The sequence below is a fragment of the Mixophyes fleayi genome, chromosome 11, assembly GCF_038048845.1.
Source record: "Mixophyes fleayi isolate aMixFle1 chromosome 11, aMixFle1.hap1, whole genome shotgun sequence".
NCBI lineage: Eukaryota > Metazoa > Chordata > Amphibia > Anura > Limnodynastidae > Mixophyes > Mixophyes fleayi.
Genome location: NC_134412.1, coordinates 3,019,129 through 3,091,217, shown reverse-complemented (window position 1 = coordinate 3,091,217; position 72,089 = coordinate 3,019,129). Strand labels below are relative to the sequence as shown.

Genomic DNA, 72,089 nt, shown 5'->3' with positions numbered 1-72,089 from the left:
TATGAAATCAATGGAATCTGTATATGATCTATAATATAAATGTCTAGTGGGGTGTGTTAGTCTGTCTGTGTGTGTGTGGAAAAAATAAAACCAAGCTGCAGCGCCACCTGCTGGGCGGAGTTATACACTGACCTACTAAATTCTTAGTGTGTGTGGGAAAAAAAATCAGAAAGGGCTGAAATTTGGTATACTAAGATGTTTTTAATTTGTTAATTTAATTTGTTAATTGTTAAAAGTGTTTATAAAGATTTTAAAAAAATATATATATATTTCTTGAAGGAGAAGTGACAGTTGGGAGTGGTTGGTGGTTGCCGGGGGTGACAGTGGGGAGTGGTTGGTGGTTGAGGCCTGGGCTATGGCCCAAATGCATGACAAGAACCTTTTTAACACCTTAAGTAGCTTGATTTGACTAGAATGCATGAGTATCATGCACGGGTTAACGTGTATAATAATATGAGTACAGGAGAGTTATACAGTAATATAATGTGATATCACTGGGATCTGTATATGGTATAATAATATATATACAGGAGATTTATACAGTAATATAATATGATATCACTGGGATCGGTATATGGTATAATAATATGAATACAAGAGAGTTATACAGTAATATAATGTGATGTCTGTGAAGGGGGGGAGCCGCACGCACACACGTACATAGTGCAACTGCGTATGCGTGATTCGCGCAAGCGCAGTCACTTCGGTGATTTTTACTTGAAGTTTCGGACTTCCGACAACAGGGGGACTGTGATACATAGTACAACTGCGCATACGCGACGCACGCATACGCAGTACATAAAGTGCATGCGCATTCATGGCCACACTGCGCATGCACCGACAGCACATGAGCAGTTACATAGCAGAACCCTACTGTGTGTGCCGACACACAGTGGAGAGATCCGCCAGGGGTGATGACATCATCACCCCTGGACACAGGGGGTACCATCCAATGCGTTTCGCCCATGGTAGATTCCGATGGGCTTCCTCAGGGATTATTGTAGCCATACTAGTCATCCTTGCCAGTATATAAAGGGTCCAGCCCATGTTTCCAGATGTTGGTGAATAAATAATTAGCCGAATGTTTGACTGATGTGTAGTAATAAGTACCAGGAGGATCTGAGTACAATTTAGAATTTCAAATAAAGTTTCTTAGGTATATTTCTAGAAAGATTCAAAAATTTACCAAAAATGGTCAATTTCACGATGAGGAAGAGAGACTTTCTGTCCACATGAAATTGGCAATTGGGAGTTACCCCAGAGATCCTATCTAACTTTAAACCAACCATTCACGATGAGCCATTGTCTCTATGTGGTAGGTTTGAAGCAATGCATATAAAAGTAACCAAAGATCAAGGTACAGACGTTCCACAAGGCATGATTGTGGAAAAGTTTCCTTACATTGACACAGCAATTCGCTTAAATGCGGCTAAAGAACCAACGCTTGCAGATGCAGCAATGGTTATAGAAGAGTACAGACAAGATTTGATGAAAAATAGGAAGTCACTGAAGATCAGGGAATATGTTGTGGTAAATGGCAGATCACAAGATAACCGTTACACAACATATGGCAATGTGCGCAGACAGACACATATTACCCCTACAACTCCTCCACAGGAGAAATGGGTGAATGTGCAATGTTATGCATGCCTAAAGTTTGGGCATGTAAGACGTAACTGTCCACAAGGTGTTCGCAAAGAGTATATAAGGGACTCTGAACACCTGGGCAATAACAATGGCCTTAAAAACAAGCCTCACGTTAGAGAGTTTGATGAGCAAACACATACCCAGTCAAAACTGTAGCACTTGAATCAGATGCAAGAATGTGTGTCTCTTGTTAGTACACATACTGGCCAAACAGGACAGTCTCATGTACAGTCACATAACTCAGTGACTCAACAGACACAGAACTCTTTAGAACAGGTAAACAATTGTGACGTACAGAAAACACAAGTAGCAGTTCGCACAGCAGATGTCCCTACTGGAAATCTGGTGCAACTAGATTGAAGGTTAGGGACCCCTAAGGATCTGGCACCAATATGCAATATCATATTGGATTCCTCAGGGAGACCCCCCATAATGGCCAGAATAAAAAGAAGATTTTTGTACTTGCGTTAAATCTCTTTCTCCGATTCCATCTGGGGGACACTGCTACCATGGGGGTGTCTGAGAGCGTTGGAGTTGGCACTTAAATAGTTAACAACCAAGTTTGCTGCTGACTCCTCCCCTCTGCAATCCCACAGACCTCAGTAATACTAAAGTCCCAAGAAAAGGGCTCAACAACACAACTAATTGTAGAACAGCAAAAGGGAGGGAACGCAGTGTCCCCCAGATGGAATCGGAGAAGAGATTTAAAGCAAGTACAAAAATCTTCTTTTCTCCTTCATCCACTCTGGGGGACACTGCTACCATGGGGACCTTCTAAAGTAGCCCCTAAGGGAGGGAATTCTCTGGTCTACTAGCTCGCAAAACACTGCGGCCGAAATTGGTGTCCGCAGACGCAAAAATGTTGAACTGGTAAAACCACGTAAAGGTATGAACTGAGGACCAGGTCGCCACCCTACCCAGCTGTTCTGCAGATGCTCCATGGCGAGCAGCCCAGGAAGCCCCCACCGCACAAATAGAGTGCACCATAAGAACCTGAGGCACAGGTAGATTTCTACACATAAGCAAGCTTAATCATAGATCTGATCCGACGAGCAATGGCCTGCTTGGCGGACGGCCAACCTCTCCTATGAAATTCGCAAAGAACAAAAAGAGAGTCAGTCCTGCAACCAGCAGAAGTCCTGTCCACATAAATCCGTAAAGCCCAGACCACATCCAGACTAACAGAGGAAGAAGGCCCAGAAGGAGCAATCCTTTCTCTAAAGGCTGGAACCACTATCTCATGACTTAAATAAAAACCAGGAACCACCCTAGGCAAGACAGTAGGTACAGTCTTATGAACCGTCCTCTTCTCATAGAACACCAGATAAAGACCCCTACATGACAAGATTCCAAGCTCTGACACACGTTGGTAGATGCAATTGTCAGCAAAAACACCACCTTCCACGTCAAGAAACGCAGATCAGTCGACTCCAGGCGTTCGAATGGAGGCCGCTGAAGAACCTCAATAACGAAGTTCAAATCCCCCGGGGCCAACGGAGAAACTTTGTGAAACTGAACATGAATAATAAATGTCTGCAGGGGGATGGGGGGGGGGGGGGGGGTGAGTGAAAGTGCAGGGGGAAGGGGGGATGAGTTAAAATGTCTGCAGGGGGGTGTGAGTGAAAATGTCTGCAGGGGGAAGGGGGGGTGAGTGAAAATGTCTGCAGGGGGAAGGGGGGAAGGTGAGTGAAAATGTCTGCAGGGGAAGAGGGGGTGATTGAAAATGTCTGCAGGGGGAAGAGGAGGTGATTAAAAATGTCTGCAGGGAGAAGAGGGGGTGATTGAAAATATCTGCAGGGGGAAGAGGGGGTGATTGAAAATGTCTGCAAGGGGGGGGGGGGTGCGGCAATGGCTGTGGGAGGGGGAAAATAAAAATGGCCAATGTGTGTGGGGACAGTATATGACTATAATGTGTGTGGGGGACAGTTTATGACTATAATGTGTGTGGGGGACAGTTTATGACTATAATGTGTGCTATTAAGTGAATGTGGGGCTGTTTGAGGAAAATGAGGTCTAATTATTAAATGTGATTACGAATTATTTAATGCCTGGGATGTTTGTGGGAAATGGTTATTTTTATTAAACATAAATGCTATTTAATTTCTTGCTGAGGTTGTTTGGAGGGAGGGAAATAGATTTATTTATTAAATGGGAATACTATTATTTTAATGTTGGGGCTGGAGTGAGGCCTAATTTTATAACGTGGGTGCTATATTGAGTTAACATCGGTGCTGTTTGGAGTTTTCTAACTTTCATGTACCCATTTTTTTTTTTCAAATAGGACCCCCAACATTCCAGGATCCAGACAAGCAGCAACTGATCTAAAGACACCAGCAGCCACAAGTGGTGACAATGACAAGACAGGTAAGAGAGACCAGGACAGTCTGCCAACTGTCCTGAATTTGGTGGGTGACTGTCCCGCTTAGTCAGGATTTGGTCTGACTGCAAGGACAGTTGGGAGGTATGTCCTACTTCACATTGTACTGCTTGTGAAGGCAGAACTGTGTGCACCTAATAGTAGTGCTCACAGTATTGCCTATGTATTTGTTGAAAATGTGTCTAATAACCATATTACATCATAGGAGCCCCCTGTCTTAAGTGCCTAGGGCCCCCTGAGACTAAGTCCAGCTCTGGTTAGCAGGAGGGAGCGGATAGCTACTACCAGTCCCTGGATAGGACACAGCCTGCAGAGCAAGCCGAGGAGCTCTAAGTCTCATGAGATTTATTAATCTTGTGAGACTAAGAGTTTCTCTGCTCACTCTACAGGAAGTTCCCATCCTGATGGATGTCAGCAGCATCAGAAGCATAGATAAGTACAGTGGACTGGGGGTGTTGTAATGTGCTTCTGGGGTGGAGGGGTGGCATGATAGGGAGGGCCTGATAAATGTAATGTTTTATTATAATGTATGTAATGTATGTATCAATGCCCCATCTTGACCACGCCCCCAACATAATGTGGCCATGCCCTTAGCGGCAACCAGTTTTTTTCATGCTCATCAACAGAGATGGGCCTGTATGCTTAAAATGCCAGGGCTGATTTTTAGTCGCAGTCCGGCCCTGCCTGAACCTTCAAAGAACTCAGTCTTAGTCCCATCTCTAACCCATCCTGAAGAAAGACCAGAAAACGGCTAATCTGAAAAAGGTAGGGTTAGGACCACAGGACAAAAGATCGGCCCATCATCAGAAACTCTTGAACTAGCCACCATTTCAGAGGTTGACAATCTCCCTGGAGAGTCTGATTCGTTGGGTCACCAGATGAAAAAGGGGGACATGACCAATGTCTTAGTAGATTCCACTGGAACGTGCGAGAGTGGAAACAACCGTATGGGATGGTTTCGAAAATGAACCTTAGAATCCCCATGCCCAAGCACATGGAAGGACCAGGGTGACTCAGGATTAACCGTACAGAGAGTTGTAGGGATCTGTAGAGAAGGTTCTGGAAAAAAAACTTCTGAAAATTGGTGTCCATTATTAATCCTAGAAACCTCATCCTCTGTGAGGGCATCAACTGGGATCTGGAATAATTAATTATCCAACCGTGTTGCTCCAGAATTCGAATAGACAGGGTCAGATGCTAATAGAGAAAAGGACCTGATAAGTCTTTGAGGAGACAATAGTCCAAATGTGGAATAATGTTCTCTCACAAGGCACGTAAACGTTCTGCCATTACCCCAATAATCTTTGTGAAAACTCTCTGGGCTCTGGAAAGCCAAGAGGAAAGCCCTGAATTGATAATGGGAGCTTCCTACTGTAAAAACAAAGGACTGATCCCATCCGAAACTTCTCTACTCATAGATCTTGTTTTAGGCCCTTGAGGTTTAGAAATGATCTGTCCTGTTTTGGGCACCAAGAACAGGTTTGAATGAAACCCCCCGAGTTCCAAATATCTTAGGTGTACGCCGCCCACTGATATTTGAATAATTGTAGGTGACTCCCTACCTCCGCAGTCGCGAGGAGAGTAAGGTCCCGTCATGCGGATTAGTATTTAATTTTTTATTATTAATATTTTTTATTTTATTTATTTATTTTTTATTTTAAGATCTTGGGATTCGGACATCTTCTGCAGTAAGCATCTCCACCCGTTTGCAACTGTCCTCGAATTGCAAGGAGACTACCTCTATTGGCGGGCTGAACGTAATAGTCCGTGTTTACAAGAAAGGATTTCCAAAAAGACCCAAAACACGTAGTTTGAGATTTAGGGGCATTCACCGGAAGTAAAGTACCTTTACCGGCGGTTGCCTGGCTAATCATAGTACCCAACACAATCCTGTATCATATATATATATATATATATATATATATATATATATATATATATATATTTATATTTATATATATATATATATATATATATATATAATGTGTGTGTATATATAACAGAATAATCCTCACAATAGAAGAATCTCAACAGTAAGTTGATAATTATGTGAAGGAATTAGTAAATATTCTACAGAAATCTATTTGTACAGATATGTGTAAGGCAAAACTGATGTAAGGTACTCATCCCTCCAGAACCATGTCTAGGGCAGGGTACCCGCAGATAGAGAACAACCTGTCAGACAGACAGTCTACTGCTGATAGAGAGCAGCCTGTCAGTCACACACAGTATATACTGCTGATAGAGAGCAGTCTGTCAGTCACACACAGTATATACTGCAGATAGAGAGCAGCCTGTCAGTCACACACAGTATATACTGCTGATAGAGAGCAGCCTGTCAGTCACACACAGTATATACTGGTGATAGAGAGCAGTCTGTCAGTCATACACATTATATACTGCTGATAGAGAGCAGCCCATCAGTCACACACAGTATATACTGCTGATAGAGAGCAGCCTGTCAGTCACACACAGTATATACTGCTGACAGAGAGCTGCCTGTCAGTCACACACAGTATATACTGCTGACAGAGAGCTGCCCGTCGGTCACACACAGTATATACTGCTGATAGAGAGCAGCCTGTCAGTCACACACAGTATATACTGCTGATAGAGAGCAGCCTGTCAGTCATACACATTATATACTGCTGATAGAGAGCAGCCCGTCAGTCACACACAGTATATACTGCTGATAGAGAGCAGCCTGTCAGTCACACACAGTATATACTGCTGATACAGAGCAGCCTGTCAGTCACATACAGTATATACTGCTGATAGAGAGCAGCCTGTCAGTCACATACGGTATATACTGCTGATAGAGAGCAGCCTGTCAGTCACACACGGTATATACAGCTGATAGAGAGCAGCCTGTCAGTCACACACAGTATATACTGCTGTTAGAGAGCAGCCTGTCAGTCACACACAGTATATACTGCTGATAGAGAGCAGCCTGTCAGTCACACACAGTACATACTGCTGATAGAGAGCAGCCTGTCAGTCATACACATTATATACTGCTGATAGAGAGCAGCCCGTCAGTCACACACAGTATATACTGCTGATAGAGAGCAGCCTGTCAGTCACACACAGTATATACTGCTGATAGAGAGCAGCTTGTCAGTCACACACAGTATATACTGCTGATAGAGAGCAGCCTGTCAGTCATACACATTATATACTGCTGATAGAGAGCAGCCTATCAGTCACACACAGTATATACTGCTGATAGAGAGCAGCCCGTCAGTCACAAACAGTATATACTGCTGATAGAGAGCAGCCTGTCAGTCACACACAGTATATACTGCTGATAGAGAGCTGCCTGTCAGTCACACACAGTATATACTGCTGACAGAGAGCTGCCTGTCAGTCACACACAGTATATACTACTGTCCAGTTCTGTGAATTGGCTTCAAGGAACAGACCAATCTGTGAAGGGGGAGCAGTCCTATAGGAAAATAACATGATCCTCCTCAGATTTTATATATTATTATTTAAAAAGAAACAGACAGACCATAAACAATCACAGCACAGAGATAATAGTATAACCATGTTTGTTTTGACCCTGGCTAATGCCTCAAAACAGTGTGGAAATTAATCTCTGGATAATAAAATTGTGTCTCATGATCATTGACTAAACACTCATGTAAAATACTGTCTGCATTAACTTTAGATCCTTCAATAATAAAACTCTAAACTGTAGGTAGATATATATATATATATATATATATATATATATATATATATATATATATATATATATAGACAGTGTTCTCTCTATCACCACAAGGACCCTCAGTAATACCCCATTCATACTGCACCAAAATCCGAGCTCAAACAACCCGGGTCTTGGTGTAGTATGAATGGTACAAGTCAAAAATCCCGGATCTAAAAACCCGGGATTTATCGAGGTGTAATTCCCGGGTCGGACCCGGGTTGCCTGCACTATGAATGGTGCAACCCAGGTTTTTCAACCCGGGTTGCACAGAAAACAAGCTGATTGGCTGTCTGCCTGTCTCTGGAGGATGATGTCATCGGTGGGAGCCCGTGGAAGATTCGAGAAGGAGTTTAGGAGAAATGGTGGATGACATCACCATTTTTCAGCCAATGAAAACTGCTCTGGTGATGACTCCCACAAATTGCCAGGGCACAGACTTGTGCAGTATGAATGGGGTCAACCCGGGAAATTCCCGGGTCCGAGGTGCAGTATGAATGGTGTTTCTGAGCTGGGACGCTCCGAGCCCCGGCAAAAACCCGGCTTGAAAAACCTGGGATATTGCCGGGGCGGCAGTATGAAAGCGGTATTACTAGTTACCCCCAGTACTTACTGCTGAGGACGGGGTCACACTGAGCACACACGGCCCCCGGTCTCTGTACCCCACAGATGATCTGACAGAACATTGTGAACAGGTAGAAAACTCTGCACAATAATTCTTGTTCTTATCAGACATTATATTTATTTCTTTTTTTTTTTTAAGAAATACAGATTAGGCAACTTTCACAGATAAAAATACGGTCAAATAATGACTAGTTCTGACTCTGGCTAATGCCTCAAACCAGTAATATAAATATCTGTGGTAATAATAATGTAAGAGTGGAAGATATTGTATAAAATCACCTCAGTGCAGATAGAATCTAGTTATAACCCTATGGGGCATATTCAATTAGCTTTCCGGTTCCAGGGATCGCGCCGGAAGGGCCCGCGAAGTCAATCCACGGTACCGCAGTAACGTGGATTTTCGTTCGCAGCCCATAGGGTTGCGTACGAGAATAGGCGTTATTGCGGTACCGTATTACCGGCAATACTGCGCATGTTTCGCAGTAACGCGCGTTACCGCGAACCGGACAGCTAATTGAATATGCTCCTATATGCCTTCTGTAAACACGTATATAAACATATAAACAAACATATATATATATATATATATATATATATATATATATATATATAACTCTACTGACTTATATCACAAACAACTGGGGTACTTAGTGCTACTGACAATGAGGCAGCAGCTGACGGATTCTCCATTATATCAGTCAGGATCCTCTGAGGTAACTGTAGCTGAATTTTCCCGCCTTTGGAGTGTACCAATCAGCAGGGGGGGGGGGGTCTCCTTTACACTCCCAGCACTGGTGTTTTCTTTTTTTTTATATATATCCCCTATGGGTACTGAGCTGACACAAGGAGGAATTGTGAGAAGCAGCAGCAGTAAAACTCTCTGAGGTGCCTCTTAAGTCTGAATATCTCCGGCTCCGGAGCGTACCACTGGCAGCCGGGGAATCTCTCACTCACTCCCCGCTGTCTGATGGTTCAAACGCCCATAGAGAGAAAAGGGCGGGAAAATCTCCCTCCTGGGGATCTTCCACTGAGCAGCCGGGGGTCTTACACTACCTCCGGCTGTCGTCTTTGTCATAAATATAACCTGGGACAGTTCAGTCCTGTGAGCGTATATTGTGCCTCTCCTATCACTCACTCGGGACTCCTTCCGCATCCACATCACCTCCTGCGGCTATAGAGATCCAAGCCCCCCCCCCCTCCGCCTCAACGGGGGACTTGGTATCTCCCAACCTGTCCCCCCCTCTCTGCCTTATGGCAGTGCCGGACCCGCCGGGACAGAGTGACGACAGGCGCTTAGCGCTGTCACCGCTCAATAAATACCACACAACCTTCTTTCTTCTTAAAGGAACGGAACTTTGTTCCATTATAAATATCTATGAGGAAAAAAACGTTAATAACATTATAACCTCACCTACACTCATTTGAAAACTAATAAAAAATAATAAAATCTAACACTAAACAGCAGGTACTGCTCAGCAATACTAACCACAGCCCAACTCCTGGGGCACTAAGACACTGAGGTGGACGGGGCCGCAGAAGGAGGAGTCAGCAGCAAGTTTAGTTCTCAACTGTTTAAGTGCCAACTCCAAGCGCCCTCAGACAACCCCAACGTAGCAGTGTCCCCCAGAGTGGATGATGGAGAAATAATAATATAAGTATAGGAGAGTTATACAGTAATATAATGTGATGTCACTGGGATCTGTATATGATATAATAATATGAGTATAGGACAGTTATACAGTAATATAATGTGATGTCACTGGGATCTGTATATGATATAATAATATGAGTATAGGACAGTTATACAGTAATATAATGTGATGTCACTGGGATCTGTATATGATATAATAATATGAGTACAGGAGAGTTATACAGTAATATAATGTGATATCACTGGGATCTGTATATGATATAATAATATGAATACAGGACAGTTATACAGTAATATAATGTGATATCACTGGGATCTGTATATGATATAATAATATGAGTACAGGAGAGTTATACAGTAATATAATGTGATGTCACTGGGATCTGTATATGATATAATAATATGAGTACAGGAGAGTTATACAGTAATATAATGTGATATCACTGGGATCTGTATATGATATAATAATATGAATACAGGACAGTTATACAGTAATATAATGTGATATCACTGGGATCTGTATATGATATAATAATATGAGTACAGGAGAGTTATACAGTAATATAATGTGATGTCACTGGGATCTGTATATGATATAATAATATGAGTACAGGAGAGTTATACAGTAATATAATGTGATGTCACTGGGATCTGTATATGATATAATAATATCATCATCATCATCATCATTTATTTATATAGCGCCAACATATTCCGTAGCGCTTTACAATTGGGGAAAAACGTAATAAACTAATAAACAAACTGGGTAAAACAGACAAAGAGGTGAGAAGGCCCTGCTCGCAAGCTTACAATCTATGGGACAATGGGAGATTGACACATGAGGTTAAGTATACATTTTGCATCTTGGCCCAGCCAGACTGCAAAGGTAGGGTGACTCATAAGCTAAATGATCCTGTCACACAACAATGTTGGTCCGGGGGTAGTTGTCTTGTGTGAAATTGTGTAACAGGCTAAAGGTAGTGAGGTTAAGATGGTGGTTGAGGAATATTATAAGCTTGTCTGAATAGGTAGGTTTTCAGAGAACGCTTGAAAGTTTGTAGAACAGAGGAGAGTCTTATTGTGCGAGGGAGAGAGTTCCATAGAGTGGGTGCAGCCCGAAAAAAGTCCTGTAACCGGGAATGGGAGGATGTAATGAGGGTGGATGAGAGACGCAGATCTTTTGCAGAACGGAGTTGCCGAGTTGGGAGATATTTTGAGACAAGAGAGGAGATGTATGTTGGTGCAGCTTTGTTGATGGCCTTGTAGGTTAGTAAAAGTATTTTATATTGGATTCGGTAGAAGACAGGCAGCCAGTGTAGAGACATACAGAGTGATTCAACAGAGGAATAGCTATTTGCAAGGAAAATCAGTCTTGCCGAAGCATGCAAAATAGATTTTAGGGGTTTGAGTCTGTTTTTGGGAAGACCAGTAAGGAGGGAATTGCAATAGTCAATGCGGGAGATGATTAGTGCATGAATTAAGGTTTTAGCAGTGTCTTGTGTGAGATATGTGTGGATTCTGGAAATGTTCTTTAGATGTATGTAACATGATTTAGATATAGAGTCAATGTGGGGAACAAAGGATAGGCGTGAATCAAGGATTACACCTAGGCAGCGAGCTTGTGGGGTGGGATTTATGGTCATGTTATCAACAGAGATAGAAATGTCAGGTATGCTCTTGTTGGCGGGTGGGAATATTATTAACTCTGTTTTAGAAAGATTAAGTTTGAGTTGACGAGAGGACATCCAAGATGAAATGGCAGAAAGACAGTCAGTTACACGGGACAACACAGATGTCGAGATATCAGGAGAGGATAGATAGATTTGGGTATCATCCGCATAGAGATGATACTGAAAGCCAAAGGAACTTATTAGATTTCCAAGAGAAGCGGTATTGATAGAGAACAGCAGAGGACCTAGCACCGAGCCTTGTGGTACTCCAACTGATAGGGGAAGCGGAGCAGATGTGGCTCCAGAGAAATTAACAGTGAAAGAGCGATTAGAGAGGTAAGATGAGAACCAGGATAGAACTGTGTCTTGAAGACCTAGGGATTGCAGCGTTTGTATGAGAAGAGAGTGGTCAACGGTGTCAAATGCAGCCGAGAGATCAAGGAGAATTAGGAGAGAGTAATGGCGTTCAGTCTTAGCAGTGATCAGATCATTAACAACCTTGGTCAGCGCAGTCTCTGTGGAGTGTTGAGAACGAAAGCCAGACTGAAGAGGATCCAACAGGTTGTTTGCGGAAAGAAAGCGTGTGAGGCGAGTGTAGGCAAGTCTCTCTAGAAGCTTGGAGGGGCAAGGGAGCTGAGAGATGGGACGGTAATTTGAGAGAGAGTTTGGGTCGGAGTTTTGTTTTTTTAGAATAGGAGTAATCACTGCATGCTTGTATAGTGATGGAAAGATGCCAGTAGAGAGTGAGAGATTACAGATTTGAGTTAGAGGTGAAATGAGCACAGAAGACAGGGATCTACCAATTTGCGAGGGAATAGGATCAAGAGGACAGGAGGTAGAGTAGGAAGATAAGAAGAGCGTAGAAATTTCCTCTTCATTTGTGGGGTCAAATGAAGAAAGGGTGTCAGAGGGTAGTGGGAAGGAAATGAGCTGATGGCTTGTTGAGGAGGAGGATACCATTTCTAGTCTGATCTTGTCAATCTTGTCCTTGAAGTAGGAAGCAAGATCCTGAGCACTGATAGTAGATGGAGGGTTCGGGGTGGGAGGATTGAGAAGATGATTAAATGTATTGAAAAGGCGTTTGGGGTTAGAAGCCTGAGCATAGATAAGAGATTGAAAGTATGTTTGTTTTGCAGTGTCCAGAGCATTTCGATAGGAGTGGTAGACAGAAGTATATGTGAAGAAGTCATTAGAGCTTCGAGATTTACGCCAGTGACGTTCTGCTTTACGGGACAGTTTTTGAAGATTTCGTGTTGCTTTGGTGTGCCACGGTTGACATCGAAGTCGACGTGTAGTATGAAGTGTCGCTGGAGCCACTTGATCAAGGGCCGTTGCTAAGGTTAGGTGAAAATGAGGTACTGCCATCTCAGGGGATGAGAATGTAGAGATAGGGGAGAGAAGGTGTTGGAGAGAGGTGGAAAATTGTTGAAGATTAATAGAATTAAGATTTCTACGAGTATGAGGAGGCTTGGTAGAGTTAGACAGTAGAGAGGTTAGAGCAGTGGGGGTGAGAGTGTAGCTGATAAGGTGATGATCCGAGAGGGGGAAGGGTGTATTAATAAAATTAGAAACTGAGCATAGTCTAGAGAAAACAAGATCAAGGCAGTGGCCATCCTTATGAGTAGATGATTCAATCCACTGGGAGAGGTCAAGTGAGGATGTTAGAGAGAGTAGTTTGGAAGCAGCTTTGGAAGGTGGGTTATCAATGGGGATGTTGAAGTCACCCATGATGATGGTGGGGATGTCTGAAGATAAGAAGTGAGGGAGCCATGCAGAGAAATCCTCAATAAATTGTTGGTGTGCTCCAGGGGGACGATAGATCACCGCAACACGTAGGGAGAATGGATTAAAAATGCGAATAGCATGTACTTCAAAAGATGTGAACGTGAGTGATGGGACATTTGGTAGAACGGTGTATGTGCACTGTGGGGAGAGAAGTAGTCCAACCCCACCTCCTTGTCTGCCTTCAGGTCTGGAGGTGTGGGTGAGATGGAGGCCACCATGTGAAAGTGCTGCAGGTGAGGCAGTGTCTGATTGCATGAGCCATGTTTCTGTTATTGCCAGAAGGTTGAGGTTTTTTGAGAGGAAGAGATCATGAACGGAGGTAAGTTTGTTACAAACAGATCGTGCATTCCAAAGGGCACATTTAAAGGACTTGGGAAGAGAGGGTAGACAGGTGATGTGTTTGAGGTTTGCTATAGAACGGTAGTGTTCTGATGTATGTGTGTGTGAGGAGTGTGGGGGACCTGGATTAGGTGATATATCACCAGCTAATAGAAGCAGAGTGAGCGAAAGATAGGCAAGGGGATTGTAAGATGTGTGGCCTTTTATTTTCTGGCGACAGGTGGAGGCTGTACTTGTTAGAGATAATAAATAGGACAACAGTTCATGGGTGTTAAATAGAGGTGAGTGGAGTAATGCAGGTGCAATATGAACAAATTTGTGTGTTGGTGGAGGGGTGAAAGATGACACAGTCCTAAAGATCATGCCATGAAATGAGACTAAGAAAAGCAATTTGTGAAACATTGTGATAAAAGGGGTAAAAGCAAAAAGCAAGGGTATTTTAAGAATTACCTCTTAGCAGTATTCCATATAAATAGACAAGTAGTGCAGAAATAGGCTGTGGCAGATGTTGCTTATTGCTGGGAGTAAAAGCAAGTCAAATGTAGTCCAATGTTTGTCCAACTGTGTTGTCTAACTGTGCATTTTCGTCCACTTTGTGAGAAAATCCCACTTAGTGCAGAAATCACACACGTCTAACCCCACATACGTCTCCCCATAGAATATAAGTATAGGACAGTTATACAGTAATATAATGTGATGTCACTGGGATCTGTATATGATATAATAATATGAGTACAGGAGAGTTATACAGTAATATAATGTGATATCACTGGGATCTGTATATGATATAATAATATGAGTACAGGAGAGTTATACAGTAATATAAAGTGATGTCACTGGGATCTGTATATGATATAATAATGAGTACAGGAGAGTTATACAGTAATATAATGTGATGTCACTGGGATCTGTATATTATTTAATAATATGAATACAGGAGAGTTATATAATAATATAATGTGATGTCACTGGGATCTGTATATGATGTAATAATATGAGTACAGGAGAGTTATACAGTAATATAATGTGATGTCACTGGGATCTGTATATGATGTAATAATATGAGTACAGGAGAGTTATATAATAATATAATGTGATGTCACTGGGATCTGTATATGGTATAATAATATGAGTACAGGAGAGTTATACAGTAATATAATGTGATGTCACTGGGATATGTATATGATGTAATAATATGAGTACAGGAGAGTTATACAGTAATATAATGTGATACCACAGTATATCAGTACAGGACAGTTATACAATTATATAATATGAGATAATAATATTTATAGAGGGACTGAGGCCTGTAGGACAGAAGCAGGCGCTGCAGTGCGCTCCTCCGGCCGGCAGGGGCCCCTGTGGGGAGCTGGGCCCCCCTGGTCTCCCTCGCTCTCGCTGCTCTCCATGTGGTTGTGTTTGGTGCCGGGTGGCTGCTGCTAGTCGGGATTGTCGGACGGACAGTGGGACAGAGGCCGGGACCTGAGTCAGGTGAGTGGCCCCCTCTCCCCGGGGCCGCAGGGGGAGGGTCTTCCCCCGCTACATACAGTGAGGAGGGAGGAAGTGGGGGCGGGTCCACGTGGTGCCGGAGCAGACACACACTGATCCCATTGTTCCCATCAATCACCCGGGCAGCAGCTCCTGACAAAGGGCCGGCACTCTCACCCGTAACACCCGGACCAGCGGCCCCAGCACAGTCCCCTCCAACCAACAGAGTGCAGGTAACCGGTCTGCGGGGCGGTGGGCTCTAGCCCCAGGGGCTGCTGGACAATGGGGGGCTCTGGTTTAGGGTGTAGAGCTCGGTACAAGGGGTGCATGGCTTTAGGGACTTGAGTGGAGGAGAAGGGTCAGGTGGGTACAGGGGTAGCTGGGTTCTGTGGGTGCTTTATAGGAGTGAGGGGGGTAATAGGGGTGCAGGGAAGCCCTATGGGGCACAATGTGTTGTATCTATAATATATGGTGCTGCTGCCAGGTCTGGGGGGCTCAGCAACCCCTCCAGCGCAGTATATGATGGAGGCTGTGCGCACTCCTGGGGATCTTGGCATCAGGGGATGGTGTGAGGTTTGTTCTCTTTGTGTTTAGGATGAGGGGGGTGACCGTGTGTAAGGTGGTCTGTTACAGTGGAAGGATGGGGGGGCTGTTACTGGCATGTGGTGTGATTTGGGGTGCAGGGTGCTTCCTGTATATACATTACTTGTGGTGTGATTTGGGGTGCAGGGTGCTTCCTGTATATACATTGCTGGTGGTGTCATGTTACAGGGATGCAGTGATGAGTGTTGTTGTCTGTTAAAGGGACAGGAGGAGTCAGATGTGATATTTGCAGCGTGGGTTTAGTCTTTGTGGGGAGTGTGACTCCATATGGGCTGTGACTTTTTGGTCTTTCTGTGCAGGGGGGTGGTATTTGGGGGTGAGTTTTGGTTTATGGGGGAGTTTGAAAATATTTGGGGATCTGTGTATGGGATTATCTTTTTTGTAATCTTTGGTGTGTGAGGGGGGGCTGTGTCTGTAGGGGGTATTATATTGTGTTTGTGTTTCTGGGGGGGGTATCTGTGGGCTCCTGTCTTTAGGAGTCTGCATGCTGGCACCTGTGTTTGGGGGTCTGTGTGTGGGCCCCTGCCTCTGGTGTTACTGGGCCCCTATCTCTGAGGTTGTGATGTTTGGGGGTTTGTGTGCAGGGGATCTCTGCATGTGCCCGGTGTCTTTGGGGAAGTGTTCGACATGGCTCTGCACACAGACCCCCCTATGAGGGTTTGGGGATGTGTTAGGGGGGCTCCCAGAACTGTAACTGGGGGTGTGTCAGGGGGTTTGCCCCGTGGGGTCTATGTAGGGGGGGGGGGGGGTTGTGTGTGGGCCTCGGGTGTTAAGGGGTCCCTGTCTCGGGGGCCTCTGGGGGTGGTATGTTAGGGGCTCTTTTGGCCTTATCTCTGGGGAGGGTGTTAGGGGGAATCTATGGGGCCCCTGCCTCAGGGGGTGGGATGTTAAGGGGTCTCTGCATTGGGGGGTCCTGTGTCTTTGGGGGGTCTCCCTGTTCCCGGTTTTAGGGGGTCCGTATTCCCGGTTTTAGGGGTCTCCCTGCCCTGTCTTTGTCCGCCTCAGTGACTGGCTCTCCCGCCCTCACATGGCCTCCCCGTCTCTCTCCTCCTCAGTGACCCTCATCCAGCGACCATGCCCAGAAAGAAGGTGACGGCGGGCTCCGGCCCCGGGAATGGAGCCGCCCGGCCTGGAGGCAGGAAGAAAGCCGCGGCCTCGGGTAGGAAGAGAGACCGCGATGAGTTCAGCAGCGACGACGACGACCTGGACGGGAGCACGGGGTCCGACGGCGGCTTCCAGGCCTCAAACAATAAGCGGGGCCCCGGCAAGGGGGGCGGCAAATCCCCGGCGGCTGCCGTCATTGTGACCGAGCCCGAGCACAGCAAGGAGAAGATCGTGAGACTCTTTATTATTACTATATTATTATTATTATTATCACCTCTGAGGAGAAGATCGTGAGACTATTATTATTATTATTATTATGTATTATTCTTATCTCTGAGGAGAATATCGTGAGACACTTTATTATCATCATCAATGTTTATATATTCGTATTCTCATCTGAGGAGAAAGTCATGAGACTTTACTTTATTTATTAGTATTATTAATATCATTAGTATTTATTGCAGTAGTATTTTTTAACATTGGTATTTTTATTATCATTAGTAGTAGCATTATCTCCCATTAGATCATGAGCCATTGCCATTATTAGTATAACTAACAATATATTCAATGCATCTGATGTAATTAACATTATGGACAGTCGTTCCAACAACTCGAAGAGTAAATGGAACCTTGTTCTTGGTCCTCGGGTTGTTTGAAGTGCGTTTTGTTAACGCATCTCATAGCTTCCCCGCAACAGAGCGTTCCCATAGAGCTCCATCGTGTCTTATAGAGCAGGTCCACTGCGTGTGATGTCAGAAAGTGTCTACAGGTCTATAATAACATTTTTTGGGGGGAATTATTAGCCTAAAATTGCATTTAGTAGGCTTTTTAGAATGGCTAATAAACTCTTTTTAAAATGTTGGTATATACAAGGACCCATAACCTTAGAGAGCCCTGGTAGACGTCACAATCTGCCATACTGATTATTGTATTTCTGTTACAGAATGAGGCACAATGAGGTCTAGTGATGGATATGTCACATTTCTGCTATAAATACATATGAACATGCAAGGAAGAAAATATATAATCTGCCTTGGTTCATTGATCTTTGTTTGAGAACTTTTTAATTATAATCTGGAGTAATTACAGAAGTAAAATGTTTGAGACTGGAAGTAGTGGCGTGACTTGTCGGCCGTGCTGAAACTTGTTTCATCTTTTTAAAGGTGTTTATTACGTTTAGCCTACAAGCCAAGCCTGTCGTTAGTGCCACCTTTTATGGTAGACCTTGTGGCCAACTATGTCTAAATTGTCAGGTATTTGTTGTGTCTGAGGACTGCCCAACTGATCTCTGCAGCCGTCCTGATGGGGACAGGAACTAAGTGTGGCCATATTGCACAGATCTAAGCACTTAAGTGAGCAGCCAACAACGTGGAAGGAGACAGTAGTATTTCACTCCATCCACGTTCCATTTTGCTAAACGCCTGTACATGCGAAATGCTTTTCTTAGCTTGTTACTGTGAGCTTCCATCTTCATTCCTGAAACTCTGTTGATGGAACGGAACATTGTACAGGTCAGATCCACCTCAATGCACATTACCTTGTGTGAAAACTGTCTCTATCAATAATAGCTTATATATTTTCATTTTTTAACGTCTTCATAAAGAATAATTTGTAAACCTTCCATAAAGGAAGTAACGTGTCTGAACATCTGGTGCATTTCTTATTCAACAATGTAATTTTCTTCTGATATTTGCAGAAACTGGAAGGTTCTAAAGCAAAAGGTCAACTCTTGATTTTTGGAGCAACCAACTGGGACTTGATTGGACGTAAAGAAGTGCCTAAACAGCAAGGTGCGCCATCTAAATGTTGCGCAGTCACAGTTACTTAAGTGGTACATGGGCTGCAAGCCCAAAACTGAGCAGGGAATGATTGAGGAGTGTAGTATTTGCAGTTTATTGGAGATAGGGGACACAGGAGATGTGATGGGAATATGTGACATAAACCATATTTGGCTTGTAGATTAAATTCCAAAACTTAGGGGTATATTTACTAAGCTGCGGGTTTGAAAAAGTAGAGATGTTGCCTATAGCAACCAATCAGATTCTAGCTATCATTTATTTAGACAGCTAGAATCTGATTGGTTGCTATAGGCAACATCTCCACTTTTTCAAACCCGCAGTTTAGTAAATATACCCCCTAGTCTTTCTGGATGAGGTATAAAGCAAGAAAGTTTAATGGTATAACAGAAACAGACATAGCTAATGCTGGGATAAGACACTGTTTCTTTTTATTTGCCCACGTTATGTAATTGTCTTACACTCTGCTTGTTTCAGCTGCTTATCGTAACTTGGGTCAGAACCTCTGGGGGCCACACAGATATGGCTGTCTGACTGGTATACAAGTCCGGACTGTGGCTTCTGGTCCTTGTGCTGCTCACAGTCTGCTCATTACCACTGAAGGCAAGCTGTGGAGTTGGGGTGAGTGTCACGTTGGATGTAATGTGTACTGTGCTTTTGGTTGCAATTCAAATCCTCTGATCTGTATACTTGAAATAATGCCAATTTTTGTTTATTTTTTTTTGCTCCCTTAGAGAACAGTAGGGAATTCCTAACTACTAAGATGGGAGCAATATCCCCAAAAACTCCTCCTTGCGCCATTTGTCGCCTTCACATACCAGTGTGCTGTAGTCTTTAATCCTTCCATTGTTCCTCACGCCACTGTCGGCTCTCACCACTAGGTGGCGCTCATTGCAGGTCTCCTATATAACATTCATCTGCTCTTTAAACATAGAAGACATTGGTGATCAGCTGTTGTGTACATTTATTACAAGCTGTCTGTACTTTCCACCCACAGACTTGGCGGCGGTCTCCACGTTTCTTTCGGTACACTCCTTTCTCTTGCTGTGTTGTAAGAGACTGAGCCGAATGGAATAAGCAGTCACAATGCTGACCGCTGCTCAATGGAGATTCCAACCTTAAATAGATGTATTGGCTGTAGAGATGAGCACATTTGCTGCAATTGTAAGCATTTTTTTTGCAGAAGTACGAGGGTCTGACAGTCACGTTTCACTTTCTACAGTCTAGGATGGTTAACTCATTCTATTGTGTGGGTGCAGTAGAACTGGGGACACTGAGCCAAATTTCAAGGGTAACATTTTGTGGACAAATGCGTCACAAGATGAGTATATCGGACATGTTCTGGAAAGTCCGCTCCTTTCTTTATAGCTGCATGTGTTCTGAAAGAACCAATCCTTAAACTAATCACATGTTCTGTGTGACATGGTTCTAGTGTAGTGATTTCCTGCACTTCTTGTGTTGTGTTGTAAGGTTATCGAATGATTGTGTGACAATACAACAAGAAAAAAAAATTCCAAATAAAAGACAAATCATTTCTGTATATCTGAAATCCAAAGTGCATTCTAACTACGTGGCACCTACTTTTTAAAATACCATTCATATAATCTCCATTGAATGTTTGCACCCTCACCCCAACAGATCCCAATGGCGGAAACGGTCCTAGATGGCGGGGAATGTTTGACTAGTCACAGCCCCCTCCTTTACTATGAGGTTCTCCTGCAGATGTGTGTGCGTTGATCTACTTGGCTTAGTGATAGCGGGATATCTTGAAGTGGTGTGGGATATGCTGTGGGTGCATGATTAGGAGAATATAGCACTCTCCTGGTCAACGCTCTACCCCAACAAAGCCGAAGGCTGACTAATTTACAATTATGCTCAATTTCTGTGTAAAATAAAAATGCTTTATCTCAAGTTACTTTACAGTCAGCTTTGTTTTGATGCCATCCTATAAATTTAGTTTTGTAATGTCTCTAAACAATATGTTTTTAGAAGACTTTGATATTTGGGACATTCGGTTTTTACAAGTGTATTCTGTGGTTTGTTTTAGGGCGCAATGAAAAGGGTCAACTGGGACATGGAGACATAAAACGAGTGGACGCCCCTAAACTCATCGAGAGTCTTAAGGAGGAAGCGTTCGTGTACGCGGCCTGTGGACGCAACCACACGCTGGCATTGACAGGTACTGGTTATCTGTGATCGTGATCTCCTGGAGGCTGTATGGAGGATTCGGTGTCACCAAGCCCTGTTCTTTCCTCTCTTTTTCAGAGACCGGATCGGTGTACGGCTTTGGAGAAAACAAAATGGGTCAGCTCGGCCTAGGGAATAAAACAGACGCTGTGTCAAGTCCGGCTCAGGTAACAGCCCAGCAGCAACCACTGATCTCCTGTTGTGGTTTCTATATGATATCGTCCAATTAACAAGTGTATCTGCCTTTCTTAGATCCTGTATAACGGGCAGCCCATCACTAAAGTGGCCTGTGGGGCTGAATTCAGTATGATAATGGACTGTAAAGGGAACCTGTACTCGTTCGGTTGTCCCGAGTATGGACAGTTAGGTAATTATATTTCCGTTACTGCGCTGACCGTATTGGTGGCTGCGATGTGACAGTAACTTGTGTTGAACAATCTCTTGTCTTGATGGATCTTGTCTCTTTACCCTGGAACAGGTCACAATTCTGACGGGAAGTACATCGCGCGGGCACAGAGAATCGAGTATGACTGCGAGCTGATACCGCGCAGAATTGCCATATTCATAGAAAAGACAAAGGATGGACAAGTTCTACCTGTGCCAAACGTGGTAGTGAGAGACATAGCCTGCGGTATCAACCATTCGGTGAGACTTTTCTCCAGTGGTCCATGCTGAGCTGCCACCTAGCTGCAGTACAAGAAACTGCATCCTGCAAGACCAGTATAGATTTGTTGATGCCTTTTTAATGTGGGCTGTAATATTTACATGTCGTCCAGTGTTTGCATGACCTGTCAGAATTAATCTGACAGGTCATGCAACATCCTGCTGTAGGTGATGTTGAATGACACAATATAGTGAGTGCAAACCTGTATCCATGACAACTGATTCCTTTCATTAGATGTTTTACTTAGTTCCAGATAACGTAAATGCTCAGGAGGGGAGTGGCCACTTTTGCTGTCATGGTGTCTGCTTGCAAATATGATCTGACGATTGGATAACTTTATTTGTTTGTGTAATCACATGACCACTGGCTGGCGTGGGACGTTGAAGTGACTTGTTGGCCTGCTTTATCGCTTTGAAGTCACCTGTCTGTTACATGTGTTTATTCCTACAGTTGGTGCTGGACTCGCAGAAACGCGTCTTCTCCTGGGGCTTTGGTGGGTACGGCCGGCTGGGACACACTGAGCAGAAAGATGAGATGGTTCCACGACTGGTGAAACTGTTTGATTTCCCGGGGCGCGGAGCCGCTCAGATCTACGCTGGGTCTACTTGCTCTTTTGCCGTCAGCGAGATGGGTGAGTGTTTGAAAGAAGGAGATTAAACCATTGGACCTTCCCGTGAGGGCAGTGTAAGAGCTCTTGTGGATGTGAACTAACCAATCTCTTCCTTTTCAGGAGGACTGTTCTTCTGGGGAGCTACAAACACATCTCGTGATTCCACCATGTACCCCAAAAGTGTGCAGGATCTGTGTGGTTGGAAAGTTCGTAACTTGGCCTGTGGGTGAGTTTGGTTGGAGGAGACCTGCAAGGATTCTGCATGGTTCTGGGTATAGCAAGAGTTGGACTCTGGGGCCACATAGATTCAGTAGCATTTTAGTGACACACATTTTTGCACTATAACTGGATTATCTGATGTAAAGCCCCTATGAATGCACAGGTTACATTGTATGCTTCGCTAACACCGGTATCCATCCCTTGTGTTCCAGGAAAAGCAGTATTATTGTGGCAGCGGATGAAAGCACAATCAGTTGGGGACCCTCGCCGACCTTTGGGGAGCTGGTAAGTCACTTTGTGAACAGGTCACACCCATCACAACGTCTAACAAGTAAATGTTTCCTTTATTATGATGTAAATGGTAAATTCTTCAATTTCTTCTTGTCACATGTGACTCCTTTACACAGTATGTACAGTACCGTGTACCTTTACCACCCCTGCAATGCATGCTGGGTATCGGCACATTTGGTTGTGCGCGGAGCCATTTCATGACGCTTTGCGGCTCTGTAATCGTACGGGTGTTGGTGGCGTTTCAGAAGGCCACTAGCTATGATCTTTGCTTATCTACCTGTACGAAAAAGCAAGATTCCACTTGGTGCAGAATGGTGGATGATTATTTAGCTGGAGTGCTTGGTTACATTTCAATAGTTTCACAATTATTTCTGAATAAAGCCCTTAAAGAGTAAGTCCGCTCTAAACTGCTAATTTAATCTTCTAAACAGTCCTGTCCTTAGCAAGAGGGGTTTTTGTATTTAAACTGCTCAGGGGATGTTGAAGCCTCTCCCATCATGAGCTTCCCAATGACTTCTGCATTATGTATTTTTAACAGTCCTCAAATTTATTTTTTTACTTCAATAAATTTTTATTGAGATTTTCAAAATTAAATGGGGTACAGAAAAAAAAGGGGACAAGTACAATTGAAGGAACAAACAAAAGGGAAGAAAGGGGGGGGAAACCCCCACCTCAAATTTATTTTTAAATATTCAAACTGAGGTTATGCCAATTCTTGCAATCTGTCCTCTGCTACAAAGATGGCATCTATTAAAGTTGTTTATAGCCTATCTACGGCCAATATGTTGCAGCTCCGTTATTAGATGCTCTAGCAATCCCCACCCTCATTGACTGACTACTATAGAATTACAGTTGGGTTTTTATGTTATTGTGACTTTGCAAAACATCTACCACGTAGTGGGGCCGAAGCTGATTGCTCTATGTTTTGCTTTCAGCCGTAAGGGACCAAAAATTGAGTAAAACTTTGCAAAACATCTTTTTTTCTGTCTTGGATCTGAATTAAAAAAAGTAACGTTTCCAATGCAGGTGTGAAGTGATGGGTGGCTGCTCAGAGTAACTGTTCATCTTTCTATGTCACCCTGGGATATTCTGTGGTGTAGGCTTGTTTGTCACTGACATTCCGCAGCTCAGAGCGTAGGTTTCTGTGTGTACGAGGTAACGCTACCTGTGGCTCCTCTGATGCTCCCGGGCAGGTTACAATGGGACTTGCAGATATACAGAGATTCATGGGGTTTCATCACTGAATAATTAATACCAACTTCTCCTCAGGGCTATGGGGACAACAAGGCCAAATCCTCCACCACCGCTCAGGAAGTGAAAACTTTAGACGGGATCTACACGGAACAGGTGAGATTCGGCGGTTGACTTGTCGCCTGGTGCTGCGTCGCCGCACTCTAGTCCCACTCTGACTCTTCGATTCCTTGTCCGCCAGGTCGCCATGGGCCACGCCCACACACTGATCGTTGCGCGGGATGAAACGGAGCAGGACCAAGAGAAGCTGAAGAAGCTCCCTGAATACAATCCTCGCACTCTGTGATGTTTGTCAGCCCTCCTACTCCGGGAGCAGATGTAGTGTACCAACCACTCCTCACATACACTCCCTGTGACCCCCTGTAGTGCCCCTGCTACTGCAGGTCAGGCCAACACTGACAGGGGTAAGGCAGCTGAACCTACCCCCAGGGTACCGGAAATCATTTTACATTCCTTCCCAACTTTTCTCTCCGCTCAACTTTTTTCCCAGGAAACTTAAAATCTTTATTTCTCCGATCCGGACGTTATCTGTCACTAGATTTCTGTAAGGGACAGACCTCCACACCGGAGCCTGACTACTCCCATCTTCTGCCATCCTTTACTTCTCCAAGATACACGCATTTCCCCACCCCTTACAGCGCCTACTTTTCATGGGTGACTGCCCAACGCTGGCTAAAAGCAGAGAGAAGTTGGTGCCGGGTTGTGAGTCTTTCTGAGATTTGGTGCCTTGCGAATGAGTGTTACTGGCAGCGTGAGCGGACTTCGTTCCTGCAGTGCTGCACCTCTGGTGCCTTTCCTACACTCGTGGTCTGTGCGCACCGCGCCTCAAGTCCCGCTTGTGTCACCAGCCTTGTTACATAACCGTTATAAAGCTGTTGTTTGTTACTTTTTTGTTGGGGGGTGAAAAAAATCCCCCACCCCCTCCCCACGTTTTTAGAAAGAGCTAACAGTTACTCACCTCTAGCATCCTCATTAAAAAGACCGACCACTTTTACCAGCATGACTTTCTCATCGGCGAGGGCTAGTTTGTAGATGAAACTTGTCAGGGCCGCGAATTATTGAGATGCCCATCGCCAGCTGCGCATGGTTCTGTCTGGTGGTAACACCCCTCCCCCCCCCCCCCCCCCCCCCCTTTCCCCCTCGTCCGTACAGAGTTTACAAAGTTTTTGCATTATTGTACAGAAAGGCAATAAACAGATTACGATGCTGTCTCCAATCTGCTACGTCCCTCGTTTCAGTCTGAACACTTGTGATCATTCCATAAATAGCAGCAGTCGGGGTTAAAGAGAAGAGGTATTTTGTGTTTGTTTAATATATTTTACATCCAGCGCTGTCTACGCAATTACTGTACAGATTTGTCTCGGAGGTGACCTCGTGGTGAATGAGCAGTTTGTATGTCTCCGCCACGTCTACCTGCGGTGGTCTGAAATCCTCTTTTATGTGAGGTTACAGGGTCCAGGGGCTACTGTTTTATCTTTGTTTTGCGTTTTATATTTCTTAAGTCCATTGTTTAAATAAAATACGTCTTTGTGTATTTTCTTGTGTCTGATTGGAGTCCTCTATCGATAATCCTAATGCATTGGGTGAGATTTTGGGTAACTATACCTGTGTGTTTATCTACAGAAGGGCCTTGGGCTCCCCCGACAGTGGTGTTTTATATTCTAAAATAATTGTTGCTCAAGCAATAAGTTGGTCTGTTAAACTTTGCACAATTTAAGTTCAATCTTTGCCATTGAGGTATCTATGAATATTGTGTTTTGTAAATGTCAAGAACTGAACTAAGCAAAACTTAAATTGGTTCCCCCAAGGAAACGCTTAAAAAGGACTTTGAAGGTTCAATTACATATAAAACTGAGGTTTTAAGTCAAATCACTCTGGATATCTATGAGTAGATGCGGGGAGTTCATTCCCACCTCCCCCTTAGGGCTTTCATTCAAGCTGTTATTAGTGATTTACAGTTTAATGACCATTGTGAGCAGTTAAATTACACATAATGTGGATAGAAGCTGAAGCCAAACATTTTCACAAAAACTATTTTTCTTTTAATTTTATATAATTGTTTTTTATTTATTTTTGTTCTAGAAATGTTTTACATTACATTCAAATACATTAAAAAAAGTGTAAACTATTTTCTAGTTCTAAAAAAGTGATAACATTTATTTACATGTTCAAATTATCTTTATAGAATAATATTGCTGAAAGATCTATCCCAAAAATGACACCAATTTACACCCAATTTAAGGAAAAATAAATTTTGTATTTATTTTATAGAATATGGTGTAATTCTTATTCCAAAACTAGGGTGTGTTGGCCCATGCAAGGTACCTTTACAAACACTTGTAAAATGTATATTTTACTGGTCCTTAATCCTTGTGCTTACATTGGCTTCCGGTCTATGGATTAGTCTGCAATAAAGTCCTATGTCCTGGAAAGCGCATTGTTGGAGTCGAACGCACAGTAAACTGATACTGAAACATCCGTCATCATAGATTCCACAATGATCTACAACAATGGTTCTATAGAAGCCGGTAATGTTCCTGAGGTCAACACTCCAATACAGAACCAAACTTGGCATTAAGGTGGAGGTAGTAATTTGGGCCGGTTTCATATTTTGGGAAATTACAGAATTTGGAGTTGGGCTTTCACCCCTGTGTGTCTCATGTGGTTTTACCCCATATGACCGTACGCACTTCTTTGTGAGTGTACTCCTATCATTGTCTTGTGTCTGCTCTGGTTGGATCCATTGTTTATACTTGTCCAAACCTCTCCAGCATGATGTCTGGCGGGTATCCTTGGGCTACAGGAAAAACCTGTCTGGAAGTTGGTGCATCTCTAGTCTGTATATATGTGAAGATCAAGACTGTGCACAAACATTTGGGGTGCATTGCCCGCTATTTCAGATGTTCAGATTCTGTATCATATTGGCTTACTCTCTGGTCCTCTAGTCATCACATATGCTCTGTCCTTAATGTCAATGTCTTTACAAGTAAAGCATGGTCAGGTCTATTGCAGTTCAGGAAACTCGTGCTTTGCCATTGTCTTTATAGCAGATCACCTTTATCTTGTGTGGGCTTAGGAGATATTAAAAATTGTGCGAGAGGCAGCAAAATGTAGAGACTGTTTTGTAAAAGCAACTTCAGAACAAACAACCGACAGTGCATCCTATATAAACTTTCCCAAAAATAATTTTTCAAGATCCTTTTATGCAATCTTTCACAGTAATCTTACTATGGCTCATAATACAGTCCAAATTCTGGTAAAGTTCCCTAATTTTGATTAGAGCTGATGGCTTTTTTTTTTTGGGTCACAAATAGTCTCTCACTTCGGTGGTAGTCACTTTCCCGATAGTTACTACACCTACATTAAAATCCAAAGACTGACATCCCAACATGACAAACAGCGACTTCCCATTACACAATCTGTTCCTAACTCATGATAATGACGGCGCTTCAAAACGCGACTGCTGTTAAAGCGCCAATGCACAGACCTGGCTTGCGATAATCTCATGTAAGTAGTAGGTTGGGATTTGGGTTAACCCTACTGTCAAACGTGAGGTTCGTGTATTGTTGCTTTAAAATGTAATATTTCCCAGTCGCCTTTTCAAATTATGTCATTTTCAACTGTCTGGAACAGATCAGGTCTGAAATTTACTCTCTCTAGGGGTAAGTGTTTATTTTTGTCATGTTGGGGTGTCAGTCTTTGTATTTTTTTTTATTTATTTTTTAATCAATCAAGTGTTTATTAACGGCCCTAAAGAATTAACAATGCAGAAAGGATGCGTATTATATCAAACAAAATATATTCAGTACATAGAATAGTGAGGCAGAACTCTCCATGTGTCGGAGAGAAAATAAATCAGATTCTATGAAATAAAGACCGGTATATTTTTATATTTAAAAGAGAAGAAGGAAGAAAAACCAGAAAATGACAGGTGGAGGGGGAGAAGGGGAGGTGTGTGAGGGATCATTCTTGAATCAGAGGCAATGAGTTGGGAGGGGAAGGGGTTACAGAACGGTAGGGGGTATGATTAAGTAAAGGGGGAGTGGTATTGGAAGTAAGACATCCAGGGATCCCAGACCTTGTTAAAAGATTTGGCCGTGTTACGTATAATGCTAGTCATGTATTCCATCCTATACATATGCCAAATCCTATTAGTAACAGCGGAAAATGAAGGGGGGGGGGGGGGGCAACCTGCTTCCAATCTATGGCAATTTGACAAGTGGCCGCTGAAATAATGTGACGGGCAAGTTTATTTTGGTGTCTAGTGGCTGTAGGGAACCCGAGGGGTAGAAGGAAGAATTTAGGATCAAAGGGTAAGGGAGTTTGAATTAACATTTCTATCAAAGCTTTAATTTCGTGCCAGAGGGGAATCAATTTCCAGTCTTCAGTTTTTAAATGTAGGTGTGGTCACTATCTGTAAATTGTATCATACCCTATCACTTATATATTTCTTTTCCTATAGTCCTTCCTTTGCCTCATAGCAATAAAAAATAATTGGTAAATGCAAAAAAAGTGTCAGTATGTAGAATTGAGTAAGCTGGTTAAACACTATCGAGTTTTTCTCCCGATGTGTTATCTATAGCCATTTTACCAACGACTGGGGGAAAAGTCCCGATGAGCATGCTGATCCATGTGTACACACTATTTACCTTCAGCTCTGTGCTCTTCATCTCTCAGAACAATCGGCTGAAAAGACGGACTCTGTAAACTCTATGGAGATCTGGTTGTGCCGCGTCCACACTGCAGAATTGGATCGACATTGTTCCATTGTTGAAGGAGATGTTTAGTTTTGTTTCAAAATCAAATGAAACAATATGATGTGCTTTGGAATGATGATGGCTCTTCACTGGAGTACACACTGAATGGTCATTTAGCGTGTAATTTGCCCAATAATGGGCTTAAAACTCTGTAGTGTGTACCCAGCCTTACAGCAAGGTCCTCTTATCTCATTTTTACTCTTCTCTTAGTGAACTAATACACTACTTCTGAAACCATTACCGGACGATACCACAGTATACGTGTCTCCTTCTAAAAGCTCTTTATATGATCCTGTGTGTCCCAACTGCTTCTAATTCAATGTCACAATCCTACTTAACGCTCATCTCCCGTTCTCTCACTGACTAATCACCATCACACACTCCCTAGTCCACCATGCCTGCTGTCTTGTTGTCATCCTAGACTCTCAGCTTCCCCTCACACACATTCAGAACCTCCCGCTGTCGTCATAATCTCCTTTGAAACAGTATAAAAATAAGGATGTTATCAAAACCCTTATCCAGCTGCCTTGACTAGTGCAAGCCCAATAGGGGGCTATTGGGCTTTCCTTTCACATGTCTTATCTAATCTACAATCCATCCTAAATGCAGCTGCCAGACATCTTCCTTCCTCCCAGATCCACAGCTACTGCACCACTCTACAAATCCCTGCACTGGTACCCCATTACTGCCAGAACCCAAATCAAACTCCTCACCACCCCTCCCTCTCATACATATCTGACCGTGTGATAAGATTCACCCCCTCTCAGATCTGCTTCGCTTACTCTAATATTCATCTGTCCTGCAGGACTTCTCCTGTGCGCTCCACACTTCTGGAAACTCTTACAAACCAGACTTCCCCCAACCTCTGTCTCTCCTTCTTCTGTTTCTATAAGTAATATCTAATATTAATGTTGGGAGGGTAAGTCTGATTGTACAGTGCTTTATAGGTTTCTGTAATTGTAACATGTTTCTGATCACTGGATTGATTGTATTTATACCGTGTGTTGTAGAGAGCGTGTGGGTGGTCTGTACATTTCTCTGATTCATCCTTCATATATTTACACACTGGACAACAATGCAATGTAACACATACTGACAATGTGTTACCTTGGATCTGCGATGAATAATGGAAGGGGTACATTACAGGGTGGTACAGATTGGTTGCATGGTGTCTGAATGTTGCTAATTCCTGACAGATAACAGTAAGAGTAACACGGGCACCAGCCTGGCTGGTAAGTCTTTAATATTACTTATAATGCAATTACACTTGTAGATAATACTTCAATCAACCAACAGTGTCTCATTGTGCCACACAATTCACTATATGAAATGCAGGTGTAACGGGCCTGCACCCCCCGCCGCAGAAGTATGACTCCTTCCCACACTGTGCACAAACACTGAACTCTCTGCGACAGACAATTTATAACTTAGATTTGGTAGCTGAGCAGTGGTCCTCTGGTTAGAGGATGCAGTCCCACCACTTGAATGAAAATGGCTTCCGCACAACGTTGGTGCCACAGTGCACTTCTCCATAGTTCAGGTGGTAAGTGGCGAAATCGTCGATGAAGGTACAAATCAGTCCCATTGGCTCCAGTAATGAGCGCACCTTCTCCTCTAAGCAACACGTGCCGTTCAGCTTCGGGCCAAATGGTTTCGGAATCCCCAGCTGCTTGCCCAGGACCAGCATGTTCACCTTGGAAGGGGGAAAGACTGATCAGACAAAGCGATATTTCAAAGATCAATGCTAAGGTTTGGACCTAGAGCTCCTGCTTTCACTTTACCTTAAAGCAGCAATTTAACATAGAAGGTTTTGTATTGTTAAAGAGCAAGTATCTGATTTTTCATAGCTATCCTACAAATCATTATCTCCTTTTCAAATTCTCTCTGGAGGGTGCAAAGTATGGGTGGCAGTTACACACAGGCTTTTACAGCTCTCAGAATGTCATGTGAAGGCGGATAAGTGGAGGATTCTACAGTGGAGCTCAGAGGGGTGTGCCAAAGCATCTCTGCTCTCTACAACATGTGACTGTGGTTGCTATGGTAGCCACATGATGCTACAGAATTATAAATCATTAACAGCAGCCTGAAGAAACAAATCAATGCTAAATGGTAACTACCAACATTTTTATAGCCTGCCACAGTGATTTCTCTGGAGCTCACCATGTTGGGAAAGAAGGCTTCTGCGTCGTTCATGGAGGAATTACATTTGTACAGTGTAGGGATATCGATGATATCGGCCTCGGACAGTCCCAGCTCCTTCTTCATAATCGTCCTGTTCATGTCAATGTGTTCCTGGGAGGTGAAATACAAGATATTAGGCCCTCAAACTGCTCATCAACCTCCATTATTAAGAACCTCCTGGAGGACAGTCAGGTCACCTTATGTAAATACATTCAGAGGCCGGCGCTGGACCCAATAATTACCTGACAGATATTTGAAGACTTCTCCAACACCTTGTCTGCCAGGATTTCATCAATGGTCATTGTCTTTATTTGTAATTCTGCAATAAATAAATACAAATAACACTATATCTATTGTGAGATGCTGTCCTTTCCCTATTTACTGACACTCGGTCTTGCAGGAGAACTTAGAGTCCCAGATTGCACCTTGGATAAGTCACTTTGTCTTAACAGTCCCTGAAGCACCGATCTGTCCCTTCCTATGGCCCAATGTAATAACCAACACCCCATATGATTGTACGCTCAGTATTCAGTGGCTCTGGCCCATTCATAACAGAATTAAACAAATTGTGGGCAGGTGACTGAGTGGACCAATAGCAAAGCTTGCATTTCCTATTGGTCCATACAGTCACCCCCCCCCCCACCCCCCTCAAGCCTGTCAGTTCACTTCCACCAACTGGGGAAAGGGGTTGCCCGAGAATCCGCTATAAATACCAGGATGGGTGTCTCGCAAGAATTCAGGGGTAACAGGCGAATACTGTAAAGTATAAAGCCCACTAGTGGGTGGAAATGGACCGGTGATGGGACTTATTATTGTATCGGCTGTATACAAAAGGGAGTTTTGTTCCATTTGCACAAGGAAGCCTATTTAACAAGTCTCAGGATGGGCATCACAGGCGTTCATACAATGCTTTATTCTTAAAATAAAGCGGTTTTTAAGGGCAATCATGTTTCAAATATGTTTTTTAATAATAAAACCTGGTTTTCTACTTTTCATTTTTATATTGTGAGTCTTTACTTCCACTGCATATGTGCAATAAAATTGATATATATATATATATATATGTAAAGGACACAATCATGGAAATTCACTTTGGTTCTCAAATATAACAATATTTCTTCCTTTATTATAATCGGTTATGATAAAATGTTTTGTGTATAATCTATGATAGCTGCTGCGTCCACTGACCTCCAGAAATACGCCACCTGCCCAGATTATTTCAGAAAGAGAAAACGCCCTGTATTTGCGCTACCGATGAGGTCTCATTGTCTATATGTAACAATGATCCAGGCGGGCTGTACCCACCTTCGAACATGAGCGTGCTCCCGTGCCCCTCTCTCTGCTTCTCTCTGAACAGCTCCAGACAGGCTCTGGGACTCGCTAAAAGCAGCCGGAAACCCTGAAGAACATGAGAAATGTACACGTGTGATATGTAGGGTGGACGGAAACCAGCGGTAAACACGGCTGGCACTACCATTAGGTGAACCTGGGCAGTTGTCCAAAGCGCCAATGCTTTGGGGCCGTTTAAAACAGTAAATGTACAACAATCACATAGTCATTCAGCATAATGTCGCCTTGGTACTCACACAGTGACCGTTGGCTGCAGACATGAAGGAGATTTGGAAATATAAGTGGCTATTGTTAGTGACAGTCACAGTTAGAAGTAACTGACACGCTGGGCTTTAGAATTTGCCCCTTTTGGATATCGTGCCATTCAGCGTCTTGCAGCTTTGCTGTGACTATATCTGTTTGGTGATGGAGTGTGGAGGAACTAATGTAGCATTTTAGTTTAACAAACCCTGAGGTGGAAGGTGGCAGGTGAAGGCTGAAGTCTCAGTAAATGGGTTTAGGAAGAACTGATGGAACCGCACGCCATCGTTCAGACCTAAGAGCGTACATTCACCTCTACTGTGGCAATAGGCACCGTCCTATTCATGATTATTACTTCATAACCACAAGACGGGGTCTATAGGAAAATCCTGCAGGTCCACAGGGAACCGCTACTAGTCAAGTATTTGTCAGCTTGTATAATAATTATTGAAATAAGAGATGAAGCTGTATAATTTCATATCTCCCGTCACCTATACCCCGCGTGTGGGACTCACCTTCCTGTCGGGCGCCAGTACAAAGCTCAAGAATTCATCGATGTGAGAGACGTACAGCCAGGTAGAGTATAGATAGACCGGTACCTGCACCCGCTGAGCTTGCAGGAAGTCTGTGACGATTTTATTCATGTGCAGGTTTGAGCTGTAAATACGAGAATATGAATTTAATAAAGAGGTTTCTAAAGTTTTTTTTTACCATTTGTAATCCTTTCCTGAGTCCCGACCCCTTATAAACTGGTGATGTACTATCTAAATCCGTCCTTCTAACTAATTACAGGTCATTATCTAGACATATATTATAAAGACAATTTAGGCCGGTTACACCCAGTGATTACCACTGTGGTATTATTAAAATAATGGTTTAAATTTTACAGGCAATACTCTGTCGAACCGAGGTAGGAAATCCGACAACATGTAATCCACTTGTAATAATACTTTTTGTTTTATGTTAGTGGGAATATAATGACATGGCCAAGCTGTGCTTTGGAGAGAGAATATTATATAATATTATATAATTTATATTTTGATGGATGTGACAATGGAGCCAAAGATATTAAGAGCTATAGGAAGCAGCCGGCAGTCTTAGGAATGAGAAGTCTAATGGGTAATTGCTTACTCGGGTACATTGACATATTTGAAAGGAAAATAAACGGTAAAATGCAAGATTTAGTCATTTAACTGATCATTATTTAAAATATATGCGTCCAGATTTTAAGTTATTTAAAGCAGCAATCCTTTGAAAGAAATGTAGGGATGTTTTCAGGCTGTAAGAAGAAGACTGGCATTTACTATTTTCCTTGTTTATTTTCTTCAGGCTGCTATTTAGGATTATAGGCTACCATGGCAACCACAGCCACATGGTACATGATGCTGTGAGCAGAGAGGCTTTGGAACACCTCTCTGAGCTCTGCCACATCCGCCTTCTCCCCCCTCTGCTATCACATGAAAAGTGGAGAGCTGTGAGCCTGCGTCTGGCAGCCATTTGTGTTTGACAAACAGATATTTTGAAAGAGACATAACGATCTATGGGAGGATAACTAATTAGCAAGTTAAGTTTTCAGCATGCACTGGCCATTTTTCTTAAAGAAAAAATCTTCTTTGTGGAATTGCTGCTTTAAATTGTATTTTCCAAAATCACACGGAACATTATTTTCAGTTTCAATGAGAAGCAGGAGGTGGCACTTTTTTTCCTGACCTCTATACAGGTCAGAAAAAACAGTACAAGAAAAGATTTTGGCAACACAAAAGAAGGAAATCCGCATTAATGGGAAAGCTTTTCTATGTAATATTGGAATGGAAATATAATTGTGTTTTCTCACTTTATTTAATCATACAATACAGTGTTGATTCTGTGTACATATACAATGCAGGTGGAGCTACATACTGTGCATTGCTTAAATTTCAGCAGTCTAAAGACAGTATCATTTGTTGGTGATCGTTACCATTCTAGAATGCCTATAAATAATTTGGGGTATTTACAGAAATTTGCAGGATTACAAACCAATAAATTAAATTGCTCCAATATAAAATAATTTAAGAAACATGTCTAATATGACCATATACTGACCATACATCTATAAAGGAAGGGGTTTTATTTATAAAGCAGCTACGTGTATTTTATTTAAAATTCCATGGTCATATTTAGTTGTTTTCAGTGATCTGGGGGCAGTTTGTAGATGATGACAAGGAGTAGATACGTACATGGAAAGACCATCCCCAATGAGGATCCTCCCTAGGGGGTAAACCTTCCCCCCGGCAGTCACAGGGGGACTAACATCCAGGTTCCCAAATGCATCCAAAGTGTTCACCGTACGGTCGTCTTCCGGTTCCCTTGTCACATATCCAAAATCTGGTCCCTTGGGAGAGAGAGGGAGAGTCCTTAAAACACATTTTTATTGAGACCTCTCTCGGCTTTCTCATATCTTTTTACTTGGCTGTAACAGATGAAAAATCATTAAAAATTGCTTTATTGTTTGAATATAACATTTTCTAAATGTTTAAACCTTTTTAATATATAATTCTTGTTTAAATTGAAAAAAAAAAAATTGAAAAAAAAAAAAAACAACAATTATTTGTGTAACTGAAAGTCCAAATCTTTCTGTACTTAGTGATACAAAACTGTTCCCACACATAGTGCACTGTTTAAGAAATAATATATAAATAACCAGACAGCTCCCCCCATCCCCAAATCTGCACCCAGCCCCAGGCTGAAAACAAAGTGCAGGTGCAAAAAGATAGCATGCCCCCCTCCCAGAAGCACCAAGCACCACACTGAAAAGTGCTGGGCTTCTTCCTGACACCCCTGGACCATACTTGTTTACTCTCCCTGAATGACCAGTAGACTCCCGAATTGCAGAGAAGCGCGAACACCTTCTCGGATTCCGAGCTGAAGCAGGGCTTATGACATGATTTGTGTCAGTAAGCCCCCCCTACCCCCTCATCTTTCCCCCCCAGTAGCATAAATGCCGCTAGTATCGCCATTGAATCTGGCAGGACTGTGGTGACGTGATAATTTTACCTCACCCCTTCCCAGCTTGATCTCCCCTCATGAGAGAGAGAAGATCAAGTGGCCCAAATATCCCAAATAATCTCACTCGTATATAACAAGACAAAAAAAGAACAAACCAGAACATCTTTATAGGGAAAGTTTTTGAGTCCTCTGTTTCTTGGGGAGTCCAACACGACCGGGAATCTTTTGTGAGGAGCTTCAATATAGCCAAACTCCATCTCATCCTGCAAGGGGAGAGAGGACAGAACTGTGTTACTGTAGGTGTACAGTCCACACTTACATCCGCTGGAGGAGAGAGAGAGGACAGGACAGAGCTGTGTTAATGGAGATGTAGGTGTACAGTCCACTCTTACATCAACTGGAGGAGAGAGAGAGAGAGGACAGGACAGAGCTGTGTTATTGGAGATGTAGGTGTACAGTCCACTCTTACATCAGCTGGAGGAGAGAGTGGACAGGACAGAGCTGTGTTATTGGAGATGTAGGTGTACAGTCCACTCTTACATCAACTGGAGGAGAGAGAGGACAGGACAGAGCTGTGTTATTGGAGATGTAGGTGTACAGTCCACTCTTACATCAACTGGAGGAGAGAGAGAGGACAGGACAGAGCTGTGTTATTGGAGATGTAGGTGTACAGTCCACTCTTACATCAGCTGGAGGAGAGAGAGAGGACAGGACAGAGCTATGTTATTGGAGATGTAGGTGTACAGTCCACTCTTACATCAGCCGGAGGAGAGAGAGAGAGAGGACAGGACAGAGCTGTGTTATTGAAGATGTAGGTGTACAGTCCACTCTTACATCAGCCGGAGGAGAGAGAGGACAGGACAGAGCTGTGTTATTGGAGATGTAGATGTACAGTCCACTCTTACATCAGCCAGAGGAGAGAGAGGACAGGACAGAGCTGTGTTATTGGAGATGTAGGTGTACAGTCCACTCTTACATCAGCTGGAGGAGAGAGTGGACAGGACAGAGCTGTGTTATTGGAGATGTAGGTGTACAGTCCACTCTTACATCAACTGGAGGAGAGAGAGGACAGGACAGAGCTGTGTTATTGGAGATGTAGGTGTACAGTCCACTCTTACATCAACTGGAGGAGAGAGAGAGGACAGGACAGAGCTGTGTTATTGGAGATGTAGGTGTACAGTCCACTCTTACATCAGCTGGAGGAGAGAGAGAGGACAGGACAGAGCTATGTTATTGGAGATGTAGGTGTACAGTCCACTCTTACATCAGCCGGAGGGGAGAGAGAGAGAGAGAGAGAGAGAGAGGACAGGACAGAGCTGTGTTATTGAAGATGTAGATGTACAGTCCACTCTTACATCAGCCGGAGGAGAGAGAGGACAGGACAGAGCTGTGTTATTGGAGATGTAGATGTACAGTCCACTCTTACATCAGCTGGAGGAGAGAGAGGACAGGACAGAGCTGTGTTATTGGAGATGTAGGTGTACAGTCCACTCTTACATCAGCCGGAGGAGAGAGAGAGAGAGAGTGGACAGGACAGAGCTGTGTTATTGGAGATGTAGGTGTACAGTCCACTCTTACATCAGCTGGAGGAGAGAGAGGACAGGGCAGAGCTGTGTTATTGAAGATGTAGGTGTACAGTCCACTCTTACATCAGCTGGAGGAGAGAGAGGACAGGACAGAGCTGTGTTATTGGAGATGTAGATGTACAGTCCACTCTTGCATCAGCTGGAGGAGAGAGAGGACAGGACAGAGCTGTGTTATTGGAGATGTAGGTGTACAGTCCACTCTTACATCAGCTGGAGGAGAGAGTGGACAGGACAGAGCTGTGTTATTGGAGATGTAGGTGTACAGTCCACTCTTACATCAACTGGAGAGAGAGAGAGAGAGAGAGGACAGGACATAGCTATGTTATTGGAGATGTAGGTGTACAGTCCACTCTTACATCAGCTGGAGGAGAGAGTGGACAGGACAGAGCCGTGTTATTGGAGATGTAGGTGTACAGTCCACTCTTACATCAACTGGAGGAGAGAGAGAGAGAGAGAGAGGACAGAACAGAGCTGTGTTATTGGAGATGTAGGTGTACAGTCCACTCTTACATCAGCCGGAGGAGAGAGAGAGAGAGAGAGGACAGAACAGAGCTGTGTTATTGGAGATGTAGGTGTACAGTCCACTCTTACATCAGCCGGAGGAGAGAGAGGACAGGACAGAGCTGTGTTATTGGAGATGTAGGTGTACAGTCCACTCTTACATGAGCTGGAGGAGAGAGAGAGGACAGGGCAGAGCTGTGTTATTGGACATATAGATGCACAGTCCACTCTTACATCAGCCGGAGAAGAGAGAGGACAGGACAGAGCTGTGTTATTGGAGATGTAGGTGTACAGTCCACTCTTACATCAGCCGGAGGAGAGAGAGGACAGGACAGAGCTGTGTTATTGGAGATGTAGGTGTACAGTCCACTCTTACATCAGCCGGAGGAGAGAGAGGACAGGACAGAACTGTGTTATTGGAGATGTAGGTGTACAGTCCACTCTTACATCAGCCGGAGGAGAGAGAGGACAGGACAAAGCTGTGTTATTGGAGATGTAGGTGTACAGTCCACTCTTACATCAGCCGGAGGAGAGAGAGGACAGGACAGAACTGTGTTATTGGAGATGTAGGTGTACAGTCCACTCTTACATCAGCTGGAGGAGAGAGAGGACAGGACAGAACTGTGTTATTGGAGATGTAGGTGTACAGTCCACTCTTACATCAGCCGGAGGAGAGAGAGGACAGGACAAAGCTGTGTTATTGGACATATAGATGCACAGTCCACTCTTACATCAGCTGGATAATAATGTTTCCTCATGGGAGAGGCGTGTCACTGCGCATGGGCCACTCCCCCATAGAGCCTGTGCCAGCAGGTAGTTGAGGGTGTCACGGTGGCTTGTCACCATCCTGCTGAGGTCACAGGACTTTTCCTGTTTTGCCAGCCCTGATGTTATCCCTTCTTGTTGATTGCAGGCTCCCGGCGTCAGTACCCCGCTTTCTCCCAGTGTAATGTATTCCGAGCACTCACCTGTATCCATTTGTCCCCATTGTTGTCTGCGTATGGGCATTCATTCAGCGTACACCGCGACTTCTTCACAAAGTCCCTTAACATCTTTACAAAGTCCTCATTGTCATTCACACTGGGCAGAAAGGAAACTAATTTAGACTGATTGGATAGTCAGTAATTACTCAGTAGTTAACATATATACAGAGATTTGTCAATTTGTAACTACACAGGATATAAATATACCTATATGGTTCTCACTCAGAACTAGACATGAGGATACGCAGGGTTATTTCGTAACATTGTAACAAACATAACAGAGCCAATCGGAGATTAGCTTTTATCTAATAATTGCAAGCTTGAGAATGAAAGCTAACATATTATTGTTTTTTTAGGTTTAGCTCTTTCATACATTTACCCCTTTGTCTCACTAGACATGTCAAGGATGTATAGGTCTTCTCACTAGGCAATACCACTATATTTACACTGTGTCTCCCTAAACCAGTATGTATAGGTCTTCTCACTAGGCAATAACACTATATTTACACCTTGTCTCCCTAAACCAGTATGTATAGGTCTTCTCACTAGGCAATACCACTATATTTACACTGTGTCTCCTTAAACCAGTATGTATAGGTCTTCTCACTAGGCAATACCACTATATTTACACCTTTTCTCCCTAAACCAGTATGTATAGGTCTTCTCACTAGGCAATACCACTATATTTACACTGTGTCTCCCTAAACCAGTATGTATAGGTCTTCTCACTAGGCAATAACACTATATTTACACCTTGTCTCCCTAAACCAGTATGTATAGGTCTTCTCACTAGGCAATACCACTATATTTACACTGTGTCTCCCTAAACCAGTATGTATAGGTCTTCTCACTAGGCAATACCACTATATTTACACCTTGTCTCCCTAAACCAGTATGTATAGGTCTTCTCATTAGGCAATACCACTATATTTACACTGTGTCTCCCTAAACCAGTATGTATAGGTCTTTTCACTAGGCAATACTGTATCTACACGCTGTCTCCCTAGACCAGTATGTGTAGGCCTATTCACTAGGGTATACTCCAATATCTACCCCTTGTTTCACCAGACCAGTATGTATAGGTCTTCTTACTTTCCATATGACCTTCACCCCAGTAAGCAGCAGGAGCACGCGTGTGGCATAAAAGTACCTACACACGAGAGCCTGCGTGTTCAGTAGCCCAAATTAGGGATTGAGGTCTTCATTGGGGGGGGGGGGGGGTAGGCGGTACTCATTTATAAGTTGTCCAGATCAGACTGGAAAGCTGTCATTCTAAGGTAGAGGGGTTAATTTATTTATTGTGACCCAACAGTAAATACGTCTTGGGCGTTAATTGTAGAGTTCTCCTCCCTGTTATTTTTCATGCGCTATGATTAAATATTGGTGCACAATTCTGGAGAAGTTACTGGAGGGCGTGTATCCAATGTCTTTCACTGTAATTCACTTCTCAAATCTGGTACCTTTGTTCCAGGTGACGTACCACACGTACTGCTGATGAACCTTTTGCTATTAACTTTTTATGTTTGGATAAATATAGGTCTACTTCTATATCATTTAGAACATACAATTAAATATGTAAGAGAATACTTACAATATTTTATTATTGAATACGTTACATTGACTTTACTAATGTGATTAAAAATTATATTGGTATGAAACACGGACAGATGGACCGCTGTGCTCTGAGAAAGAGATGAGATTTTAAATAAATGTCTTATTTTGCGAACCTGATCTGTCTTGTGCAAATCACAATGTTACATGTGCTTCACAAAACATTATTTTAGACTTGTTTCTGGTAATGTTGTCTGCGGGTGTTATAACGATGAATGGGGTTATAGAGACAAATGCAAGTCCCCATATCAGGAGTCCGAGGTGCCTAATATACTTATAATACACTGCTCCTCGATGCTTATGTGATGCTAAATGTGAAGAATATCCCAACCCATCCTCTATAACTTGCTGCATTACTCCTATTTGATTATGTTATCACAGAGGTGACTATAATTATTTTGCATGCTGCAGAAGGCATAGTGCTGGCATTAAGCACTGCCACCTACGTAACATAGTACTAAAGTATTTTTAGGGACGTGACCATTTTCGCTCTGCAGAAGTACATTTTGCACTTCTAGACTGCAGACAGAATACAGACCCCCCCACTGCAAATTCCTGGTTTATCAGTAGTACTGCGGCTTACTAGGAACAGTGGGCATGCAGGTACCTACTTGCAGACATAGACCTCTAGGGGCTTCTGAGTGTTTGGGGTCATGATCCATGGTGCCACTCTGAAGACCACCCGCTCTTTGAAGATCTCGGTCTAAGAGGTACAAACAGTCTGTAAATCGTATACAGTGATAAACCTAGATTTTAAGAAAAACAAAATAACTATTGATGTTTTTTGAAAAGTTAGGCTCCACCCTCTGCGCTCTGTCTGCCTCTACCGTCCTGTCTCACTGAGCCGGGTGTAGGGAAACGCCCACTTTGGGATTGGCCAACTTTATAAACTGGCATTGTGCAGTGTGTAAAATATATACATTTATAATTTTTTTATTTTTTTTTACAAACACTGGGTAGCAGTAACTCCTGTTCAAATGGATTAGTGGCATTTTAAAGGACATGAGTGGGTAACCCACATGAGAATGACCCTTTGGTCAAGCGGACAGATCATTTGCGCCGTGACGCCACTGATTTTTACTCTTGGAAGATGACTGCGCAACAGTCCAACATTCCCGACATTAACCATCGTGATCGATAATAATCCGATTTAAATCAGATTACTATTGAGCGTTGCAGATGTTTTTGGGACACAGGCTGAAGCCTATTGCCCCATATCCTCTTTAATATCTAAGACTATGTGCTGGCATTTCTGTTCAGGAATAGAAAAATGGGGCAGCACGGTGGCTCAGTGGTTAGCACTTCTGCCTCACTGCACTGAGGTCATGAGTTCAATCCCCAACCATGACCTTATCTGTGTGGAGTTTGTATGTTCTCCCTGTGTTTGCGTGGGTTTCCTCTGGATGCTCTGGTTTCCTCCCACACTCCAAAAACATATTAATAGGTTAATTGGCTGCTATCAAATTGACCTTAGTCTCTCTCTGCGTGTGTGTGTGTGTGTGTATGTGTGTGTTAGGAAATTTAGACTGTAAGCTCCAATGGGGCAGGGACTGATGTGAGTGAGTTCTCTGTACAGCGCTGCGGAATTAATGGCGATATATAAATAAATGGTGATGATGATGATGATGAGCATCATAGTTATGTGTCATGTCATTGTTTGTAATAATCACATGTATTAATAGCTGTACTATGACCCACATTGTATTAATACATTGGACGCATTCCCCAGTAATCCTTCATAAGCAACGGTGTAATTACCCACAATGCAATTTGCTAGTTAAGTATAATTATCTCTACTTGTCTACTATTCACTTCAATACCAGCTTCCAGTATCTCCTCCCTTACACATAATTCCAGTAGGCCAAAGACTTTGCAGATAAAACATGAAATATTATGTTAAAAGGTCACCCCACCCACCATCACATATGCCTGTATTTTATAGCTATAGAGCTGAAGAACATTTGAAAGGACGGCAGTCCGTCTGGTGGTGAACTGTAGCAGGGGATTGGGTGATTAGGTTTGGTCCAATCACTTGTCTCTAGCTGGCATAGCTCCTCCCACTTTTACCGTTTGCTATGCAGGCGAGAAAGCTCTTAATATGTCAGGAAATGGCTACAGTGACCTGTGCAATTAGTTTGATGATAATCCTGGAAACTGAAATAAAATGTATTTATATATGTAAATCACAAACTGATGTGTCAGGTCCATAGTACATAGTCCTGTCTATAGTACAATACCCTAACTAATGTCACATTCACTCATCCTCCTGTCTGATCACTTACCCCATATCCGATCTTCTGAAATGAGAGGTTTATATAGACCAGACCCGAGAAGTCAACGTCCGGGAACTCCAGACCCTCCACATAGAACTTTATCTCGTCCCTATACTCACGCTGGACATCATATGACAGCTTACCCTTCCCCAGGACATGTGTGCACCTGAACTCTAGAACACAGGTACAAGGACATTAACAAGGAGATTGTACATTTGTTGCCCTCATAGTTGCACACGTTCATTCACACACTCACTCTCACATACAGACACATATTCACACGTACAGACACACAAACTAACTCACATAGCGTCCCACATTTACACACACTCACAGATGCACACTCACATACACTTACATTCACTCAAACACTCACAGATGCATACTCACACACACTCTTACAAACACACCCTCTTACGTCAAATGAATGAATAAGGTCCGATCACTTTACATACCTGCCCTATCCCCCCTGGGGTTAGTCCTGCCCTGCACTAGCCCCCACCTCCAGCTACATAACTGCATTATGATCTATGGTGAGATACCCCCATGGTGGGCTGGGATAAGTCCTTACATAGAGATACTTACTCATGATACGATAGACCTTTAGTCTTCTAGAGTCAGGTGTGGATATGGACAGGATCAATTTGTAGTCATCAAAGATCTCATCGGGACCCTCAGCTGTGAGGACCATGGGTGACATGTCCTTCAGATCTGTCAAGAAGAGAAGGTTCATTAGGCCTAAAGCAAATCAGGGGGTAAATGTATCAAGCTGAGAGTTTTCCCAGCATGTTTGAAAAACCAATCAGATTCTAGCTATCATTTATTTAGTTCATTCTGCAAAATGATAGCTAGAATCTGATTGGTTGCTATAGGAAACATCTCCACTTCAAACCCGCTGGAAAACACTCAGCTTGATACATTTACCCCCAGGAATCATTTTCAGACAAACTTCTGCTCAAAAGGATTTCAGGGATTTCATTCTGGTAGATGAGGGTTAAAAATTTAAATTGTTATCGAGAACGTCATCACACAGGGTTGCACTAAACAGTGGATTCAAAAAGTGGCCCTTCAGAATGGGGATCTTATTAAATAAAAATGTTGACCGGTTTCAATCCTTAGCAATGTGCGGTTGGACATCACCGCAATGTCCGGTAGTGGAAACTGCCGTTTACTACGGTAGAGGAATTCCAGCTCACTTTTCCTTGCACCTCTTTGGGGTGAGAATAAAGATTAGCAGAGTTTTCAGTGGCAGATCACTCTGCTTATCGACAACACAGCTCAGTCCATTGCTTGTGATCTGCCTGTGCAGAAAAACAGACATTGACATGTTCAGAGAAAGACTCGAAACAGTAATAGTATCTGCCCGCTCACTAGTGATTACTGCACAGAGGGGATGATAGAGCTCAGACTTGTATCTTTTCATACTGGCTTCACACGTGTCGGCTGAACTCTCCGACACAAGTAGATTCCAAACATCTCTAAGATAGGATTATTTTTTCCACCTGATGACAGCAGAAACATTAACAACAAGAGACTGTAAATTTACTGCCAGATTAATTTAAATTAAGTGGTGTCAGGATGTCAGGAAAGGGCGCCGGTCACCGACACAGCAGCTAAATTGTCAGCCAAGCAATTCTCCGGTAACTAGTGACATCACAGAGGGGTAGGTACCTCACACCCCTGCCGAATGTTTAGTACAAAGCAAACAAATAGGCTGATATTATTAGGAGTGTTACCAAAACTAAATTATTTTAGCTATATAAGAAAATATATTAAACCTTAAACCTGTCTATTCTGCAGTAAAAGTTTGCTATGATAAACCCATTCTTCAGTATATGATAATTAGGATCACCTTATGGATTACTTTTTCCCCAATCTCCCTATCTAAGTAAATTGTGCCTCCAACAGAACCCCCTTCACCGAGACACCATCATAAATGTCATTACATTATCCACTCACATCTGAAACATCTGATGCATGAATAACAATAATAATTAGAAAGCCAAGGTTGGTACCAGCACTGTTGGGCATTGACATGTCCTGGTTGTCAGGAAGACCATAAGGGTTTCGATCACGATCGCAGTTCACCAGCAAAACTGCTCCCCTCCCGTTGGGCCCCCAAGTCCAGGAATCCTGTGATACATTAACATGAGATTATCTGGGATTCTGTTTCATAATGGATATAAATCACAAAGCGAAGAAGAGACTGGAACAAACTACCTTTTTTTTTGCCCCGCGGGTCACCGCTCCGATACGATTTACGTCTACATCCAGAGAAACAGCTGGAATCAGATTATCAAATGGATACAGTCATTTCAGGACATGAAATCTGTCATCCCATCATTACCTCCACCAGGGCTTTTACTGCTCAATAATATAGGAGGGAAGAGCTAGCGACACTCACCAACACACGTCAGGTACAACATGGCACTGCCCAGTAGATCTCTTCCAAGTTTTCCATAATAGTAAACTTTAACCTGGAGAAATTAATAATAACTGGTCACAGATTTCATGTAATTGATTATTTGTTGATATAAGGGGATATGCAGGATGTAATATTGGGTAGAATCGGACTTGGGATGGGGCAGTTTCTGCAGATATAGAACTATGGGTCAGGCCCCCGTGAGGACAGATTTCTTACTTGTTAGGCCATGTGCTTCATTTACATCCATAGGAAACGCATAAGTGCTAAATGTACTAGACATAGCGACACTACACGGTATCACATGATGCATATAACGGTGAGGAGACCAAGAGAGTTTATCATATTCTGTACTAAACTTTTCATTATGGTACAGCTGGTACTAGAACATACAGTACATATGTCATCATTCTGCAGATTATTACTGACCTGTGCAGAGATCTGCAGCACATTGCTCTGTCCCATCTACCCCCTGACAGATACATAGTGATATATTCTGCAGTTTATTATATTACTGACCTCTCTAGAGATCTGCAGAACATTACTCTGTCCCATCTACCCCCTGACAGATACATAGTGATATATTCTGCAGATTATTACATTACTGACCTCTCTAGAGATCTGCAGAACATTGCTCCGTCCCATCTACCCCCTGGCAGATACATAGTGATATATTCTGCAGTTTATTACATTACTGACCTCTCTAGAGATCTGCAGAACATTGCTCTGTTCCATCTACCCCCTGACAGATACATAGTGATATATTCTGCAGATTATTACATTACTGACCTCTCTAGAGATCTGCAGAACATTGCTCTGTTCCATCTACCCCCTGACAGATACATAGTGATATATTCTGCAGATTATTACATTACTGACCTCTCTAGAGATCTGCAGAACATTGCTCTGTTCCATCTACCCCCTGACAGATACATAGTGATATATTCTGCAGATTATTACATTACTGACCTCTCTGTAGATCTGCAGAACATTGCTCTGTTCCATCTACCCCCTGACAGATACATAGTGATATACTCTGCAGATTATTACATTACTGACCTCTCTAGAGATCTGCAGAACATTGCTCTGTTCCATCTACCCCCTGACAGATACATAGTGATATATTCTGCAGATTATTACATTACTGACCTCTCTGTAGATCTGCAGAACATTGCTCTGTTCCATCTACCCCCTGACAGATACATAGTGATATACTCTGCAGATTATTACATTACTGACCTCTCTAGTGATCTGCAGAACATTGCTCTGTTCCATCTACCCCATGACAGATACATAGTGATATATTCTGCAGATTATTACATCACTGACCCCTCTAGAGATCTGCAGAACATCGCTCTGTTCCATCTACCCCCTGACAGATACATAGTGATATATTCTGCAGATTATTATATTACTGACCTCTCTAGAGATCTGCAGAACATTGCTCTATTCCATCTACCCCCTGACAGATACATAGTGATATATTCTGCATATTATTACATTACTGACCTCTCTGTACATCTGCAGAACATTGCTCTGTTCCATCTACCCCCTGACTGATACATAGTGATATATTCTGCAGATTATTACATTACTGCCCTCTCTAGGGATCTGCAGAACATTGCTCTGTTCCATCTACCTCCTGACAGATATAGTGATATGGTCTGCAGATTATTACATTACTGACCTCTCTAGAGATCTGCAGAACTTTTCTCTGCTGCAACAAGGTCACTAGATGATGGAATGATGAACTGAAGCCCTCTGAATATTGTATGACTTATATAACACAATGTATCACCTTGCTGTCGTTCGTATCCTTACTGGCCAGCTGAGGGGTGACCAGGACTCTGATGCTTTTGTTTAAGGGCCATTTTTCCCCTTTTGAGGGTTTGTTCACATTAATGGGGTTGTAAACAATAACGACGTCCAATGAGCTCGTTCCCCGGACATCGAATGAAACGGCCCCTTTTGGAACACACCTGAAAAGGTAATTACAGAGGATCATCAGTTTATCTGTGTATCACACACTTTTGTGTAGGGGGTGGGGGGGTCGGACAGACACTGAATTTTTTTTTTTATTTAATGGCTTTACGAGATATTGTGTAGAATATGCTTAAGGCGTATCTAAGAATAAGATAGCTTAAGATGCATGAGGCTCGGAATACTAAGTAATCTATGGGACCCAGTGTGCACTTACGTTATGAGCGTAAATTGCGTTGAGCTGAACAGGAAGGTCCTATATCAGTTTCTATGTCTAATCTCTACAGCAGCCTAAGGCAACCTTTAACTGACCATCTACTTTGGAACAACAAGTACCAGCAAGCCTGCCAGCCAGACTAGACAGAATAAACTCCAGATATATATGGTACAAGCCCGTATATTTCATACATTCATAGTGTATCTTGTACATACCTGATCACGTGCTGAGACATGGGTTGCTGTGCGCAGTTAATACAGCGATCGCTCATCTCTAAGCGTTTTATTACCCAATAAACTCCCATATTATAACTGTGTTCCCCATTCCCTGTCCCCAGGCCAGTTCCTGAGACTGACATTAATCATCCATCAATGTATTATAACGCTGACTGCTGCATTTCACCCACCACACATGTCGCCTGATCACCAATGCCCTGCGCTCTCCTCCAATAGGACTCATACACCAAATCCAATTTGTCCTGAATTGTTTCCTGAAAATGGGGACAAGGACAAGAGGTTTGCAACACTGTATGGACTGGGGGAAAAATTGTCCTTGATGAACTCTATGAATGCAGCAAGTGAGGACGACTCCAAGGGGCTTTTCAAACATTGAGAGGAGCTGGACAGAAGGGAGCCATGACGATGAAGGGAAATAACCCCTTGGTCTGATGCAGCGCCCCCAGCAGGTACACCACAGTACTGCAGCAGTTACACCGAGAAGCAGGGGATCGTACTGCCAGAGTCATCAGTCACTGTCTGTGGAATACAGGTGATTACAGCAAGGTGTGACTGTGCCACTGGCAGAGAGAGCTTAAACAGATGCAGTAAAATCTTTATTAGCGAGGGAGAAAAGTTAATAGGAAACGGTTGGAGTGACAAGTGAATGAGTTAGATCTAGGTAGTAATTTAGCAAATTCATTCGGTGTAATTGGGTCAGAGGAGAAGTGAGTATTATATTTATGTATCTGTTTTAGTGTTCATGTGTTCTTGTACTTCCTATAAATAAATGATGAACTGTGGCAGTAGGGGGATGGGATTGGGGCTCAGAGCTTCTGTGAGGAAATGACAAGTTTGCCATTGAAGTGGTTTTATGTCTGAGCCATGAATGAGTTAGCAGGAGGAGGTGGGGGGCATAGAGAACTGACGGGGGAGAGAGGCTTAGTTAGATAAAAGAGAATTAACAAAAGAGGTAAAACGGCCGGCAGAGGAGGACTGGATGTAGCTGTGGGGGGCACTCTTATATATTCTACACATTTCTCCGCGTGGATTTGAAATTAAATGTTTTGTGTGTTATTCTCCCCCAATCATTTTTATTGAATACACGGTACAGTTTTAGGAACCATCTGTGCAATCTGGGGCCAGTACCTGGAGTACCACAGCCGGTCTCTGGGGTCTCTTGATAATCTGATATACAATACATTCTGTTTAAAGCCTATTCTGTGGAATTCACAGAAAAATGGACACTTAGGGGGAGATGTGGCGATGTGGCGTGCGGATTTCACCGCGATGTCGGGCTGTGCACATTGCCTGAATTACTGTAGGAATCTGCTCATGTTTCACTCACGCCTCTATGGGGTGTGAGGAATAATGATTGGAGATTCCAGCCATAACATGGGCGCAAAGGTGTCTCCGTGGACATTCTGAGGACCCGTCGCTCCAAATTGATTCCCCCCCCCCTCCCCTTGGGATCTCATCTAAACTACAAAAGACACAACTCCCATCACCCACAACACATCCTCCGCAACCATGTTCAGAAAGGCCACATCTCAATCCACTGGCAGAAATCATGAATGTCCTCTAAAAATCAGGACTGTTGTCTGGCAAGGAGACTGGTGCCTATCTATAATTAGTAGAGGAAGTTAATGAGCGGAGTGGAGCCCCCCCCCCCTCCACCAAGATTACACCAGCAGCTGCATTAATGGGGGGGTTTCATTGTACTTTCCTCTGAATCAGCACAGCCAAAATTCAGACAAGGAACAGGGTGCACCGATGTAATTTTTCACCTCCAGTAATTATGCGAAAGTCTTAACTTATTAATGTAGTTATGCTGTATAAATAGAAAAAGTCTATGAAAAAGTAGAACGGGACTCTCCAGTTAGTGATAAGAGAAGCTAAATAAATAATATCAACCCCACCCCAAACAACAAGAGTTCTCAGCGTTACCTGCCTGTAATAACACGCTCAATCAGCTCATTATCAGCTGCTTCTTCTTTACCGTGCAATTAAAGAGAATATTATAAATATTAAATGCATTCATTCATTATTGGACATATTGGTAAACGCGGTCAGATTGGGCATTAATCCATTCATTCCCTATAAGGGGACCAATGTGTGGCCCAAATGGACGTAGATTTGGACGCTGAATGTCAGCTCAGTGGGCGCCACAGAAAATAATGTAAGCAGCATGTACCACTGCTGTCTGTGTGCAGAGCAGGAATCCTTGTACAAGTGCAACTATAAAACACAATTAGCCTATAGGTGAAGAAGTACTCTGCACTTTCATCACTCTATTGCACAATATGAACTGACACTGGGAGTCACGAAAACCGGCTGCGGGTGCTCAGGCTGAAACTTGCACAAGGACATAATGAGTTTATATTTAGTGTAATATAGATATTAGTGATTCCAAACCTCTGACTTTCTTTTCCTGGCTCCTGTAGTAGGGATGTGCTAGACCAGGGTTGTCCAACCCGCGGGCCGCGGGCTGCATGCGGCCCAGCACGCCTGTAAATGTGGCCCAGAAGGAGTTTTGGTTGTGGCAAGGGGGCAGCACTGTTAATGGAAAAAAAAAATCCTGCAAAAAAAAAGAAAACAAAATACTTACCTTGCGGTCACGTCAGCTGGTACTCCGGCTCCCTCCCTTGTCTCCTCCTCCGTGAGGTGCTCGCAGTGAATGTCGGGCGTGATGTCATCACGCCCAACATCCATTGCGGAGCGCAGCACAGAGGAGACACCCGCGCGAAAAGAACAATCAGCAGCACAGAATTGGAGAACAGAAGAGAAGAGGACAGGAGAACAAGCCAATTAAAAGGTAAGTTAAGGGGAATTTTATATTATTATTTCAAGGGACGCTGACCAGTGAATAAAAGTCACCTGGTCCTGGAGCATCATGGACCTTATCTCCCTGCTACATACTTCTACTTGTAATACTAATGGGGCATTATATATTATTCTCTTTGGCCCATTATAAGTTGTTATCCCTTAACTAACACAGTGGTGTAATTAGCAAAACAGGTCACAACTTGGGGTCACAGTGATGTATATGTCAGGTACTGCAGGCCTGGTCAGGGCACCCTGATATACAATGCCTGGCTTAAATGCACTTTATTGATATTGCATCGAAACAATACAAAAAGTGATTATAGTATAATAACTAGAGAGGATTTTTTGAACAGGGCGATTGAAAGGTAAGTATAGGGGGATTTGAAAAAAAAAGTGATATATATATATATATCTAAAATATATATGCTTAGTGGCGTCTGTGTGTGTGTGGAAAAAAAAAACAAGTTGCAGCGCCACCTGCTGGGCAGAGTTATACACTGACCTACTAAATTCTTAGTGTGTGTGGGGAAAAAAAATCAAAAAGGGCTGAAATTTGGTAGGGCTCAAACTCATTTTCGTGAGGTAATTTTACCTCATGAACACACATGTGTAGAGGCGTGCGTTAGTGTGTGTGTGTGTGTGTGTGTGTGTGTGGAAAAAACTATTTTCTCAGAAAGAGCTCATCCAATTGACCTGAAATTTGGTATACTGACATTATTTGACAAAAAAATTAGAATAGTCAAGTCAGTTAACTTCCATCATCCCCCCTTCCCCCCGTGGGAGGGGTAGTAAAGGCTAAATTTACGAGTTGAGGGGTCAAACTCATTTTTGTGAGGTAATTTTACCTCATGAACACACATTAAAAACGCCTCTTGCGTCGAAACTAACGCTCTTCCCCTGAGGAGGCCTGGGCTAGGTCCAAATGCATGACAAGAACCTTTTTAAGACCTTAAGTAGCTTGATTTGACTAGAATGTATGAGTATCATGCACGGGTTAACTTGTATGTATATATATATATATATATATATATATATATATATCACTTTTTTTCTCATATATATATATGTTAACTATGTTTTCTATGGTTTTTTGGATGATCAGCTATCGTTATTGTTAGTGTATCTTATGTGCGGCCCAAACCAACTCGTCGTCTTCCAATGTGGCTCAGGGAAGCTAAAATGTTGGACACCCCTGTGCTAGACCAAGGCTCACTGGTTAAAGTGTTCCTAGACTGCTGTCAGAGAGGGACCTGAAGTTATGTTGAGCTAACTTATCGTTCAATGGGCAGCAGGCTGGCACAGTGGTTAGCATTGCTGCCTCACAGCGCTTGGGTCATGCGTTTGATTCTTTATCTGTGTGCAGTTTGTATGTTCTCCACGTGTTTGTGTGGGTTTTCTCCGGGTGCTGCAGTTTCCTGCCACAGTCCAGAAGATATACTGTATTTTTTGTGCAGTAGGGAATTTAGACTGTAAGCTCCTATGGCGCATGGACTGATGTGAGTGGAAAATATTCTTTGTACATCATGGCGTAATATGGTGACACTATATAAATAAACTATAATAATTATTGGCGATGGAGTGTTCGTGATGAAGGATGAGGGATCAATAATTAATGAATGCCTAAAATAAAAAAAAGAGAACATTTTATTTGGCTGCATACGCCTATGGTATATATATAAAGATACCAATAGATGTAATTAATGAACCAAGCACAACAAAACCAAACCATTAGTCTTTATCTTTAACACCCTCAGATGTGCGGAAAACAAGATTTAGAAGTGCGCGTACAAAAGTGTAGACATCATACCAACTTCAACCAACTTCAACTTTACTTCCCTTTCAGTTGCATAAACTTTTCAGTTTTTCTCCTAAATGACTGCTGGGTTAGTCTTCTGTATGGTATAAATAAATCGGGAGTTGCTTTATTGTGTGTCGTTTTTTGGTGAGCAAAGATTCTAATTATATTGCTTGTAGTGCACTTGTAAATGTGCAACATGGTGGTACAAAATAGGCCTCATCAATTCAGACAATTCCAGAAAGTAGCCCACTTCTGACACCAGTGACAGTCCTGTTTTCTCAGCATGGGGTCCTGACAGAAAAAGTACAGCGCTGGGAATTAGTGGTGCTATATAAATGAATGATGATGATGACTAGTGAGCAAGATCCATCCAAGAAGGATTGTGAAATGTGGACTAGTGAGCAATATCCATCCAAGAGGGATTGTTGAAGGTGGCCAGGTGAGCAACAATCCCTTGATAAGGGATTGTGGAAGGTGGACTAATGAGCAAGATCTATCCAAGAAGAATTGTGAAAGGTGGCAAAGGGAGCAACAATCTCTTCATAAGAGATTGTAGAAGGTGGACAAGTGAGCAATATATATCCAAGAGGGATTGTGGAAGGTGGACTAGTGAGCAACATCCATCCAAGAAAGACTTTGAAAGGTGGACTGGTAAGCAAAACCCATCCAAGAGGGAATGTGGACTAATGAGCAAGAACCATCCAAGAAGGATTGTGAAATATGGACTAGTGATAAAAATCCATCCAAGAGGGTTTGTGGAAGGTGGCCAAGTGAGCAATATATATCCATTCATAAATATAACAATAATGACAGACTGTATTATTAGACATAAAGGAATGAAAGTCTCTAAACACTCAGGACAAATGTTTAATTTATTGCTAGCTTAGTAAATGAGCAATGAATTGCTAATGATACATTTTAATACAATGTCTCAGCCAACATTGTAATTAACAATTATAATTCTGTTACCCTGTCACAAACAAATGCCCATTGTGTGCAAATCACTCCAGCCCGACTCTGTAATACGGTGTGTAAAACGTTTATTTGTCGTGTCAGGTTGTATGGGTCACATGAATGTGATTATGGAAACCTCCGGTGACGGTTTTATTACAATGTATCATCTAATAAGATTGAGTGCACACTTGAAGCCTAATTCCATCAATGCTGCTCCGCGAATGGAGCTCCACATGGGGATCATTTATCCCGAATAACAGAACCTTCAAATCAAAAATAGCTTATTTACACCACTCCTGGCCACTCGCAGATCATGGGGCTTTTTCAGGCCTATATGCATCTTTTCATGGTCTGCATCACTCACAATTGTGCAACAAAACCCTTATTGTACACGGCTTGCGTTCGAACTCCCCCGCCCACCTCTTCTGGTGCAGACTGGCGTAAGTGGCAGAATGAATCTGCATGGGCGTTTTTATACAGATTATTCTGTAGTTTCTCCGGTCAAATCATAGACAATAGTGTGAAAGCCTTACACAGCTCATTTCCACCTTAGACGCTTACATCAGTTGATTTTTCCCATATATTCACCACCCCCAGGCACCGGCCAACTGTACCTAATACCTAATCCGGCCGTGCTTGCTGGACCCCTTTAATATATAGATATCGATACTTAGTTCCTGCCCAAAAAAAAATTGTTACTGGAACATATTTCTGTCCCCTCTACTTCACCTGCCTCTGGATCACAGAACTTACAAATGTTAAACTTGATGGAACTTTATCTTTACCCAAGTTCTATACTTCTGAAAGTACCTATCATGGCTGCAGATACTACAGGGATTTATAGAGGATAGAGGCGTCTCTCCGGCGTTGTCTATCCCTTGTCAGTGCTGTGATATAGGAGATAAATATGAAAGGGAAAGGTTATTTGTATTAAAGAACGTTGGAACATTCCCCTGGCGTACCCGAGCTTGAGAGATTTCCAGGAACTGAACACAAGAGCGATTGTCACGTTCTTAATTATCACTGTTACTACAATAATCTTTTCATCACACCACTCACTAAATGATCTTGTCATTCACAGCCCCACCCACATAAAACAAAACATTCACCTATCACACCAAAATCTACAGCCGGTGTCTTCACTCAGCCTCTCCCCCTGTGCTGTGAGCACTGCATCCTCTTTCCATGTGTTGCCACCAATTTCTGCTCTCTCGTTTATTCCCTATTTTTGCCCCCTTTGAGTCTTGTTTCCATTTCCTTCCTATCCGTCTTATCTGCCCTCCATGTCAAAGTCCTGTCCTCTTTATCGTTACTTGTTTCTAGGCTTTTCCTTTCATAGGGGCACATTTATCAATATTAACATAAAGTGAAAAATAGTTTTCAATCCTTATCGCAATGATAAGGATTGAACTATTTCTCACATTTATGTACAACCCTGCACAGAAACAGCAGTTCCGAAAAACTGCTGTTTCTGTGATGTAAAAAATCATACTTACCCCCCTCTTCAGAAGCGCTGTCTCCGGGTCTTCTCTTCATTCTTCAATTGCGCATGTCCAGTTCCAAGAACTGGACAAGCGCACAAAGATCCCCTCTCTGTCTCTGCAACTATCGTTGCAGAGAGAGAGCTGTGATTGACAGGGAGGGATCACATGATCCCTCCACACATGCGCTGTTCAGCTCTGCTCTTCGGAGCAGAGCTGACAGCACTGAGATTTCTCATTCATGATAATGTACGCCAGCTTCATTGTTAGATTGCAAAAGGGAGCAGTCATCATACTATTGAATGGTGACTGCTCCCCAAAATGAAGCAGAATGCAAAGCAGCAGATATCCACGATATCTGCTGCGATGCATCTTTAATAAATATGCGGGGGATACATCGGGGCATGAATTGTATGTTAAGTGCACGTTAGTGCACCATCACACTTTGTTAAATATACCCCTAAGACTCTTCTCCTTGACTCCAGTTTTCCCCTCACCTTTCGGCTTCACTTTTCTCTTGTTTACCTCCACTTATCTCCCATCTGTCACCCCTCCTGGACAGGGCCGGATTAACCCTAGGGCTAACTGGGCTATAGCCCAGAAGCCTCGGACATCCAGGGGGCCCTTCAAAGTCCTCAGCAGCATTATTGATCGGTCCGGGGGCGAGGGCGCCCCCAGCCCGATCAATGCTGCTGAGCACTGTCAGTGCAGTCCTCTGTCCCCGGCGCCGCTCAGTAATCTGCTTACTGAGGAGATCTCGCGAGAGTTTACAAACTCTCGTGAGATCTCCTCAGTAAGGAGCTTACAGCGCGCCGCAAAAGAAGGACTGCACTGACAGGTAAGTGCTTGGGGGGGGCCTCACAGGGGGCGGCGGGCGGCTCACATTGGGGGCCTCACGGGGGAATGAAGGCCCTCTTAGCCCAGGGGCCTCCATTCCCTTAATCCGGCCCTGTAAGCGTTGCGGGATAATTTCACCCAAAACTGGGGCCAAAAATCCTGCAGAACTCTGTTCCTGCACATACACGTTACTTGGTTTTATAGGAGTATTATGAAAGTTAACTGGATGTACCCAGCAAATTGGAACAACATTCAATTACCAGAGAAGTACGAGACAGGAATAGAAGATCTGCCAGATGATTCATTCATTTAATGGAGGTTTACTCCGCGATAATACATGGCAGTACCATTAAACCAGCTGCAAAACAAGCACCACATCCGCTTACACATCCTGGCACACGTTATCTGCCAAATTGGTTGGTTGTCGGTTGTCTGATCCCTCTCACTGTCTGCCGGTAACTGGGATCATCTTTCAAAACACCCAAATTAAACAGCGATAACTGCAAGCTTCCCTCTTACTAGAGGTACAAGTAAACAAGACGTCCCGTAAGAGATACCTCTAAGAGCTACAAGTTCAGGCAATAAGCTGTAATTCATTTATTTTTGGATTATTCCTGGTTACTGTGCAGCCCTGGGGTCCTGGTTACTGTGTAGCCCTGGGGTCCTGGTTACTGTGCAGCCCTGGGGTCCTGGTTACTGTGCAGCCCTGGGGTCCTGGTTACTGTGTAGCCCTGGGGTCCTGGTTACTGTGCAGCCCTGGGGTCCTGGTTACTGTGTAGCCCTGGGGTCCTGGTTACTGTGCAGCCCTGGGGTCCTGGTTACTGTGCAGCCCTGGGGTCCTGATTACTGTGTAGCCCTGGGGTCCTGGTTACTGTGCAGCCCTGGGGTCCTGGTTACTGTGCAGCCCTGGGGTCCTGGTTACTGTGCAGCCCTGGGGTCCTGGTTACTGTGCAGCCCTGGGGTCCTGGTTACTGTGCAGCCCTGGGGTCCTGGTTACTGTGTAGCCCTGGGGTCCTGGTTACTGTGCAGCCCTGGGGTCCTGGTTACTGTGCAGCCCTGGGGTCCTGGTTACTGTGCAGCCCTGGGGTCCTGGTTACTGTGTAGCCCTGGGGTCCTGGTTACTGTGCAGCCCTGGGGTCCTGGTTACTGTGCAGCCCTGGGGTCCTGGTTACTGTGCAGCCCTGGGGTCCTGGTTACTGTGTAGCCCTGGGGTCCTGGTTACTGTGTAGCCCTGGGGTCCTGGTTACTGTGCAGCCCTGGGGCTCCCAGGAGTCTGTAGATCATACTTAGGATAAATAGCTTTGTGGGTACAACCGTGAGGCTGGTGGATACAACACAGGGCTATATTGGAAGGGATCGATGATAAGACAACACGATTACCATCAGCCAAATCACTAAGTACCATTATGTGCTTGTTTGTAAGTTTATAGGTCAAACACAAGAAAAAAGCTGAGGACTGGGCCGTACACTGGGACTAGAGAGATATTGCTGCGTGATCAATAATACCGATCAATACCTGGTTAGAACTGATGTTGGTCCATTGTGACCGAAGTAACCTCAGTGACCGTACTAACGAGCCCTGTCTGTGTGACCTGGATCTGGTCATCGCTGAGACCAATTACCGACGCAAATTGTGCTCAGAACAGAACCGAAATTGCTGATAAAAGCTTTATTGTTTGTAAAAAAAGAAAATCAATATCTGAAGAATTTTAATACATACACAATATTGAATATACTTTATCTACTTTTTAATTATTTTTTTTAGGGGGGGGGGGGGCGGCGGGGGTTAATATATATATATATATATATATATATATATATTATATATTTATTTATTTTGTTTACCCCTATCCGCTCTAGGCCCGTAGCTCCAGGGTATATTACTCAGTTGCCTTGGTGAGATTTTGATTATATACAAATTGCGATATTTAATAAATAGGCTCCTTCGTCTGGGTGAGATAACGTTGGTTGTAACATATAAATACTTTCTGTTTTCAGAAGACTTTTATTGTACATCCACTAATTCATCAGCATCAAGACCCCCCTCTCCTGCCCCCCAATACCCTGCAGCCGCCTTAATCTGTCTTCTAATGAAACCACCTGACCGCTTCCCTAAAACTCCATTGAGCGGAGATAGATAAATGCGTTGAGCCAGTAGAGAAACTTCCAAGGAACTTTGCATTAACCTACAGCCCACCCACCTTTGTCTCCAAGATCACATTTACTTTCTTACATCAGTAACCTCAAAAAAAACATTTCATAATTCTCTCTCAAATACAACACTGGCTCATTGTTGCACAGTAAATATTTGGTTTACTTTGCAAGTTTACTTTACATGTAGTTGCAACATATTAAAAACTGATAGCTGGGGGAGAAATCAGTTGATACATGTTAAGGAACTGACAACATACAGACAATTCTCAGTGACGGAGATATTAGGACATCATCAGTGTTTGGGCACAAATGGAAGAAGGATAGAAATGTTTAACGTGTGACTTCTCACAGCACAAATACCACAACAGGAATCAATCATCCCAGAATATTCACCTTTTACAAACAAAACATGTTCGAGGAAAATGGATACAGAATAAATAAAGGCTTATTCTCCATCCAAAAAAAACAGCACACATATGCAAGGTCTGATGTGCTATGCTCAGATTTATTTCCTTAAAACATTACAAAAAGGAGTTTATGAACTGTTTTCATTAGAATATAATTCAAGAGACTAAAAAGGCATTAAGGTGCTTGAAAAATACTCTTCAAAAAACTCCCCTTCTGGACATTGGCCGAGTACTGGATTCCAGTATCAGATGTTAATATATACACAGCATTACATCATATCAGGGAGAGAGGGAATAGCAGGAGAGGCGGTCTGCAGACCCGGAAAATCATTTTCATGCAGGCTGCGCAGAACTGCACAGATTCTGTCCTCTACTGACCAGATCTGGCTTTACCATTCAGGTATCTAACATAATCTCCTTCTGCGGGGTCACAGAGGGGGTAGAGGGCTGGCAGAATTTATCTGGCTAAAGAATTCCATTATTAATTAGACTTCAGATTAATTCTGATGGTTTATATTGCAGCACTTTAAATTCTGTAAAAAGTGCTAATTTACTGCCACCCCCTGGGTCGCACCGGTTCCTCTTTCCAGCACTGTGATCTGTAGACTTTGCCAAGGCAGGACGACTACATGTCAAATTTGAATTATAGGTTTATAGAAAATGAAATAAATTTGGTGCAAACAAATTGCTCATATTATCTACAGTAATGTCCTTGGATCTTGCTCTAGATCTGTAATCAGTAATCTCCCCAACGTCCAGCTTACCGGTAGATGTCAATGGAGGTCTCATTTCCAACCACACACACGTCATAGGTGGGATTCAGGTAGGAGACAGGGATTGCCCGCCCCGCAGACATGACTCTCTTGGAGTTCTCAGACTGAAGGATGAGAGGTGCAGAATATGTTTCTGTGCTACCGGCTGGGATGATGTACTCGCCCCAGTTGGGGTCATTAATGTCACAAGAGAATCAGTTCACGTTAGGTGATGTCTTCTCGCCTATGTCACTGGTGTGGGCTGGGCTGTTACAACATTCTTCTAACGCACCTCACAGCTTCCAAAACTTAATGCTGGGAGGTGTGACAAGCTTGTGGCTTATGTCCAAACTTATTATATAAAGGAAATATGAGGAGTGTTCAAGTGGAAGCTGCTGTATTCTGGCAAAAATCACATCATCAAATAGATAAAATAATAAACAAACAAAACATTTCTTGAGATAATGAACAATTTGTAACATTCACAAGTTTCAGACCTAGGCATGTTTTATTTGTTATTCATGAATAAGAGATTCTGTAACATTACTATGTACATACTGCGGTGTATGCTGTACCAGTAGAAAGCAATACTATACGCAGTAGGTGTAATACAGAGAGCCACCATCTCTCTCATCTTTGTGTCTGCATTTTCCTGCTTGACAAATGCCTGGAAAAAAAAATTCTATTTAACGTCACATTGTGGCCAAATATGAAACGCTAGGGATGTTTTACCAAGGTGCAATAAAGTGCGTTTGTGATGGCAAGAACGATTTTTGCACGAACGTCCCAGTGAAACGCGTGGATGAGCACTTCAAGGTAGGGGTGACTGTGAAGGTTGGTAAAGTGTTGTCCTTCTGATGGGAGGGGTTAGTTAGGGAATGAACCCATATCGCACCCAGTGCAAAAACAAGGTTTTATCTTAGATTTAAATTCTATAGATTCTAGAGATCTGCAGAACATTGCTCTGTCCCATCTACCCCCTGACATATACATAGTGATATATTCTGCAGATTATTACATTACTGACCTCTCTAGAGATCTGCAGAACATTGCTCTGTCCCATCTACCCCCTGACAGATACATAGTGATATATTCTGCAGATTATTACATTACTGATCTCTCTAGAGATCTGCAGAACATTGCTCTGTCCCATCTACCCCCTGACAGATACATAGTGATATATTCTGCAGATTATTACATTACTGATCTCTCTAGAGATCTGCAGAACATTGCTCTGTCCCATCTACCCCCTGACAGATACATAGTGATATATTCTGCAGATTATTACATTACTGACCTCTCTAGAGATCTGCAGAACATTGCTCTGTCCCATCTACCCCCTGACAGATACATAGTGATATATTCTGCAGATTATTACATTACTGACCTCTCTAGAGATCTGCAGAACATTGCTCTGTCCCATCTACCCCCTGACAGATACATAGTGATATATTCTGCAGATTATTACATTACTGACCTCTCTAGAAATCTGCAGAACATTGCTCTGTTCCATCTACCTCCTGACAGATACATAGTGATATATTCTGCAGATTATTACATTACTGACCTCTCTAGAGATCTGCAGAACATTGCTCTGTTCCATCTACCCCCTGACAGATACATAGTGATATATTCTGCAGATTATTACATTACTGACCTCTCTAGTGATCTGCAGAACATTGCTCTGTTCCATCTACCCCCTGACAGATACATAGTGATATATTCTGCAGATTATTACATTACTGACCTCTCTAGAGATCTGCAGAACATTGCTCTGTCCCATCTACCCTCTGACAGATACATAGTGATATATTGAATAGTTATTTTTTTTTTCTGTGCGTTCTGGGACTTATATCCCACATATGTATTGGATAGTATCCTGCAGTGTACTGTGTCTGTCGGATCAGACCCTATATTCAGAGCCGCTGTAGTTGAATGCGGACGTGCATTAGCCCGATATCTGATATGGTGACTTGTTTTATTTCCTGTTCAGGCTGAAACAGAATGTCATAAAATGAAATACGATGATACAACACTACAGATAGTTTTATAAAGATATCTATACGACAAAAGAATTCCTAATAATGTCTATAACCTGGTATGTTAAGGGTCTTATTTTATAAAAACAAACTGTTGTTTTACGATTACTAATTTTAAACTGAAGACAATTTAATTTCCAACTATCCCTATTTTACAGGGACTGTCTTAGTTTTTAAAAATTTCTATCTGAAACTAAAAGTCCCAGGAAATGTTTTTATTTATCAATCTTGGTGAATTGTTCGATAAAATGTTCGGGAAACTACTGGAAATTCTGTAAAACTTTCTACTAGTTTTTCCACCAGCTTTTCTTCCAGCCAAAAGTGGAAAATAAAATGAGTCGGATTCATGTCCATTTACCACCAATTTACTTTCACAACACCCCCTGATGTAATTACAACTGAGGACCCCAATATGTTCTCAGGAGACCTAGAAATAAGCCAGAACATCAGGTACAATGACTGAAATCCAGAGAAGCAATGAGCACATGCGGAAATATTCACCGATCAAACAGATTACATATAATGAAATTAATTAGATGTGGCATCATCCTGTAATCCACTTCATTATAGTCATTAAACAAATATATATTATGTCTATTGCAGCAAGAATTAAGGGCCAGACACACTTTGTTCCATAGCTGTTATTAAATACCGGGGACAAGATCTAAGTGCTCCCAAATTAGACACCACTAACTGCACCTACTACACTACGGTTACTGTGCTCCTGTATCTTCTGCTGGTCATGTCCTGATTGATCCCTGTTCTGGGCTGATCCAGGCACCAGAGGGGCCCGAACTCAGTCCTCAAGAGCTACCAACAGGTCCTGATTTCAGGATTTCTTTAATGGTGCACAGCTGAGTTAATCTATTGGGCTGGGTCACTAATTATCCCACCTGGCAGAAATCCTGAAAACATGACCTGTTGGTAGCTATTGAGGTCTGGGTTTGAGCCCCTCTGCTCTAACCTTCTTATATAGAGGAATTAGGGGGTCAGAAACCAGTATCTTGCCCAGGGACCCAGGCGGTTGTACTCACTCTCTGTGTAATGTTAATCCAACAGATCTTTATTCCCACCATGATTGTATCACTGTACACTGATAAAGATTATTTGAGAAGGATGTGCATTAGTTTCCCTTAAAACGTATTAAAATAAGGAACCTATAGATATGTGGAAGATTGCAGAACGGAGCATAAGAGGTTACACTGCTTAAAGCGCCTCATTCTGGAGCAAATATTCAGTCCACAGTCACTGGGAGAGGCCGGGAATGTGAGGATGGTAATTACGGCAGTGACTCCGTGTTATGAATCCATTACATCCTAAAACGGTGAACGGCAGGAAATATGTCCTGGATTCATGTCACATGTAATGCATATAGAAAGACAAGCGCGTTATACACACATTACAATAAATCATTACACAGTCATTTCAATCTGATATAATTTGATACAGCGCTGCGGAATTAGTAGCGCTGTATAAATAGCTGATGATGATGATGATACATTCACATTTGGGATGTTAGGTCAGTCAATGGTGCTTAAGACAAATGTTTCTCCGTCCGACAAGCTGTCTGCAGAAGGAGTAATAGCAGGTGGCTCCCCCTACAGGCTGGACGCAGCATGAAGACAGGGAGTGAGATACTATAAAACAATACGTGGTCTATTTATGAAAGGGAGATAAGTCCTACATCCAGTGTAACAATACACTGATACACTGTACAACAAGTGGTTACAAGTTGTCAACAGCGGAACAATGAATGTGATTAACCCTTCGCTGTGTTTCCAGGATTCGGCAGCTCGGAGAAGGATTGAGGGCGAGCTGCGCACTTTTATATACCACCGTGGATCAATAAATAGCTGTTAAAATCTTTAATATTTATTAATACTATGTTTAGTTTCCTCACTATGAGAATTGGATGTTACAATTACAGGTCTTCTGTCATTTCATTCTTTCCAATTCTTTAATCTAATCTGTTCTCAGTACTGTGTGATTGGACTAATGTCCACTTGCAGGTAGTTGTTCCATTTAGTGTTATAAAGCGATCCGGCTCCCTCCCTGGTCTCCTCCTCCGTTGCGCACCGCAATGGATGTCGGGCGGGCGTGATGACGTCACGCCCGACCTGCACTGCGAGCGCCGCACGGAGGAGGAGACCAGGGAGGGAGCCGGATCGCCAGCTGACCGCAAGGTAAGTATTGTCTTTTTTTTTTTTCAGGTTTTTCTTTTTTTTTGTGCTGCCTCTGACGGGCCCCCCTGGGCTGCAGGGCCCCCGGGCACCTGCCCATTGTGCCCAATGGGAAAGATGGCCCTGCATACGGGATCAAGATAGAATTGTATCTATTCAAGTAATCTGCCCCTATGTATATCTGTAATGGTATATTTGGATAAATATCTTGAAATATAGCTGTGATGGTAGTATTATCTACTAGGCAGGGAGTTATTGTGTAATTCAATGTCATACAAAAAATTATTTTGTTAATTTTTGTATGAAATTATATAATAAATATTATTATTCTTATTTATTTATTAAGCACATCTCTCCCACTAGGACTCAGAGCGCGTTACATTGTCGCAGAGGTTGAGGCCGCCATCTTGGGCGCTCTCAGCTGCTTTCCATGTAATCGTCCCACCGGTCCCTGCGCCGTTGGAGCTTACAGTCTAAATTCTCTGTCTAAAACATGTTTTTTTTTGCCAGAAGACCTTTACCTTACTAGAATGTGTTTGGATTGTGTGGGAGGAAACCGGTTTGATTTTTAACCATCAGTGATTTACCCCGGTCTGGGGGACCTGCCGTATCTCTTCCAGCTCCAGGGGAGGTGACCCGGGGGTACCGTACAGGATTATGCAGCTGCCATTAAAAGAGAAATAACTGGTTGCACTGAACTGGAAAAAGGAAACTACTGGAACCTGTATTTATAGATCAACGAATTCCAGCAGCAAAGGGTGTGGGATGGGCAGGTATTTGCTGCGGGTGGGGGGTGGATAGGAACAGGTCTGGATTAGCCCACATAGGGAACACATACTATTGTATTTGTGGGGGTAGAACATTATAATGAGATGAAGGGAGTGGGAGCTGCATATTAGGATGTATTTAGGCTGCAGTCTCACTAAATTACCCCCAGTGTAAGCGATGATTGGAGCACAGACAATACTTTGCATGGGATTCCTGTTTCCACATTTTATAAAGGAAGTCTATTAACAAGCAGATACTGCAACATCATTATCAGCAATAACATGTCACAACATGTGCAACAAAACAGCTCCAATGTCCCCTCTATGATGTGTAACAGGGTTCAGTGTGAAGCCACACCTCCTTCATGTTTGGTCACACCCACTTCATGATTGGTCACGCCCCTCCATGATTGGACACACCCCTTTTTGATCAGCGACATATCTGGTATTATGATTATTGGGAGGTAATTCTCGGTCATAGAAGTTGCAAAAATGTGGGAATGCAGCATAATCACAGCAGACAACAGTCCCAAATTCAGCTGGGTACAAGGGGTGTGACCTTTATATATATATATATATATATATATATATATATATATATATATAGCAGAAGGAGGAGAAATTGTTTCCATACTCGACCTTTACTCCTGATAATTATTGCTCAGTGTATGATTAGTACTGTGTAGAACGCTGCCAGCATTTCTCTGGAACTTTAATTAATTACCAGTCTTCATAAGCTATGTGTGTTAAAGGATTTAAATTACATTGTAGCTAAGTTTATTAAACATTTAATGATATAGAACAGACTCGACTCACTCAGTAAGAAAGTGTCCCTGGAATTAATATTAAACACTGGTTGTGTACAGCTGATACCTGTAGCCACAGCATGACACAGCGCCGTTACCCGCTACTCTCACCCTGAAATCACTCTGACCCTAATCTCACCCTGAAATCACGCTGACCCCTAACCTCACCTTGAAATCATGCTGACCCTAATCTCAACCCGAAATCCCACTGACCCTAATCTCACCCTGAAATCACATTGACCCCTAACCTCACCCTGAAATCATGCTGACCCTAATCTCACCCTGAAATCATGCTGACCCTAACCTCACCCTGAAATCACGCTGACTGTAACCTCACCCTGAAATCATGCTGACCCTAACCTCACCCTGAAATCACGCTGACTGTAACCTCACCCTGAAATCACGCTGACCCTAACCTCACCCTGAAATCACGCTGACCCTAATCTCACCCTGAAATGACGCTGACCCTAATCTCACCCCGAAATCACACTGACCCTAATCTCACCCTGAAATCACGTTGACCCCTAACCTCACCCTGAAATCATGCTGACCCTAATCTCACCCTGAAATGACGCTGACCCTAATCTCACCCCGAAATCACACTGACCCTAATCTCACCCTGAAATCACGTTGACCCTTAACCTCACCCTGAAATCATGCTGACCCTAATCTCACCCTGAAATCACGCTGACCCTAACCTCACCCTGAAATCACACTGACCCTAACCTCACCCTGAAATCACGCTGACCGTAACCTCACCTTGAAATCACGCTGACCCTAACCTCACCTTGAAATCACGCTGACCCTAACTTCACCCTGAAATCACGCTGACCCTAAACTCACCCTGAAATCACGCTGACCCTAACCTCACCCTGAAATCACGTTGACCCCTAACCTCACCCTGAAATCATGCTGACCCTAATCTCACCCTGAAATGACGCTGACCCTAATCTCACCCCGAAATCACACTGACCCTAATCTCACCCTGAAATCACGTTGACCCTTAACCTCACCCTGAAATCATGCTGACCCTAATCTCACCCTGAAATCACGCTGACCCTAACCTCACCCTGAAATCACACTGACCCTAACCTCACCCTGAAATCACGCTGACCGTAACCTCACCTTGAAATCACGCTGACCCTAACCTCACCTTGAAATCACGCTGACCCTAACTTCACCCTGAAATCACGCTGACCCTAAACTCACCCTGAAATCACGCTGACCCTAACCTCACCCTGAAATCACGCTGACCCTAACCTCACTCTGAAATCACGCTGACCCTAACTTCACCCTGAAATCACGCTGACCCTAAACTCACCCTGAAATCACGCTGACCCTAACCTCACCCTGAAATCACGCTGACCCTAACCTCACCCTGAAATCACGCTGACCCTAATCTCACCCTGTAATAAACAAAGCCCAAGTAATTAGATATGTCCCCGAGTTGCCCCCTGCAGGAGTCCGACGCAGCGTCTACGCTTCGTACATCCGCTATGTAGAAGAGTTACTTGTACAGTGCACCTGGGGGGGCAATAAACATTATTTACCAATCGCACACAGTTGCTCCACGTAACAAAGACCTGAGGTCTCTCACTCTCATGATTAATTGAAGAATTAAATAAAAGTCTCCCCCACACTGTACCCCTAGAATCAGTCCGACTACCATACCAGTGCCAGCCTCTGCCGTCCGCTATATTACGTCAGCCGATCAGTAACCACCCTGCCCGTATCTGTACTCAGTACTGTTTTGTGCCCCTGTAATGAATGTGAGGGGTCAGTGTATGCGGCCCTGGGCTTTGTTGTTTTTACTTACTTGTAATTGTTGTAAAACTGAGAATGAAGTCAGGCTAATATCGCACAGTGTGAAATGGTCTAACTCACTCTGTAAGTGATTATCCCTGAGACATAGTTATATAAAGACACAGGTTCATCAAGTTCAACCTCTCCTAAATTCTCCTTCAGCTGATTCAAAACAAGGTAAGATGCCCCCCCAGTGTGACAATCCCCAATTTAACATCACAGGAGAAAAATAAATTCATTCTGACCCAATAAATTGGAGATTGGATACATTCCGAGGATCAAGCTCTCATATGTCCTCTACTAATTTTATCAACAGATGTAGTTTCTTGTATTAGAGACTCTAATCCATTGTTACATTTAAGTTAATTTTCTATCACCCCCCCCAGCACACATGTCTTACACGCTCTTACATTAAAGAACCCCTTCTGTAGCTCTGTATATCAAGTAAAGCCAATATTTAATTTTAATATATGTATATAAAAGGCTGTGTATTGCCAAGCTGAATAACATAACTGGAATGACTAAATATGTCCCTCATGCTCTGCAGCAGCCACCACGTTAGGTGGGAGGTGACGCTTTGGCAGAGCAGATAGAGTGACTGACAGATTTCCAGACATTACAGAAATGCAATGTGTGGATTGGTTGATTCATACAGAGAGCCAGTGATGTCACCACAGCAGCTCAAATCATACTTCCTATTTCTTCTAGGGTCTACGACTCATTAGACTCATGGTGGACTAATCTTAGGGTCTACAACTCGTTAAACTCATGGTGGAATAATCTTAGGGTCTACGACTCATTAGACTCATGGTGGGCTAATCTTAGGGTCTACAACTCGTTAAACTCATGGTGGAATAATCTTAGGGTCTACGACTCGTTAGACTCATGGTAGACTAATCTTAGGGGGTATGACTCGTTAGACTCATGGTGGACTAATCTTAGGGTCTACGACTCGTTAGATTCGTGGTAGACTAATCTTGGAGTCTATGACTTGTGGGACTCATGGTGGATTAATCTTTAGATCTACGACTCGTTAGATTCATGGTGGATTAATCTTAGGGTGTATGACTCGTTAGACTCATGGTGGACTAATATTAGGGTCTACGACTCGTTAGACTCATGGTGGACTAATCTTAGGGTCTACAACTCGTTAAACGTATGACTTGTTAGACTCATGGTGGATTAATCTTTAGATCTACGACTCGTTAGATTCATGGTGGATTAATCTTAGGGTATACAACTCGTTAGACTCATGGTGGACTAATCTTAGGGTCTACGACTCGTTAGATTCATGGTGGATTAATCTTAGGGTCTACAACTTGTTAAACTCATGGTGGACTAATCTTAGGGTCTACAACACGTTAGACGCATGGTGGACTAATCTTAGGGTCTACAACTCGTTAAACTCATGGTGGACTAATCTTAGGGTCTACGACTCGTTAGACTCATGGTGGACTAATCTTGGAGTCTATGACTCGTTAGACTCAGGATGCTTTTATTCTTTGAACAGCTGAGGTATAATCGCTTAATTACTGTAAAGGAAGAGCTTAATTATCAGCAAATTGTACATTTTTACTAGTCGTTGCCCATTGTGTATCTCATACACAATTATCTTCATGTTGATCACTTGAATCTACATACATCTAATTACAATCCCACGGCCGGTATGTTGCTGTCTGGGAAGCAGGTTTTGTCTGCAGCACAAAAATCTGTCCCTGGTCCGTCAATAAGAGAAACTACATACAAAGTTCTTCCATAGAACTTGCAGAGAATCAATAACTATAATTCCACACTCTCCCTCTTGTGATGCCGTAGGTGTGATACAACCGGTTATATGACACATATTAGTCACAATCATTTTTGGAGCTAAGTATTTGAGCTGACATTTAAATGTAATCACAAGATTGATCCAAACCCGTTACCCTGTGTCTCACGTTAATACAAGAGTTACGCCATATAAGGAGAATTATACATCCCCTGGCACTTATTTCACATGGGAAGCTTAGAATAAATATTAACTGATAATCCGACTTCCAATAATGACAGATGCAGCTCTGTTACGGGTGTGTATGACGGGTGATCTGTTCTCTTATAACCTTTATTACTTGTTGTCCCTGTCTCACATTTAGGGCCTAATTCATGTTTGGACGCAAGTCCATCTGCGTATGCTCCAAAACGGACCTTACGCCAATGAACGCACTTGCATGCAAATCATGTCTGAGCGCAAATGCCACGTCTAGTGACCACTTAGAGGGGCGGATGAACGTAGGCAATGTACAGTAAGGACGCGCTGAGAGGTTACCACACAGATGCGGCCGATTCAAGTCCTGCGTATCACTACTCTTTTCTTGTTGCAGAAATGGAAGAAAGGCGGAGAGTTACTAGATAACGACCAGAGAATTCTACAATAAATAATATAGGTGTATGCTGTCTGGACTATCACACACTGACATGTAGGTGGGAGACGTGACCTGCTTAATCCGATAATAAGATCGGTCTTCGGTATACGTGTAACACGCCCATTACACAAGGCCATTGTTTCCTAATTCATCATATCTCCTGCACAGTACAGTGATGAGTTACTGGGTTGTTTCACTATGTGTCATACAGGTGTCACAAATACTATAGCTGTAGGCTTCTCCTTATCTCGCTATATTCTTATTATATACTCTTATTATATATAGTACTGTATATGCATGTTATGGGAGCAGCCATATTAGGGATGAATCTGACTTGTATGTAGGACAAAGTTAAGCTTCTGTCAACCTGAACCTTTTACAATGTGATCCGTTTGTACAATTTTAAGCAGCTTGTGAAGCGCTAAATTAAGGGGAAAAGTAAAAGAGCATTTTAGTGCATCGCAACATTTGAGTAGGGGGCAGCAACGCCACTAGAACTAGCAGTAACCTTACCAAATACAGGACTCAGGAACCAGTCAGAACTGAAGAGAAATCTGTGTCTTGAGGATGGGATAGAGACACATTACTAATACCAGTGCAGAGTTGGCCAGAAGGAGCAGGGACGTCTTTTTCATGGTATAGGATCTATTACATCCAGATTTGTGAATGTTACAAGATGCGTTTTCACAGGAGTCAGAGACTTCTGTTACCAGTTCAGTGGTCCACAGGCTGCTTATAATGAATGCTGCATTTTCTCCATGTCACCAGTAGGTGGAGACAGAGTCAGGTAATACACATCAGACGCTGAATATTCTGCACAGACCACAAATTATATAGGAAATAAGGAAAACGAGATATAAATTAATTCCACGCCCACCGGTGATTAACAAGAGGGGCTCTGTAAATCGGGGGAACTGTTAACTTTTTTTTTTTTATGTTCAGCAACTAAATTTTGTCTCAATCAACTTCACTAACCGTAGTTCAGTTTTTCTTAAATGATTACTGTATTGTGGTTATGAATTGCATGCAGTTGCACTCATTGGCGTAAGCTCCGTTTCTGAACAAATTCATGCAAGATACAGCACGCAAATGGACTTATGTCTGAACATCAATCAGACCCAGAGGGGCATATTCAATTGACGGCGGGATCGCCGAAAATCCCGCGCTACAAAAATATTACCGTTAATACGGTAATATCTCGCTGAGCTCAGGGAGCTGCGAGCTGAAATCCAGCGAGCAAATTACCGTATTAACGGTTTTCCCACGCAGGATTACCGTAATAATGGTAATATTTTTGGAGCACTGGATTTTCGGCGATCCCGTCGTCAATTGAATATGCCCCATAATGACAAATTAAAATGGGGACCGAAACAAAACAAGATTAATGATTTGCTCTGTAAATAGAAGATCATGGGGACCCATCATTAGTTTAAGGGGTTGTCCACTTTAGAGAACCCCTCCTTAATCAATTATTTCCCCCGCACGAGTAGCGGGGACACTCACAGGTAATAGATTTGGAGATCCGTTTCTTGTTGCCAATTCCTATAAATATGAAGTATTGAATTATTTAAGGACCAGCTCCTCTCAATTCATGGTCAGAGGAAAAGTGGATTTTCAGCATGGATATAGTCAGAGAGGACCGTATGTCTCTGCATTTACTAGCGTTGGGCACCTGTTTGCATGGCAGAGTTAAAATTTAATATTAGCCAAAGGCGCCAGTAGAACAGCACCCCAAGTGGCCAGATTAACACATAACATGGTAGAATGTTGCCTTGGTTGTACCAAGAAATAAATAATTTTACAAAACATCTCTCAGCCCTCTTGCAGAGTCAGTTACAGGTATTTACCACCCCCCCCCCCCACCCCCCGTCCTGTCCCAAAGCCAATTAAAATTGTCTATAAGGTGCTTAAAAACGTGGCAAAAGCAGAAGCTGCAGTTCCGCTTGTGACCACAGGGTGACAGCATAATACACCTTTATTATACAGTGTAGTTTGTAGTCTATTCTAGGGGAGGATTCGTGTATACTGTAGTTGTGTCTATATTATATTATGATTTGCATGTAGCAAAATGTGACCAGATAGATTGCATTAGCCCCAGTGATACTTAGTATGAATCTGTAGCACTTATCTGAGACACATCCAGCACTTCCATAAGAAGACATGTCTGCCCACAGGAATTCCTAATATTTGTCAACAAACACGGGTATAATCTGCTGCTCCAGAAAAAGAAAACTGACTACAAGGTCCAGAACGCTCCCTGGCAGCCGCTCAGCAGCGCGGAGATTACTGGAAATCTGACGCTTGTCGTTAGTGGCTGATGTAATGACAACTCCACCGCCAAATCGTGTTGGTTTAATTACTCAAACAAACACTGTAGCAAGCGAGAGCAGCTGGGAGCAGGGTATTCATCACAGCTCCTGATGACAGGCGAGCGCTCGCTCTGATAATGAAGTGATAAGCGCTGGCATTAGGGACCTGGGAGACCTATTTATAGACACAAGAGCTAGGTATGGGGGGCATAAAATCAGAAATATGCTCAGCTCACGGACTCAGGTTTCCAGAACTTTTAGCCGTATTAGGAGGAATTAAAGCGAAACATTTCTTTTCTTTTTGCCTCCAAGCTGGTTGCCTAAAGTCACATAAAAAATATTATTTTACATAAGTCGATTCTGTCCTTGTGTCTTGTACGTAACAAAGCTTTGGGCTCTTTTGCTGCAACTCAGTAGGAGTCGGTTATGAAGTGGACTCGCAGTCAATGCCATTATAGGACGTCAGCCATGGTGTGTGTAAGCAGAGATATATATGGGTTCATGCATTAATTGCAGGTAAATAGGGCGACCATTATAGAACGTGGAAATCCTGCGCCTTGGGTGGATAATCCCCACCTGCTGCTAAATGCATCTGAACGGACGTCAGATCTGCAAGAAAAAAGTCTTTTGCAGAATGTTACCATAATATTTAAACGAAGGTTTGGAGATTGCCTATATATATATAGATATCCCTGTCTTTATGTGCCGCTCCTGGGCTTGTCTGGTCTGAAACCGAACCTCGTGATTCCACCACCAAATATGGCGCGTTTTCTGATTTAAGCCAGAATTTTTCCCCCCAAAGTCTGTAGATGCAAATATAGTAAAATGTTACATTAAACAAAGTTTATAGATGTCAAAATAAAGTTTTAGTAAGAATAGGGTACAACTTGCACCGTTTTAGGAGAAAAATGGAAACTCATTTACTTGATTGGTAAAATACCGAATATATGGTATAGATTTGGCTACGTCTGCTATATAGGGTCAAACAATAAAATCTAACAATGCACTTTGTGGCCATTCTTAGAAAATAAAGCATTTCATGCCCCTGTTCTTGTAGAGTTTTTGGTCCGAATTGTGGAAAGAGCTATACACAGAAACATATATTAGGTTTTTTCTTTTGGGGGGGGGGGAGAGGGAGTTGTTTGAAGAGAGGGATTGGCTTTGATAGCCCAGAGCAGTGGTCCCCAAACTGTGCTCCTAGGCTCCCTGGGGTGCCGTGGAGATCTCACAGGGGTGCCTCCCCCAGGGCCAGTGGTAA

General features: G+C 43.0%; 2 protein-coding genes across 4 annotated transcripts; one reads left to right on the top strand and one right to left on the bottom strand.

The window, feature by feature from the left end:
* The first annotated feature begins 15,187 nt into the window (after positions 1 to 15,187).
* RCC2 (regulator of chromosome condensation 2) lies at positions 15,188 to 25,552 on the top strand. Of its 3 annotated transcripts, none has more exons than XM_075190633.1 (13): positions 15,188 to 15,296; positions 16,952 to 17,231; positions 18,697 to 18,790; positions 19,274 to 19,417; positions 20,844 to 20,975; positions 21,062 to 21,150; positions 21,236 to 21,350; positions 21,462 to 21,628; positions 22,098 to 22,278; positions 22,378 to 22,483; positions 22,689 to 22,761; positions 24,037 to 24,114; positions 24,200 to 25,552. In XM_075190633.1, the coding sequence occupies exons 2-13, from the start codon at positions 16,971 to 16,973 to the stop codon at positions 24,302 to 24,304; spliced, it is 1,545 nt and encodes a 514-aa protein (XP_075046734.1). In that variant the 5' UTR covers positions 15,188 to 15,296; positions 16,952 to 16,970; the 3' UTR covers positions 24,305 to 25,552. The 3 variants fall into 3 exon arrangements, with proteins under 3 accessions (XP_075046734.1, XP_075046735.1, XP_075046736.1); XM_075190634.1 differs by lacking the exon at positions 15,188 to 15,296 and adding an exon at positions 15,383 to 15,526; XM_075190635.1 differs by lacking the exon at positions 15,188 to 15,296 and adding an exon at positions 16,385 to 16,402.
* Positions 25,553 to 29,987: 4,435 nt separating this feature from the next.
* LOC142107739 (protein-arginine deiminase type-1-like) lies at positions 29,988 to 58,822 on the bottom strand. The gene is made up of 16 exons (XM_075191330.1): positions 58,541 to 58,822; positions 46,706 to 46,886; positions 44,890 to 44,962; positions 44,706 to 44,767; positions 44,501 to 44,618; positions 43,071 to 43,196; positions 42,495 to 42,658; positions 40,824 to 40,915; positions 38,587 to 38,698; positions 35,687 to 35,794; positions 34,763 to 34,917; positions 33,062 to 33,203; positions 32,262 to 32,355; positions 31,199 to 31,275; positions 30,936 to 31,067; positions 29,988 to 30,468 (listed from the first exon to the last, which is right to left on the bottom strand). The coding sequence occupies exons 1-16, from the start codon at positions 58,630 to 58,632 to the stop codon at positions 30,235 to 30,237; spliced, it is 1,962 nt and encodes a 653-aa protein (XP_075047431.1). The 5' UTR covers positions 58,633 to 58,822; the 3' UTR covers positions 29,988 to 30,234.
* Positions 58,823 to 72,089: the final 13,267 nt, after the last annotated feature.

Excerpts from the sequence above, each read along its gene's own strand:
- RCC2 (XM_075190633.1), top strand. The coding sequence starts at position 16,971 with ATGCCCAGAAAGAAGGTGACGGCGGGCTCCGGCCCCGGGAATGGAGCC. Across the intron at positions 19,418-20,843 it reads AGGCAAGCTGTGGAGTTGGG|GGCGCAATGAAAAGGGTCAA; the intron begins GTGAGTGTCACG and ends GGTTTGTTTTAG. Across the intron at positions 22,762-24,036 it reads CGCCGACCTTTGGGGAGCTG|GGCTATGGGGACAACAAGGC; the intron begins GTAAGTCACTTT and ends ACTTCTCCTCAG.
- LOC142107739 (XM_075191330.1), bottom strand. The coding sequence starts at position 58,632 with ATGTCTGCGGGGCGGGCAATCCCTGTCTCCTACCTGAATCCCACCTAT. Across the intron at positions 44,768-44,889 it reads GTTGTACCTGACGTGTGTTG|CTGTTTCTCTGGATGTAGAC; the intron begins GTGAGTGTCGCT and ends ATCTGATTCCAG. Across the intron at positions 35,795-38,586 it reads ATGGGGACAAATGGATACAG|GATGAGATGGAGTTTGGCTA; the intron begins GTGAGTGCTCGG and ends CTCCCCTTGCAG.